At 36.9% G+C, this 70,350-nt stretch overlaps 1 protein-coding gene across 1 annotated transcript; it reads right to left on the bottom strand.

The window, feature by feature from the left end:
• Nucleotides 1–12,301: 12,301 nt before the first annotated feature.
• MEOX2 (mesenchyme homeobox 2) lies at nt 12,302–65,195 on the bottom strand. Its single transcript, XM_056483841.1, has 3 exons — nt 64,235–65,195; nt 26,008–26,180; nt 12,302–13,612 (listed from the first exon to the last, which is right to left on the bottom strand). The coding sequence occupies exons 1-3, from the start codon at nt 64,743–64,745 to the stop codon at nt 13,388–13,390; spliced, it is 909 nt and encodes a 302-aa protein (XP_056339816.1). The 5' UTR covers nt 64,746–65,195; the 3' UTR covers nt 12,302–13,387.
• Between the last annotated feature and the right edge of the window lie 5,155 nt (nt 65,196–70,350).

Genomic DNA, 70,350 nt, shown 5'->3' with positions numbered 1-70,350 from the left:
TTGCCATTGATAAACCCTACATCACATTAAAAAACCCCTACCAATAAAAAAAAGTAAGTCAAGTGTTTATTTGTTTCTATTATAAGCTATATGTATATACATATCAATACACAAGTCTTAGTAAGAGCTAATGACTCCAGAGACCTGAAGACAGGAATGTTCTTGCGCATTTATCAATATCATGCCATGCACTTGGCAACTTATTGCTAATTTCTTCTACACAAAGCTGGTTGCCCTAGTACAGGGAGCAGTTATCAGGATACTCAAGCAGGCTAAAGAATAAGGCAGACACTATTTTGGGGTATTTTTGTAATATTTTCCATCTTTGTATGCACTTGAAATAATTTAACCTTTTGTTCTAACTGAGTAAAAATGTGTTTTGGTTTTTTTTATGTGTGTGTGAGAGGGGATGGGATGGGAGTTACTGGAAAAATAAATTCCTTCTTCAAGGCAGACTTATCAAGTAAGTAACTTTAGAAGTACAGCCTGCCCACCTGTTGTGAATGTTTCCAAATTTTATCTGGCATGCTCTGCTGTGCAATTTCTTGCACTTTTATTGGTGAAAACCTTATTTTAGTTTAGTTTTTTAGGAACAGCAGGGTTCAGGCTGCTGTGTGCTGCAAACTACACATTAAGTCAGCTTTATGTAGTTTACAACCTCAGCTTCAGGACAGGTATCTTATACATCGGGATCATTTTATTAGACATGTTATAACCTTTTTAATAATAGCCAGTGATTGTTACTATTTGTTATCAGCGGAACAGTCTCATGTTTTTGAATTAGGAACAGATGAATATCAACACTAGGTAGATCCAAAATTATAAAACATCTCATGACATGAGAGGCACACATGAGATTATAGCATATGCTACCACTTTACTCCAAGTGCACAAGTAGGAATCATTTGAATAATTTCTAAAAGGAAGCATAGAAAGTAGAACTTTTCAAGCAAGGCTAACTAAAATGCTGATTTGTTTTGTTTTGTTTTTATAAAAGACAGTCATAGAAAATTATAAAGTACGCCCATATACATGAACTTCAGCAGAAAGACTGTTATCTGTTAACACTCAACATTTTTAAAGATCTACTCTAGTATCGGCAGCAGATGTACTTTATCAAAGTCATTGGGTAATATTTTAAAGCTTGAGATTTTCAAGAACCGTTTGGCTTTAAATCAGCTGTTTTTCTTTATTATAAGGAACAGAGAACAATTTTTCTTTGCTAGGAAAACCACATAGCTTCTACTTCTTCCTAGCCTGCAAATCTCTAGTCTTTGAGAAAGAGATGTTTTTTTGTGGATGACTCCTCTAAATAAATTACAGTGATTTAAAAATTCTGAGTGCAATTAATGTGTTCAAATAAAATAAAAAGACTACAAAGCTTAGCTACCAAAGGCAGTAGAGCACTTTTGGAAGTGGAAAGGTGGAAATCTCCTTTACTTTCAAGGAATAATTTACCAGGGCCTCTGGCAGGCAATAAGCCAGTAGCCAGCTCCCCACGCCCTCAGTGAGTCTGCAGCCACTGTCCCCTTCCACTCCAGAGCAAATGCTCACTTCTGGCCCAGCTGCCTCTGTGCTCAGGTTTATCAGTGTGTTCTCCTTCCTCAGCTCTAAGTCAGTGCATCAATACCACAAATGCAGGTCTGAGGACAAAGAAAATGCCTTTCTCCTGCTGCCCAGTTGACATGAGCTGACAGTCTGCTCCACCCAGAAGGTTTCCATCCACTACTCATCCACAAGTAGCCTCTTGCTCACCTTTATTTGTTTCGTGCTGCTCCAGGGGCACTGTGAAAACAGTGCCCATCACCTGCCTGCCATCCTCGAAGCCACACAGTCACAGATCCTCCTACTACTCCTTTGGTCCAGTGCTAAAGCCCACTTCCCACTGTGAGGCCACCCTTGGAAGAAGTACCAGGTGCTCACTACAGCCTAAAACTGAGTAAGGGCATGCTTCACTGCTCCAGTTCTTCTGATACTCCAGGAAATTTATGTGTCATATGTTGAGAACTAAACCTTGCATTATTGTACAATTGAATCCAGTTGAATTCCAGCACAGAAGTGTCTCCACAGCTTAGCTGGCTCTTAAATTGCCCAAATAACTGCCAACTACATATCTGTTCTCTGCTAACTAAGTCCTGCTGACCTAAATACATTCTTTCTTAATCAGCCATTAGATAAAAGACAGAAGCTGGAGGCCTTTTTTAATCAACAGGATTCCTTTCAGAAAGTAACTGGCTGAAGCTGTTGCTCCCAAAGGTCCTGGAAGCTTGCAGAAAGCTCTAAATGCTAAAATATGGACTGCAAAAGAATTAAAACAAGAGCAAAAACTAATTTATAAATACACAATACACAATACACTGCAAATAACTGTTAATGGAAAAAGTAGGAAGGAAACAAAAACAAACCCACCAACCAAACTTAAAGGAAAACAAGCAAGGGAAAATTCATTAATATCCCAAAGTTTTTTGGCTATTTGAAATCTAGACCAGTAATCTAGTTAGAGGTCCCAGTAAAAGGTAGCATATGATGACTTAATTAAGGACTACCATAATATATAAGTGCTAGAAATGGCTGTTAACACTTAAAGATAAATGTATTCAATCTTTGAGTGAATTTCATTTTGCAAGTCTGAAGTTCATGTCATGCTGCACACTTTCATATATGAAAAGCAAGAATAACCATAGAAGTTATTTATGAAAACAAATTATTGAAATTAGTATGATCGATCAAATTACAGATAAAATATATGTAACATTTTACTATAGCAAAAGCTTTTTTCTTGCTTTTTTTTCCCTCTTTTTTATATGATGACTGTAAGTGAAAAGCAATATGAAATTTCATTTATGGATGCACGTCATTTTGAGAGAAAATAAGACTATCCAATACAAACTTCACTCAGGGAATGCCTACTTTTTCCTCCTTCATTCTAGGTTTCCATATATTCATGAATGTTTCTAATCTCTTTTTATGTTCGGGGAATGAAATAGGATTCAAATTCATATGTCATAAGTATGGAATGTATTCCCTGATATTTAGTTGTGGGGAATCCTTCCTGTGTTGCAGAGTAACTTATACAGCAGCTGTGATCAAGATGTTTGTATGGTTTTCCTTGCTGTGTTGTTTACCTGTTCTGAAACACTTGCTATTTTAACATCTGAGCCAAAGCCCAATCAGAATGGCAAGATTTGTATGCATAGTGTTTTGTAGAATGCTTAGGAGTTTGTGGGTTTTTTTGTGGCAGTTTTTCAAGATACTGAAAGGAAAAATAGTAGAAAATTAGAAAAAAAAAATCCTCAAGAGTCCAGATGCAACTATCAAGGTCAGTTCTGTCTACTTAGAGTAGGTTTGCAATGAATCAGCTACAAAATTTTGACATGAATCATCTCTCTAGCTTTCAAGGGATTCATGATGTACCTGGGGAATGTGTTCATAGTTAAAAGACTACAAAATCTACTATGATCAGAATAGTTGAACTGAATCAATTAATAAAATGTTCTAAGTACATTATATTTAAAATACATTTTTCAATTTAAAAAATGTACATTGACCTCTCAACTTCCTGTGGTTACCTATAAATGTGTGGAGATTTTAGACCATGGTTCTCAGTCAGTAAAACTGCTGTTGACATATTTTAGCCACTCCTTAGTCCTTTCTTTTGGGCCATGGATAGGTATGTCTTTGAATTTGGCATGCAGTGAGTGGAAGAAATGGGAAGCAGGAAATGGAGAATAAAAGTAGGCTTAGCTCTATCAAATCTTCAAAATTCAGAGGAGAAAGTCAGTATTAACATCAGGCACATTTTGAAAGTTCCACAGAATATGGGCATTCCATTTGAGTCCAGGTGTTGTCACAAAGCTAAAGGGATTTGAAACATGTAAATCTGTCTCCAATTTAGTTCACAACACTTCTTTACTTTTAAAATGTTTCAACTTTTTTAACTGAACAAACCCCAGATTTTGCTTCAATCTATGGAGCAAATAAAACTGCCAATGTAAAGGCTTCTTAAAGGAATCTTTCCCTTTTTTCTGTGTTTTTTTTTTCACAGGAATCTCATTTTTCTGACAGTATCATATTAACAATGTCTTTGACCTTATGCCAATTGGCATTTCAGAAGCTGAGAGTTTTATTTTTTCAAAATATAAGGGCAATGATCTCTACAATATTTTTCTTGGCTATTTTGGGCAACTGAAATTCTCAGAATTGCTCCATTTCTCATGTAAGTACTTAATCTGATTTTGTTTTTCTGATTCACACCTATGCAGGATGCCTAAGCCACTGCAATAGTGCGGAGACAGAGCAAAATTTTATCAATTTCCTAATTGGAACAAAAGTAGCATTCTAACAAAGAGCAGTTGCAAGCAGATAGGTCATATTCATGTTCACTTCTTCCATTGCCATTCTCTGAATTGTTATACAGCTGTGAAGTTTATCCTCAGAAAGAGCTGCACAGCAGTGGCCGGCAAAAGCACAGATAAGAGATGCCTATGGTTTGCTTAAAGCTGCATATACCTTTCAACATGATTCCTTAGATGCCAATTTAAATATCACAATGATAATATAACCTTTTGCTGGCAAAATTTCTAAGAAACTTATGTCTGCCTTTGTCCTCAGGGTTTCATCAGACTCATCAAAGTTGACTCCTTAAAGAGTGTCCAGTGAAGAAGCCCTTTTTTAAGCCATTGTGATTTTATGTTATTGTGAGGCAGTGGAAGGTGTTTGCACATATTTGCAAATATATTAGGAAATTATAGTCTTCTAGATTGAAAATAAATCTTTGTATTGAACTGTCAAATGCTCTATTCTCAAAAAAAATTAAAATGCTGTTGTAAGATGGGTTTGATCACAAACTTATGGTTCATCCTCAGTTAATCTAAACTGGGGTGGGATTTAGCCATTAATGGGGTGGGATTTAGCCATTAATGCAATACAGCACAGAAACAATTTCATTGCAAATTTCAGCTTTGTTTTCCTTTTTTTCTAATTGGAATGTGTTTATCCAAGCCTCTGTTCTTCTATGAAGAATGCTAACGAAGAACCCACTCTACAACGTAATACTGGGATTTTGATAGGTATTCAGCCTCGTCCAAAAAAGAGGTTTAGGGCTTTGTGGCTTTGTTGTGTAATGCAATTGCAATGGTATATTTCATAAATGTATTCATACAAAGTCTGCTTTTAATTTCATGAGAGCCTAACTCCAGCTTCATCAGGCTTATCTTCGTGCCATTGCTGGATCTTTAATTCTTCTTTTGTTAGTGTCTTAAGGGTCCGTATAACTTTTAACAGGAATCTGGCTGAGCCAAAAAGGAAATCATCTCAATAATGCTGCATGCCAGTGCTTTGTGTACATCTCATTATCACAATATGCTAAGGCCGTTAGAGACTAAGCCTGATATTGAAAACACGAGAGGAAGTCCTTATGGAAGTAAAACTATTCTTCGTAGTAGAAGACTAGTAGTTCAAAATCATCCAGATGTGTCAGGATTGATCAAAAATGTAAAGCACTACATTCTCAGTTACTTGTGGGACTGCTCTTTATCTCGGCATCATATCAATCTATTGTAAATATTTTGTCAAGGGTCTGCTTAAGGCAGGAGAGAAAGTTGGATTACTTTCATCACTGATAAAGCAAACAATGCAAAGTCTTACTGTCAAAAGGAGTAAATGTGCCTGTGCTTTCCTCGTCCTCATTTTTCAAATCACTAACAATGTCAGTCATTCTGAACACCAAGATTACAAATAGTAAAAGGACTGTTTATTCAAAAAAATCTTCTTAAAAAGTCATAGAAAATAGGAAGTCTTGCATTTATACTGGTAATCCCTGACCTCCTAACAACACTCATCTGTTAGGGAGAGAGAAGTGTTGTAACATCTGGCTCAATGTGGTGAGTTTTCATCTTCAGTTGGGAGGGCTGATGTCATGTAAGGAACAGAGCAGCACACTAACTGCTGCAAATAAGAGGCAGTGGCAGTGCTTATCCTGGGAGCTGGGGCTCGTGGATCAGCTGAAGGGCTGCCTGCAGCCCTCATGTGTTGATTCTGGCCCATTAACCATCCTATTAATCTTCAGAAAGTTTTAGGGCATGAGTGGTTTGGAGACTGAATGTAGGTGAGAATTTGCAGGTGTCATTCACACAAAACAGCCATCTTCCACAGTCTTTTCATCAAACAGCTTTTCCAGTCTTTCAGAGCAAAGAAGGAAATTCTTTCCATCACCTTTTACCCTGTCTGAAATCTCTGAGAACATCAGGATTTTTAACATTTTGCAACATGGCAATGCAAGTGTAAACGACCAGCAAGTCAGTTTGTAAGAAGCAGAAGGACATTTGTTTTGAAAAATTTATACACTTCATTCAACCCACATTCTTTAACTTTCAGTTTTTCAGTGTCACCACAATATATACTGCTGCATGAGTCACCTCAATGCTGCATCAGCCAACCTTTCAATTCTCTCTAGTATTCCATTCTATTGTTTTGGGAAAGAAAAGTATAGAAGAACAGAGCAATTTTAGTAGATTTAAAGTTTATGCTGTGCTTGACACCTGACTTCACTTTAGTAACACCTGCCTGAAGAATAATTAGCAGGCCACTTTTAAAAAAAGAACTTCCATACACCACAGATGGCATTTTTCATACCAGACAGGCAACGATGTATGTTGGAAGTGAGCCAAACTGTCTGCAAAAACTGTGAGAAATTCAAGACAGACATCTGAATGGAAGGAAAGTTTTACCTTCCTCACCACCTCTACCCCCCACACCATTTGGGAACATCTGTTCAAACCTACCTTTCTATATAATGCACTTTATTTTTCTTATCTACTAATATCACAAATTGCAGAATGAAAGCGGCGTAGCAAGATTCTTTCATATTGCTTATGAAACCTACAATTTAATAACATAATGTGATGATTTGCCAGCTATACAAATCCTGCATTATGAATCCTATTAGAACCAAGAATAGAATTTTCATAACCCCATAATATGGGGTTCTCAACTCACATTTCAATAAAGTGGTCCTAATTTTCACTGTGTACTCAAAACTTTGTTGAAATCAGGATACTGTGTGTCATAATGGAGGCACAAAGTCAACAGTCACTTTGGAAATTATTGGCTAATGTCTTAATCCTGGACTGTTCACTGATTTGTATGAACTTTTGTGTGTACTTTGGGCTAAGTCCAAATCCTTGTGAAATCAATCGTAATCTTTCCATTGCCATCTATAGGCTTTAGATGAGGTCCTTTGCTGCCTTAGAAGAACCTTTACTTCTTTCTTGCAAAAATATTCCATATAAAAGGAATCCTGAGATCTCATCATAATATTGTCATCAGAATCAAATGTCTTACATAAATATGCTAAAATTAGAAAAGTGACGCTCAGTTGTACTTAGTATCATTTATGAAAGAAAAGTGTATTTTATTTCTACAGTTCCAGTGAATAGTGAATATTCCAGTGATATTCCAGTGAAGAATAACATAAGAATTATGGAAATATGTGTACAAAATTATTTATAATGTGTTGTAATTCCAAATTTTGGGCTTTTTTTTTCCTCCCTTGGTAGGTTTTCCTCCCTTAAACGCATTTCTGTGGTGATTTCATAAAATTTTTCTAAGCACACTTTTCAAGATACATTTTTAATTTGGGTAAATGCCCATTTCAGTATTTTTTCAGCTGTGCGTGTGACTTTCTTGGCAAATAATGTGGTACGTATTCAGAATAGATACATTTCTAAAAACCCTGAAGTCCATTAGCAAACATAAGTTACATATACAGTGGCTATATGTTCATGGTGACACTAGGCATGAGAATCTGTCCCTAAATACTAAACTATTCCTACAGATATCTGCCACATTAATTGCTTCATGTTGTTGTGGAGCATGCTTTTCTAATACAAATGCCATTATATTATCATGTGATTATGAGATAGTAAAGTTCCTACAGAAAGCAATTATTGTGATGTTTACTTAAAGGATGAGTGAATTTGTTGGTCATCAATGTAAATAACATTTTCAAAATTTCTCTTAATAGATACTAAACTTTCAATATTTGCCAAAAAATAATCCAGACATTAGCAGAAAAGTACTTGTGTCCAAATTTTTTCTTTCTTGAGAGTTGTCAATCTGTGAGCTAGTAATCTTATTCAAATTAAATATTTGAATTCAAGTCTATAACCTTAATAAACATAATATACAAAGAGTTCTGAAGTTTTTAGTTCACAAATTACAAACAAAAAATCAATTATGGAAAGAACAGGAATGTGGCAACACACTTTATTCCTGCCAATTAGTCCTTTGAACAGCACTAGTACAATTTTAATAGTTATTTACTATCCTGAATCACCTTATCTTAACTATATTGTTCAATTCTTCTTTTAATAACTACATATTTGCTCTTTTTTTTGTGAATACTTTTAAGGGAAGGAGTGAGGGTTTTAAAAGTTGGAATAGGTTGTCATAGGAGGCATTCAAGGGACAAATAATATTTAAAAAGAAAGAATAATCACAGGACGTTTACTATAGCACTGAATATAATTCCATAAGGCTTGCTTGGCCTGTCATACAATGTGGTCAGGAAAAATTTCTTGAGTGCCCTTTCTTTTAAAATCTTTGAAGTTTTTTTTCTAAAGAAAAGTGCTGGGGAAAAACAAAAAAAAGGAACTGGTTATTTCCTACTACAGCTACTATTTAACAAACTCTTCATTTACAATGCTTTGTGGGGTCTTCCCTGTTTACTGATCTCAACCAAGCCTATTTGGTTCAGGTGATAGACCTGCATGCACGACTTGACAGGGATAATAAAGGACTGAGAAACTGCTAAAACGTTTGCAATTTTTACAGATGAATGTGATAACCTCTTATTATGCCATATGGAGGCCCTGACTAACAGCCAGGGGCCTTAAATTACATTGAAACTGATTCCTACATCACAGCTCTCAGCTATAAATGATGCCAAAAGACCACGGACTTAAAATTAAAATAGAAAGAAATATATTAAAGCAAATGAGCTCCAGTGAGTCATTATTATTCTGAGGTTATAGTGTCCATCACTGCTGATGCCCTATGCCAGTTACTACTAGTTACCTGCTATGTTGCCTTTTTTAAATTAATATAGACATCAGGTTGTATACTGAATTCTGCTTTTCAATCCACACACATTACATAATGATATTAAATTACAGTTCATAATTAGTTAAAAGTTATTCTCTAAAATTTCTTAAATCTTGTGCTTGATCTTAAATACTGCATGTACTCTCCTAAATACAAGCTCACCCAAGAGACACCAACTGACTAAAGCCAGGAAATTCTAAATGAACTCTCAAGCTGACATTTTGTCCCAAACTCATTTATATGTCTCCTCATAACTACTGAGGGTGCATGTCCTAATGGTGTTTCTTTCTTTATTTGTACAAATAATATTATTGCAGCAGTCAGAGCCTCCACTTAAGAAATCAGGAGATAGAAACTACCTTGGAACTTGGCCTGTGGTGGAAAGATATAGGTATAGAATCTCCCTTTTTTATGACTACTTTTGGATCCACTTAAAAGTCAAGTAAAGATATTACTTTCAGCGTGTGGTTAAATAAATTCAGCTACTTTGCAATGGTATTACTTTAACAACAATATCTCTTGAACTGCTATTTTCAAAATAAATCTAAAATTATGAAGCAAAACTAAATAAAATCATTATATAAAAAACCAACAGTCATAAAGGAAAAGAAAGAAACCCTGCAATTAATGTATAGTTTTGTACCTGAGAAAAAAAGAATTCTTATCATCCATTATATTGAAAATTAAGCTGTTGAACATCACTGTCTTTGTACAGTCAATTGTATTTTCTGTATATATTTGCTGAGTACATTTTTGTACTCATCTTAGAGACACACCAACAGAACATCAAAGAGAGTTTGACTCTGGAGAAAGGCAACATCAGAATTATGGTAACATAAAAACCTCATTATTCATCAGAAGCTGGATTCACTGACAACAAGTCATGAAAAGTGATTATCCACTATTTAATAACAGGAAATAATAAAGATAAACCAACCTGACTAGGTTTCATCACATTTACATTTCACTCTATAGCCAAGTGCTTGCACATCTTGCAAGTCACAATCTTGGGGCTTGATTTTGTCTGTGTGTTAAGTGTCTTAGCTATACCACATGGCTGGACTGAAGACAGGTATAAAACAACAAAGATAAAACAAACCCTCAAGTTATAGTTCAAAAGCCTTTATCCATATCTGTTTTCAGCAACAAAATTGTGCTACAAATTCGATACAAAGTCATAGCATCTTACCGCACATGGTTGATCTGAGGAGCTTCCATAAGAGAGTTTTTGGGTTATTGGAGTATTGGGGAAAAGATGAGACATCTGCATTGATGAGTCCAGAGCAGACCCGCTAACGCACAAAGAGGTGCTGAAGTGTGGGGCATTTGTTGCTGCTCTACGTGGCTTGGATACGAGCTGGCTGCAATCTGGAAGAAGCATGTCTGTATTTCTGTGGGGCTGAGCATGCAAGGAAATTCCTTCGAGACCACAGTGGAAAGATCACTGTGCCTAGGCTTCATCAGTTCAACTGCTGCCAGTGTAGGATCTCTGCACCACAGGGTGCTGTAACAACAAACAATTGCTTAAAGCCACCAGAGGTCCTTAAGTAATCTGAGAAATTAGAGTTAGCACCTTACAGCAGTTTTCAAAGTCTGAGCTGCTTTTAAAGCATAGGAAAAGCTGAGTTTTTTAGCTCTCTTTTTGTTCTTTAATACAAAGTTACATCATTTGGTCCTTTGTTTCAAGGTTCATTCACTTAACTAAGCAAAAAAAACTAATCTCTGAGCACTGTAAATCTATTTGTACCTTTCTCTCTCTTCAACCTGTGCTCTAAATCTCAGCAGATTAAATTAAAACTAGGAAAATGGGAAAATACTACTTTTCTCAATAGGAAAAGCTGGCTGTTTCCCCACGGCAAGTAACCCAGTCCAATTCCTGTGCCACTATCAGAGTAACACAGCTTGCAAAATGCCTTGGGCTAGGACCAGACTGGTAGATTTCAGGTAATGTAAATAAAGCACTTCCATTTGTTTTGTAGTGTCAGCTCAAACTTGGTTGATCTGTTATCAGATGCAGTTGTAATTTTTTTTGTGAATGATAGTAATAAACAATTCTGCAAACCTTGAATGGCATTTTTGGCCAACAGAGTATTTGGAAGACATCTTCTCTCCCAAAGCGAGCGAAACAAGTCACATTAAATTTGACTAAACCTCTGTGGTTAAAAAGTGTTATTTGAAAATTAAGGATACTTATTTTCAACTTTCCGTTGTAATTTTTCATTTTGAAATGTAGTTATATTTAATTTAAGAGTGAGGAAAAAAATAGCAAAGAGGAAAAAGCTTTAGCGTGAATCATTGTTAAGTTTTTTCTGTTCTGATAATTCCTGCAAAACCCAAAAAGCCTTTCCCATCCAGACATAAAATCAAAAATATCAAGTGTTCACAATAGTTAGCTTACTTCTTTTATTCCATTCCTGTTCTCATCACTTTTATATTACAAAGGCATTTGAAAAAGAACTGAGAAAAAAAAATGCAAAACCCCTTAACTGCTGGAATCAATAAAATGTTCTGAAGTCTTTTAAGAAATTAATTACCCATTGCTTGGATATTTTAAACTAAAATGGTCATGACAACAATTAATGTGCAAGAAAGATCAAACTTAAAGTGGAAAGGATTTGGAAAATAGACACAGATTTCTTGACTGCATTTAACTTTCATAATGCCCTACTGCTCCACATAGCAGAGTTTCAGTGAATGCTCACAAGTATTTGCTAGGATATGCACATTTCTTGTGCCCTCTTTTTTTCACTCATCCCCTTCTATCACACTACCCAGTCCAATTAATCTCTGAATTTTTGGGGAGATGCTTTCTGCTTTTTCTACTAAACAACTTTATTTAACAAAGGCATGATTAATATAAGTATGCATCCCTTCCTTATATATATTCCCTTTCATCTAATTCAACAAGCTTCAACAAAATAACCATTTACATTTGCTCTAAATCTGGAAACATGGTTGAACAGACTCTTGTTGGTTTTGGCTGAAGACATCATTAGCTGCTGGTTAAATTTTTCCTGCTGAAGGAAAGAGCTTCCCAAATGGATCAAGGTAGAAGGTTTATCCAAGATTAAAAGCCTAAATTTGAAAACAGCTTTGTGTTGTCCCCAGACGAAGTTCCAAAAGACTTTAAAAGAGACAGAGCTGCTTAGGCAAAAAATCACTTTTAGAGTCCTATTAAATCACTGTAGAGAGACCAGAGTTATTTAAAAAGGATTATTTATTAAACATATTTCTTTACAAAGTACAATCAATAGTTTGCATTAAATTTTGGGGTTTGGTATTTGCCTGTATGTACACAAAAGCTTAAAACAGAAAATGTGTCTTGATTTTACACATGGGACACAATATAGAGTTACCTTCATATTTTGATTCCTGCCAACATAAGCAGTTGGTAATAACTTTCAGTTTATCTGCTGTTTTTTTCCAAACTGAACATGAAGCAACAACATTTCTGCAGAGTGTCAGCATTTATCAATGTACTCAATTATGACAAAGTAGAAATGAATAATCTTTGGAAAGTTTCCACTGAGCATGAGTGGAACATGACATTTTTGGCAGGTTACTGGACTATCCTTATGATCATAAAAATCACTTTTTGCAGTTATAAGATAGGAAGAATTGAGGAGCTAGGTAAATTTAATAATACCCTATTAGCAGCAGTTGATAGTAAATGCAACATAAGGTTTGTTTTGTCTGTCATACAAGGATGTGTCCTAGCAGACACTATTGTATTGTTCTCTACTGAACAAAAGTATCTGCATGTATTGTATGTCTTTGGAAAAACAAAACAAAGATATAGAGACAAAAAGCCATTTATTGTCATGAGTGACTATTGCCATCAGCTAATATGAATGCATTGCTAAAAATTAGTGAAGACAGGAAAATGCTGTAAGGTAAATATATACAGAGTTAAAATACATTTCTTATCCACTAGATAGTGATTTTGTGGCACTGTGGTTTTCAGAATATAATGTCTTTTGAGAGCAACATAATTTTCAGTGCAAGCTTAAGCAAAAATACCTGCCCGCTGTCATAAAAACGACAAACAAATCTGGAATGTTCAAAGTAAGTTTGTCTTCCACTTCTCCACTCTTGAGGCACCTTTAAGACATGGCACTTACTGTAAACCATCTAAGGATCGAGAAAAGCAGACACAATAAGGCTGAATTTTCCGCAACAACTTTAAAGATCACTGCCAGAGTCACTTGCATAAGTAAACGATGCCTGTGTAAGGCTTGCCAGCAAAGCATCTTTCCTGAGAACGGAGCCGGGCACTCTGTGTGTATCATAAGTGTGCGTGCTCAGAGCTGTGGTCGCTGTCGTGGCTGTCGTCGTTGGCTAGTGAGTCCCCCGTGTGCTGCAGCCCGGCGGCGCCGATGCCGGAGAGCTCGGAGGGGAGCAGCGTGCCCTTTTTCACATTCACCAGTTCCTTCTCCCGGGCTGCTGCCCCTTGCTGGCCCCCTTTGACACGCTTCCACTTCATCCGTCTGTTCTGGAACCAAACTTTTACCTTCACGGAAGAAAGACAAAACAAGAGAATAAAGATGGGGTCACTCAAGGTAAAAATGAACTTTCTACCTGTAGTGCAGCACTTGGGGATTATATTTTTCTAATCTGCCTCTCTGTCTGGATGGAAAAGAGCTTAGCAAGCTTTCCCTGAAGATCAGGCAATTCAGTTTTGAATAAGATGTGAACACTGGGGATAATGCAAAGGAGGAAAAGGGGTTACTCTAAGAAGACAGCTGGGCTAGCTGCAACAGACAGTTCCATAGGAACATCTCCAAGCCCTTTAGAAAACATTAAAAAGATCATACACTCTTGAAAAACATATTAATGCCATTTGTCAGGGTGAGAAACAAAGGCAAAATGTTTTCCATCAAGGGACTGTGCAAAGGATCATACATTTGGAGTAACAGAGAACCCTTCATCAGAGGGTAGTTACTCTGCAAAGCAACTTTCCTGGAAAGTTGGAATTGCTTTCTGCTTTCTTTCTGTAAGCTGGTGATGAGTTTCAGGTGCAGCACTTTAAAGTTGCCTTTTTTATAACTTGCTTAAGTATCTGAAAGAGCGTTTCTTACTATAAGAGCTTAAGACTTCCCTGTCTATTTCACAAATGTATTCAAATTGTTCTAGTCAGCTTATCCTTTATTCTACTACACTTCATCATAGACTCTGATCAAAATTTTTAGACAAATAAATACCCCCAATGTCAGAAGGCAAGGCATTTATAAATTTGAGTCAAAATTAGTGAATAATTTCAGATAAGAATTAAAAAGAAATTCATAACATGGAAGACTAAAATCATATCTGTGTTTAAGTCAAATTAAACCCCAAGATTTTATTCCAGCTGAAACTCATTTCCCATCCTCCCCATCTCTGTATGGAAATATATGAGGGAAAAGTAAACCTAAATTATTTGCACTGCAAACCGCAGTATTTTTCAATAGCCAAAAGAAAAGTAAAGAAAAAAAAATATGTGCATAGCAGCTGTCAAATATATTAGACCAGATTAAAGGCTGATTTCAGATTAGCTTCAAGTACTGTCACTGAGAACAGTATGAATAGAATATTGTTCAATTTGATTCATTTAGACTTAATGTTGCTGAAAAATCTCATATGTGTGTGTGTGTGTGTGTGTGTGAGCAGCTCTTCAGATGAAGGTTCCACAGAAAAATAAACAATGCCTGCAACATTTCACTTGGAAAAAAAAAGCAAGAAAGCAACCCTGGTATATCCTCTGCTGTGTTTAGCAGAATGTGTTTCAGAGTTTTAAATGAATCAGCAAGCAACAGGCACAGCAGGATATATTGTACAACATGAGTAATAGAGCCACAAAAATGCTGTTTTGCTGAATCTGTCGTACACATCCAGGAAACCTCACAGTTTTTAACCTTTACTATCGCTTTGAATTTTACATTACAATTTTACTACAATTGAACTGATAGAAAGCATCACTATCTTTGTATATGTATATAGGAAGGAAGAGAGGTTATTTATTTTTTTTGATAGTCTATACTCCTGTTAAAGCCAAAGTGAGCTGTTAAAGCAAATCACTTGGGAACAGAGCAAAATTATTCCAGGTTAGTTAAGAGCCATAAAGCACAGCACATCTTTTCCTCTAGTGAACTCATCAGAGCCAAAAATTCTAGCTTGCAAAGTGAAATAAATGTAAAGGGGAAGGTATTTATTACTGGCTGCTGTGATGTTGGAAATTAAAATACTCAGGACTGGTATTAGAGGTGTCTGTGGAAACAACGTCTTCAAAAGGGTACAGCATTGGCAGCTTTCTGGGAGAAGTGATAATGTTACTTCATTTCAGTTTTTGGGTTTTTTTAAACAGTGAAGTTTCCCTTGCAAAAGGCACTGCTCTGCTTGTGCCAGATAGTACAGTAGATACAACTGCAATCATTACCTAAGCATCAAAAATAATACACTTTGGATTGGACCCATTATCACAGGATATTATCACACTTCTTACGAAATAAGGGCCGAGAGAATTTTCTTTGGTAAGAAGAAATTACAGGATTGGAGTAATTGTTAAAAGATCCAAGCAATTGTCTGGATATTTTTATGTCCTTCAACATTCACAGAATAATTCACAGCACTCAGAGCCTAGAACAGAGTAGCAATGTATAGAAAACATGGTTTCAAGAAAAATGACAATGATGTATTTGAAGTAAAAGTTTCAGTGCACAGCCTGGATGCAACCTACTTTAAATTACTGGAACAGGAGACATCCAGGCCTTCTGGATGTGGTCAGTTCATATGTGGATACTTGAAAAACTGAAGCTAATATTCCTATGACCAGTCAGACACTGTCCTGGATGGGACAGAGTGAGCAAGAAGATCACTGCCTGGCTTCTGTTAAAGGTGCTCATTTCTGTTCTCTCACAGACAAAACTAATTCTCATATCTGCTGAGCTGACATTTTTTGACTGTTCTCTATTGTAATATAATAAATTATTCTGGTTTTCATTTTTTTGTCACAATACACTTTGGTTCTGCTTGTTATAATTCAGGCCACTTCACAACAGCAGAGTCGAGAGGAGTTTGTCTCCATGAGCTTTAAACCCAAAAGATTGACGCCAGGTTCCAGGTAGTGACTAGCTGAATCCAGGCTGGGAAGTGCTTCTTCACTCACATCACCAACCTTCAGATCAGCTCATAAGATGATGCCTTAAGATGCCTCCACCAGGGGTTAGTGGAGCTCTGCATCTGCATATTACATATATATAAATCAGTTGATATAAATCTGTTAAGGGATAATGACTTCCCTTTTCAAAAATAAGCACAAGATACATTTGCATATTCCTCCAAGGATCCAGCATGCAACTCTGTGTCTGCATGTGACCCATTTGTAAGGGAAACAGGGCATTTGGGGAAAGTTGGGCTCAAATTACTCCAGCTACCTTTGCATGCACTCTCCTGAGTGTAGAAGGAAGACAGCAACCCTGACAATCTTGTAGGAGGAAATATTCTACTGACGGACATATAGCCTTCCCATAAAGATAATATGGTAACAGTATTAAAAAGGGGAGGAAAAAAGCTTTTTTGTTCATTACTTTAAATAAACTGCATCTGATTTACTTATAGAATATAAAGTAAGCAATTGTCTTTTTGCTATGTTTTGATTATTTTCAAAAGCCAGAAGTAATTTACAATGAAGTTTATAATTGAAAATATTGTTTATTTTGTTGCCATTTGTGTTAATGTACGGCAGGGTTCTTATATAAGTGAATACATTATACATATACAAAATATTTTTAGCATATATTTCTTCATGTCCTCCATTATGAAGTACTGAAGTCCACTTTTGATTTGATCCAAAGTACACTAACGTCAATTTGAGTTTTTTTATAAAGCTCAGTAGACTCTAAATGAAGACTTTAATGCTCATGTGCTAATAATATGAGACAGGTACTTCACTTGTTATTTCCTCTAGAGATCAAATTTAGATACTGGAATTCTGAACTTCCTTTGGAGCCGAAGGGTCAGTCGTAGAGGGTATAATTGTTACTGATATGTGATCCATTGGTATTTTAGTAATGGAAAGGAAGTGAAGCAAACTTTGTGTGATGTAATTCACACAAAGCATCAGTTTATCTTGGTTCATGGAAAAACATGCTTTTTAAACACACAACTCATTTAAATCTTTCAGGTCTTGCATAAAACATGAATCAAAACAAAACACCCTGAGAAACATAAGGGAGAGAGGACAAAGAAATAAGATAGAAAATAAAAGAAGTAGAATAGAATAGAATAGAATAGAATAGAATAGAATAGAATAGAATAGAATAGAATAGAATAGAATAGAATAGAATAGAATAGAATAGAATAGAATAGATCAAGAGTGACAGAGAGTGACTGAATGACTGAAAGAAAAATAAAGAAAAATTAAAATAGAAATGAAGGAGGGAGAAAAAAATCCTTACTGAAGTGAACTTGAATTTTTTTTTAAAATTCCCCCAGTGAAAGAACTAACAGTGACATTTATAACTTTTGCAAAAAATTATATCCTTTAAAGGAGCTTAAAGATCTACTGTGACAAATTTAATAAGATTTACAAAACTTTTAATGCTATTTTTCAAGGCTCAGTTAGCTCCAAAAGGGTTTGAGCATGCTCACCACCTCCCAGAATCAGGTCCTGATTGCCTACTGTTTACTGAAATGCACTCCCTTTTCTCCACCCTTTGACTAGCACAACTTGACTGTACAGAGGAAGCATATGCATGCACAGAAAACAAAGGAAGTGGCGGGAAATGAGCCATATTAAAGATGATGGTAGCATTAACAGCTGTTTCTAAATCAGCGCTTATGAGCCAGTCTATTGAGCACATCTGCTTACTGGCACGAAAGCCCTGTTTCTTTTCCCTTAGTCAACAAGTTGTTTAGCATCTGCATCTCCACATCTGATGATTAGACTGTTACTTAAGATATGAGTAAACTATTTCTCATCGCGTATCTCCCGATGTACAAGATAAATGTTTTTGCTGTGACCAATTTATTTTAAGGTCTGCTCCGTAGGAACCATAGGAGGGGAATCAAAACAAGGAGGTTGACATTGTTAGTGTCTACATTGCCAAAATAATTATTTCAAACTTATGATATATAGGTCCTTAGTAGTCTTAAGGGCCACACAATGTGCTGTGTTGCATGTGTATCTTTAATATAACTTCCTGATGTGGACATCAACAAATCCTTTTGATTCAAAATGTAAATATTTCCTAAACTTCTGATTTAGTGCTCCTTCTTCAGCAGAGCCTTTCAGTCATGCTAGCTTTAAGAATAATTGACTGAAAAATTAATGATTGAATTCAAGGTACCTTAGTTGCATTATCCTCTCCCTTTCTTCTTTTAATAAAAAATACTTTCTCTTTATAAAAACTATTTTCTGGAAATGAAAAATTATTTTTTAAAACCAGGTTCTATACTTTAGGTTTTAGTGGTCTGAGTCCCAAATAAGATTAAAATTTAAGGCCTGATCTCTAGAGAGCCTTAAAAATTAGAAACAAGAGTGCTGTTCCAGTTGCACCTGGTCTTTTGTTTTAAGGGGTCCATATTTCCGAACAAGAGCCTTTGCAGTCAGTATCCTAAATTCCATGTTTTGGTGTACCTAAATGATATGTCACGAAGACCAAAGCATCAAGCCTTTAAAGCATTCTGCCTTGGTCAGCCACTGTTCATTTCCTTTTGCTTTTATTATTTTTAAATGTTCCAATTTACTTTCCTCTAATACAGAAAAACATATGAATAACAACAAATAACTCTGAGTTTTTGAAATTAGAAAAAAAAGAGGTTTACTTCTAAACTTTCTTTGGCCTTGAAAACATTCCTGCTATTTTTAGATAGTATGTTTATGCTGCCAAGTTTTAAGGAAAGTCAAACTCCTGAAATTTACAGAAATACCTGGTGTTATACAGCTGAAGCTTACCTTTTTTGCATGTAGATAGTTTTTCATTATAATTTATTCAGAAACTTATAGAAGTAAATAAAAATGTACAACCTATTAATAAATATAAGTGTTCATGGAATATGGCTGAAAGGAATTCCATTTTCTATTCCAAAGAAATTCTCATAAAAATCTCAAATATATTTTAGAGATTAAAACTAGTTTAAATAAATTGTAGTATTAAATGCCTTAGTTGTTACAAATTATTTCCAAAATGCATCACTTGAAGAAAATTAACTTATCTTTGGAAATTAATAAGTGGTTCAAGAACCTTGTTATTAAAATTACTTAAGTCACCTGTTCCCTTATTTAAAATGATCTCCTCCGTGTTATATTACGGAACTTTGCACTGAATATGTACAAGTACTTTGCAGCAGCTGTTGAGAAAAAGGGGAGCTTTTGGCAGGTGCACAAAGGACAGCTGGAGCTTTTGGCACCCAGGAAAGTGTAGGAGTTCTGGTTTATCGTTACATAAAAGTCAGTTGAGATTTTGGTACTGCTTAGGTGATACATTCTCCTTTCTACCTCCCACGTTTAAACAGGGATGGAATAGACATTATATTTCAGAGGACAGCAGTGACAGCAGTACTTCATTCCAGTTCCAGGAACCTTTGGGAGCACTCAGTTTACCTCCCTCTACTCCATCCAAAGAACAGTTGCCTTCTCCACTGATGGTCTTCAAAATTGAATTCATGATCAAACAGCTAATCCTCCTGAATCAAAATCTCTCTAAAGTAGATTTCAGAGTTAACATATCTTAAGCAGAAGTACGTACACTATTTCAAGTGCCTTCTTTCTACTGACTTGTTTTACATAAGAATTTTTTTTTTTTTGTATAATTAGTCTTTCCTTTTTTTGGTTAAAGGCAAAGAAAGGCAATCATGGGGATGCTGCTCAAACTCCTTCTACCTTATTCTCCTGTAATACATCTTTTTAAAGCCCACTTTCATCCATTTCTTTACCTATGTATAGTACCTAAAGGGGGGTTACAAGGACAGAGAGGGACTTTTGCTAAGGGCATATAGTGATGGGACAAAGGGGAATGGTTTTAAGATGAAGCAGGGTAGGTTTAGATTAGATATTAGGAAGAAATTCTCCACTATGAGGGTGAGGTTACCCAGAGAGGTTGTGAACTCACCATCCCTGAAAGTGTTCAAGACTGGGATGGATGAGGATCTGAGCAACTTGGTCTAGTGAAATGTTCCCTGCCTATGGCAGGGCAATTGGAACTAGATGATCTTTAAGGTACTCTAACCAAACAATTCCATGATACTATGACTGTGTGATTCCAAATCTACGAAACAAACAAATGGTGGAAAACTTATTTGTGGGGACAATGACTTTTAGCTAAACTTACTTCTTAGTATAGGCATTTACCTCCATGAATTACTCACATATAGAGTATTTTACTTCATGATAAAAAAATTGTTATGTGCATCACTTTGCACCCATTTTGCATAGATCAACATTTCTCAATGACCTGCATTAAAAATAATCTCCTTTTTTCTACATGTTAATTTTTAACTCTCCAAAATCATTTGTTCTCTGCTGATTTCTTCTATTTCTTAAAGTGACTACAAATGACAAATTTAATAACTCCTCTCTCCCTAAACAGGTGACTGAAGAAGACACATCTTTCTCAACTTGAGTCTAAGAGCAGGAGTTGGTAATGGCAGTGCCTCCCATACTTTGTAAATGCAGCTGTATGAGCTGCTAATATTCCTGTCTATATCACATATGCTTCTTGGCACAGGCAGAGGCTTCTCCCCACCCAGAACCTCAAAGGGTTTCTCTGCAGGTGTAGGATCCATTCACAACTAACAGCTTGAAGTTCTTGGATCTTTGCATATGAATTGTTTGTTTGAATTCAATCAATACTGCAAATTAAACACGCTGATTGAATTTTTACCATGTGATTTTTAAAAGAACTATTGTACAAATCAAAATTATACACTAATTATAACCTAAGTTTTCTAGCTTCATTCTTTCCTGAGAAAGAACAGGAGGTAGCATAGTAACTCTTACTGCTGGTATTTATATTGCTCAAGACAAATATAAAAGTTTTATTTTATTAAGAGTGTTACTTTAAATAAACAAAATATCTAAAGGATTTCAAGCCACACAGACTCATTATTATAGTGTGGATAGAGTGTGCTTAACACATGGAAGTGTGGAATGAGCAGCTGCCTTTCAAAGATGTGACAGCATGACAGACAGATATGATCAAGCCTGTCCTATCAATACAGTTTGATTTTTATTTTTTTTTATTTGTGTTTGAAAATATTCACCACCTAACCTCAGAAAACTAGCTTCCTAAAGTAGAAAGCCAGTTATGCCATGTAATGCATGAAGAGACCTTTACACTTCCAGAGGCTGTGCAGAACAAACACGTGATGGAGCAATATTGAACTCCTCGTTTTCTTGGGTGAACAAGTGAAGCCACTCTTACCTTACCAGTAAAATCTAAAACTGCAGTAGTTAGCCTCCCTGGACCTTTGTAATGTGGATAAGTGTTTTAATCAAGTCACTTGTGATGAAACTTTAAGGTAACCAGGTCTGGAGAAAAATTTTCTAATGGTAAACTTCATGTAGTATTTGCATGGTCTTAACAATGCAGTTCTGCAGTGTGAGTTATGGTACTATACCAAAGTATAATTTAAATCATTGTGCTGCTTGTTTCATTTTCTGGCAGAAAAAGGCATCACAAAGCTTCTTTCTTTGTGACTCACTCCATGTTGGTACCACATGCATGGAAGTCAAACACTTGATACAAAAGTATTCTTTACTTGAACAAAATTTTGTCCTTTGCCTATGCAAAATCAATGACTTTAGGCCTTTTATAAATGATTGCTAGCTTCTAGGCAGATATTGGAAATTAAAATTGAGAATAAATGAACCTCTCATTGCCATCAACAAAATGTAATCTGACTAGGTGGGATTTTCTGTTTATGTTGGCAAACTGCAGCATTACATATTTGGACTGTTTATTCCGGTAACCTTAGCTAGCCTGAAGAGCTGCAACATTATTCTTTGGATTAGCTCCATGCTAAAAGATCTTGTGAGATGGAAAGATCTCCTACTCTTTCTATATTTGGCAGGATCAGCTCCATAAAAATGTCCATTTTGCCACTCCTCTGATACCCCACTGCAGCTGCTTCCTCCCCTCATCCCACAGTGAGAAATTAAAAAGTCTGCATGGAACCTTCTCCAAGTTTATCTGGAGGTACAAAAAAGCCAAGAATGCGCTTGTCAAGTTTACAAATATCTTGGGAGCTCAGATAATTTTTAGTCTAACTAGCTCTTCAGGATATAATAGAGGCCTGCCAGCTGAAAATTATTAACTGCTGCCTGATCTGGGATTGTGAGTGCACTCTATAGGAGAGGGAGCAAGAATTATATATACCTATATTTCTGGAATTCTTGCAATACCATAATAGAGCCATCCTACCACCAGATGTGCTTATAATGCTCTCAAAGTGCACTCTTAATATCTAGGCAATTGAGGCACTTATTTAATTTCATCCTCCTGTCTTGTAACTCAGGTTTCCTTTTTAGGGAGTGATAGGATTACTTCCTTCTCCTGAGCCATATGTTCTTAAGGGTTGGTTTTTTTTTTTCCATTATTATTTTTTGTGAAATAGCCTTCCATGACTCATTTATGTTTGAACTGATCTTGTAAGTTATTGTAAAAGTTGAAGGAAGCCTTACTTTGATGACTGCAGAAAACTTTAATACCCTTATACAGATTTTAAAATATGGTTAGACATATGTTTTTTTCTGCAGCTTGTTTAAATGCCAGAAAGGTAATTATGAAGTGTTAGTTGGTCAGTGCCTCTTTTAATCTGTGGTGTATGGTAGAAATTATCACCATAGGCAAGAGGAAGATAGAGATTTTTTAAGATAATAGGCTCCATGATTGATTGCACATCTTGGGAAATAACTGAACGTTGTAGCTTTAGGATGACCCAACAATACTTTCCCCAGATTATATTGTTGTTCTTCTGTGTCTGAATAATACACTTGTCATTTTTAAAAAATCCTAGTGAAAAAATAATGCTGAATAATTCCATCAAGTCTGCTCTCAAACCTATTTTCTAAGCAGATGCATTAGTTCACCCAATAGCCACTGCTACTTTTTGCCATTGTACTATCTCAAGAAAGTTTCAATTCTCTGTATGCAAACTCAGCATTTCATGAGAGATCAAGAAATCTCCCAACACCAAGAGGTCTACAGCATATGATGAGATCAGGGCTATCAATTGTATGTTCACTTATTTCAAACAGAGGAGCTATTACTACTTTGAAATGAAGGAACTACCAACTATTGCATTTTCTGCAGGGAAAAATGTTAAAGAAAAACAGTGATTTTCTCAAAATGCTACCTCATGGGAAAGGGAGGCCATGGCGGGTAATTCCATCAATATATTTTAGATCATTCTTTTTGCACCTGTTTAAGGCAAGTATCAAATATGATCTCTCCTGCAGGGGCAGCTAGTTTAAAAAAAGTAATAACATTAGTAAGAATGGAAATAAATGCTGTTATCTCACTCAAGAGTAATGATTCGTTTTGGTAATTACAGAAAGACAGGTCCTGAAGGAGAGTTTCCTCTCCTAACTGGAGAGAAAAGAAATATTAGTGTCACATCATGCTCACCCTGAAGTACATTTTTAAGTCACTGGAGGAATACTGATGTAAAATAAGTATGCCAAAAGAGCCAAGTCTTTTGACTTATGCCATTCAGCCTTTGAAGTCTGCCATATACCATGGAAACCCATATCTAGATCTATACTATTTACACCATTTTTCTATCAAAGCATTATATTTGGTTTAAAAGAGACATTTTTACTTTACAACATTACTTGGCTTAGTATGATTCAGAAACTGAAAAATATGTCCAGAATTTCCCCTCAGTTTTCATTTTTTGATTAACAACACAGTTTTTATGCTTTTTTTTCTTCCCCTTTCATTAAACCATTTTACTGTGGGGAAGTTACAGAACTGGATTCTATATAACTAAAAATATTAGTGCTTTCCTTTTCTGAGGTTTTGTTAAACAGGAAGGCAGGAAGGAAGGAAGGAAGGAAGGGAGTTATCTCTAGGAGCTCAGTTGTCACTCTGTGATAATCTGGGGAAGCAGAGAAGGATTAGATTACATAATTAAATAGACTAATGACAATTCTATAGAAATTATCACATTAATCAGCTGAATGCTTTGTGACAGCTGGAGAACAAGTACTGCCATGACTTAAATAAATTCTCTGTACCTATGTACAAAAAGGGCTGCCTTTTCTCCTCCAGAAACAATATTTGATATTTATCTGTCCCTTTTCAGTGTGTTAAATGCTTTTATATTAACTATTTCCTTTAGGATAGTGAACTGTCTCTTCATGTAGTTGTACTACTCAACATGATCTTTGAAGAAAACAATATAGTATTTAGGAGGGAGAACACTTAAATTCTAGGCCATATTCACCATTATTAAATATAGGGATATATCCAGCTGATTGATTCCTGTCAAATTGCCCAGCAGATGGTTTTTAAGATTTACTTATCATTTTTCAGTTTCATGCCGACTCTACCTTTGTCACCTAGACAATAAATCATTCCTTCTGCCATTAGCTGTCGAGGACAGGTGTGAGTCTAAATAGAATAGGCAGTGGAAATGAAAAAAGGCTAAATTTTATCCATTGTTTGATACAAAATGGTGTGCTTCACAAACATAACTACCATACTTAAGTAACTGAAAATTACACCAATGAAATCTGCCAATGTGGTCAAATCAAACAAGATATTGCTGTGTTTTTCTTGAGAAAGGTACAGCCATTTTCTAGAAGCTTTCAAAGCAAAAAGCACTTTCATTTGCTTTTGTGAGTAACTGTGTCTTTTGTTTTAGAAAAGGCTGGATTTTTGCTGGATTTGCTATGTGTACCTATGGCAGGTGTTGATGAAACTCAAGAAAACTGCAAATCTCCTATATGTAAACTTCACAAATAATTATGCTATTTTGATACCTACTTTTGACTGTATTATTATCTTACTGATTGCAGCTAAAGCAATCCTTCAATCTCATACTGATTCCTGAAAAAAGAATGACTGTGTATTAGTGGGCAAAAAGCTTTCCATGTTAAAATTAAAATTTTAGGAAATATTTCATCAGATTTTTCTGTACTTGAGGCCAGTATTCTAAACTTCTTTATTAAAACACATTTTCAAAATGTGTACATTGATGTAATTATTATTTGAAATATGACTTCACTACCTATTTAATGTATCGAGATGAGATCCTGAAACACTTTAATACATGTGTAACATGGATATTTCCATTAGAAATCAATGTGACAACATGCATGATGAAACTTAAGCACATGCAGAAGTGTTTCCTGGACCAGGGTTTGGTGTGCAGGAAACCAATAACAGTGATAAGAAATTCCATCATCTCCTCTGCTTTCTCAGAGCAGGGTAAGATAAAGGGGTTTAAAATGCCTGTATCCCGGTTTTGCTGGCGTTCCCATTTTTGCTGCCATCTGGAAACAGGATGTTCAGAAACTCTGCATTAATGGCCCCTGCATATACTTAATAGACAAGATGCTTGTATTTGTTGCACACAGGCAAACTAAGTACTTGTGCATACGGTGTTTGAGACCTACCCCCTCTTCAGTGTCGTCAGTATGGACAGATTAGAAAAGGCATGTGCCCATCTAACAGATCTATTACTCATGCTTTTATCTTCCATCTCTGCCTGATAGATGAAATTAATCTGTAAGTGGTACACATAAAAGTATAAATCACTTTCATAGAAGAGAGATAATGAAACGTATATAATTTTGCTGAAAACATTCAATCTGATGTATCAACATAGGTATTAGCATTATAAAAAGGAGCTTTACTGTGAGGAGCTACTAATCAGTGGTACATGCTGGGCAGACATCTAAGGTCCATTACTTTTCATCAGTACCTGTCTTTCAGTGAGGTCAAGGTTTACTGCTATCTCATATCGTCTCAGCCTGGTCAAATAGTTATGATGAGCAAATTCTGCTTCTAGCTCTCTGATTTGCTCCTTGGTGAAAGCTGTTCTTTCCTTCCTGGGTTTACTGTTGACCTCTGTCTTGTAGTTTCCTTCTTGGGAATCTGAAAAAAAAAAAAAAGCAAAAATGGATGTAATGACAAGTGTACAGCTAAATAGAAAACAAGCCCAAAGACAACAACAAGCTAAAGTTACATTCTTGAAACTTTCTTCTCTCTAAAACACACCCTTGCCTTCATTCCTATGGATCCTTCGCTGGAAATCAGGAAAGCAGAAGTAATTCTGACAGACTTCAGCTGCTGCTTCCATTCACACACATCAAACTTTAGCTTAAAACCTTGCAGTGTGTCATTTTCTTACAATTCTCTGAAGAATTTCTGCAAAGCTTCGATTCCTTCCCACTGTTGGCAACTCTCAGTGCATCCAACCAGTACAGGATATTATCATTTGATTCCTATATAATGAGTAATACTTCAAGAATCTATCCCATCATTTCACTAATACCTTAAGCCAAAGCTGTTTTAAGCAGATACTTTAAGGTTTTGTCCAGTTACACTTTCAGGGAAAGCTAACAGACAAATCATAGGTCAAAAACAAGTTGGTGAGCATGTCCCATGGGATTTTCTCCTACTCATGCTATGGTGCAGGTAGGAATTTTTTGCACAGCTGGTATCAGTATAGGAAATTTGCTAGAACTAAAGCTCATTACCTAAGGAATACTTTGGCCATAATCAGAGGAGCTTTGCTGAAAGTTTTGTTATCACCCTCCTCATTTATTTTATTCTCAGAAACAGGTATATTTGGTCCTGACCCAAACTACAGAGCTCAGTAACTCAGTGACAGTCATTCTATTGCTGTCAGTGAAGTCAGTTTAAATACATGAGTGTTTTACTATAAGGAAAAAAAAAAAAAAAAAAGAGAGAGAGAGCAGAAAGAAAAAAGAAGGAAAAAAGAAGAAGAAGAAAAAAAGACCAGACGTTTTTAAGTTTGAGTATGATACAACACCTATAAATCCAAAATTAGCAGGAGATCAGTATGAGTATCATTAGTCAAATTCTGGCCTCACGAACCATCTTAAAAATGTCACAGATTAATTCACACTTCAGCTGCTGATTTAAATAGAAATGTGCATCAACATCCAAATGAACTGGCTCACAAAAAAATCACTCCCTGGGACTCTGTGTCGATGAATCATCAGCATGCCTGAGCCTGTCCAACTGGCCATGTATCTGGTTTCAAATCTACATTTTATAAAGGTATAAGAATGTTTTCACTTTTTATCAAGCACTCTGTTACTTGGAAGGGAACTTTGGGGTTTTTTTTAGTAAGTACTGTTGATGCTTGACTCAATGCTGTAGTCATTAATTTGAAATGTTTTAAAGCCAATGGCTGCATATCACTAAACCTCTACTTTTGCTGACATGACACACAGAACTTTGCTTCAAATGTGAAGTGCAGTGCTGGCTGTATCACTCAGGGTATCCACCAAAGTTGTTGAGTGGATTTGGGAGCTGCTCAACCACAAGTGGAGTAGAGATTTCCTAGGGTAGGACCACATTAGATGGTAGGCCCATTGACAATAGTGTGGGGCCAGGATCCATTTCCAAACTCAACATGGAAATCTTTATATTTCAAAACCACCTTACACCTAGAAATGCACATTTCTTCCTTTATACTAATAGGCAAACTGATGTTACTGTAACTTCTCTTGATGTTTTTCTGTTTCAGGAACATGCACATTGTTTTTTTCCTTTAGATTTCCTTGTCTGCCATCCCATTATATGGCTCAAATACTAGTAGATCACCTGAATTTAAATACTTAAACCCCCTATATCCCCATTCCATTGAATCATTGAAGAGAGATATCTAAATCATTATTCTCGCCATTTTGGCTCACCATTCTTATAGTGCCAGATGTGTTTCCTATAGGTTTGAAAGCAGATGGGTGTGCACAGTCCTTATCTGCACCATGACACAGAAATTAATTTCATGCAAGAAATGTCTAAAGTCGTCTTATAACTGTCCTGGTCATGTGTGGCTGTGTGAAGCTGTGAGCCAAGAAGTATTACCATGTCAGTACTGTAAGAAAGACCCATGGCTCACTGCTTTCCAGACTGGAGGTTGTTTCCTTAAATAAAATAATGTACCTATGTATGACACTGATACCATATTGAAAATATAATACCAGAAACGAAGACATGTCTGGATATACAACAGAAAGATGGGTCAAGGCTATAAAACCATGGTAGCTACTTCTATTGAGAATATTTGAAGGGAAAAACTTGAGGACTACCCATCCAAACATCTCCCAGGAAGATACTGATCTCTGAAAGTGGCTGAGACTTGTAGCATGAGCAATTTGTGCAAGCAGATGTTTCCATGAGGAAAACTGCTTTGCTGTACAGCAGCAAAAGGGTTTTCATAACATTAAGAGCCAATGATACTTGGGATACTAAAAAGGGAAGGGAAGGGATACTGGGATAAGGAAAGGGAAATGTAACTGCATGAGTAGCATATGTCCATCATCTTTGCCAACAGAGAGGATTCAGAGCTGCTATCAATGTTAGCTCACACAGAACCTGTGCAAATATAAGCATTCTTGGACAACTGATTATTTAGACACTTCTTCCATTGCTAGATAATACCTTTAATTCACTGCTGGATTCTAAATGCCATAGTTTTGCCAGCAGTAAGATTCCACCAGCAGACTGACAGTGGAAAAGTTTCAGGGTTTTATTTATTTTTGAGAATATCATTGATTTGATTTGTAATAGTTGAAATACACTAAAAACCACATAGTATATTCAAACACTGCTGAAAGCAGAAGTTAGAGAGGTACACAGAAACCTGGAACAGGTACAGAAAGCTGACTCCCTCTCAATACTGAGGTTAATGCAACAGAACAACTGGAGTCCCAGGAAATGTGTTTCAACAAAAATATGGCCAGCAAGTCAATGGTATTTTGCTTAATGCATTTGAGATATTGAAAACATATCTAAAAAGAGACTTAAATGGATACTAGTTAGGTGATCCTGAGTCTCTTGCTGTCATCTGACCTGCTTTTTTTGTTTCTGTGGTTCATGTACACGTTGCCTTTTATGTCCTATTGATGTTGTACTGCTTGGAACTTTAGTTTTAAAATTTGGGATTGTTTTGATGTCCAAGGAGAAAGAATCTAGGTTTACTAATCAGTTGTTTTTTTAACAGTCTCTGTAAAGCCAAGATTGGGAACTCCCATTTTTTTCTGACCTTCAGGACTCTGTTCATATCACCTGACTAGCTTCTCTTTGGTGGAAAATGGGTGGGAGACTTGGAAGAGATTCTTGGCCGAACTCACTACATCTGTTTTGCAGCTGTTGCAACTAAGGCAAGAAAAAGGTCCCAAGAACCTTAGTTTTCTTCTACTGGCTACATCTTATGCCAAGTGGTAGGTGTAGAGGCAGAGAACAAAGCCTAGGGGGAACTCAGTTAGACTACTTGCCTCTCAAAAGGCACACATAAAATACATACAGATGGTACAAACCACTTGATGAAAAATACAGTAATGTATATTGTCTGTCTTCTGCCTCCTGCCAGACAAATTCTGGCACACTTTCAGAAGATGTAGCCTACATGCAGGTATTTGTACCTTATCAGTCTCTCTTTTGGAAACCTTTGTTCTTTGGATGTCAGTAATGTAGGCAGTTAAACACTACTTTGAGGGATGCAGGTCATGCCTTTTTCTTAGAACTGTTTTTATCACTTTTCAAAAACTCCAGGCAGCATCTTTAATATCTCCAGTTAGACAAAAATGCTTGTTGGTAACTGATGTAAGAAGGTACCGTTTGGAAAGACATTCAGAGTTATAAATGGCTGCTCCACAAATCTTTGAAGACTTAGATTTTTGCCAAGTTTAATAACAGTTCAAGATTTATTTTTAAAAAATCATTCCTAATCACACTCTTCCCCACCCTCCAAAGCTACTTCTGCTTTACTTTAGGGAAAGGTTTCTTATTAATCCCAACATTTGTATTATTCCACCAGAGTTCCTATTTCTTCCTCTCTATATTTAGAGCTGAAGCATGCCAAGCAAACACAGGATCAAACTCCTATGTATAGAATATGAACAATGATAATTTTGATATTTTTACTTCTGATACATGCCTGGGGAAAAAAAAGATTGACCACAGAATATGGAAAGAGACTGATGGGGATATCTATGGTACAAAGATCTGCTAGCAACCAGATAAAGTCATAATCAAAGGTAAAATGTGTAAGAAGCATCTATTTTTTTCTTGGAATAGTTCAAGAGCTGACATAATTTCATTTCTCAGATAGAATATACATTCAGTTAATACCAGTAATGTAAATCCCAGACAAAATTTTTCAAAAATAAATCAGATTGCTAGTGTTCTATTGGTAGTTACAGAAGCTTTTCAGATCCTGACATCCACACTGTGAGTAAGTAGTGACAATAACTGCTAATGATTTGTGACAAAAAGGCCATAAGAATTTCACCTTTATTGTTCAATATTCAGGTTTCCAACTTTCACTAACAGTTTCCAACACTTGCCCTTGAAAAGCCCCTAACATTAGCAAACTATTTCTAAACTTGTTTCACTATTAATTTATAGTGGAGTTAGATAAATTAAATAGTTTTAATTGCATATCTTCCTATAAATGATGATCGAGCGTTTGCAGAAAACTACTACACAATGAAGCAATCTATGCAAAGTTATAAAAGCAAAAATCTTGCTACTTCTGAATAGTTTAACATGTGAAAGAATATTTCTTTCAAACATAAGCCTTTCACATTTGTTTAAATAACTAATATGCAACAAAAACTTCTAGAAATCAGTAGAACACAATAATGATAAATGATTCAATTCAAAATGCTTTCTTATTTTTCTTTTTTCTTTTGAAAACATGAAGTAAGAGAAAAGTAGCAAGGAGATGGCTTAAAGGTCTCCATATGATTCCTATTTTTTGCCAGAAACTACATGTGAGAGCAAGATTTACCCAGAAACAGTCGCTTTCAGATGTTTTTTACATTTAATATGCAACATTATGAATTTTTATATGACTTTTCTAAATTTGTATCCAAAGCACAGCTCTTTGCTTTGCAGGATAATAAGTTAAATCCTTACTCCCTACTTTTGTGTATAATCTTTGTACAAAAGAAAATAACATGAATCTACATATCTGTGTTTACTTTGATGCACCTACTCTTATTTGCACTAAATGTTGCAGACTTTATTAATCTATTTTTTTTTCATAATTTTCCTTCTCCTCACAGTCATTTAAATAATGTTCTTAGAAGATTTTTCCTAGTGAAAAAGTATACTTCCAGCACCTTCAGTCTGAGTGCTTCTTATGAGAATGTCATTAAAAATATTTCTCGAGCTACAATTCACTAAATATTGGAACAAACAACATCATCATCTCCATAATTCACAACTCTGCATGTGCAAGTGGGCAAAACTGCACAGTAGCAAAAGTACAATGTCAAAGCTACATGAATCCTTCTTTTCAGTCTAATGAAAGCAAACTTTTGTTTGCTTATTGAGTTAATGCTTTCTAACAGTTTGCGACAATTAACAATTTAAAACAGCCTCATATCCGCACCCAAAAAAAACACTGACCTGGCACAGCAGAACCTGTGGGTATTCTGAAACACACTATATACTGTCCTAAACCATTACCTACTAGCTGTTGCTGCCAACATTTTGTTATTATTGCCTTCTGAAAGTAAAAGTCTAGGAATTCTTTTTCAGTATCGGAAACATTGATTCATAATACTGTAGCAGCTAATGGTACAGGTTCTTGAAGAGACTTCTGCTTAAAAAGATATTCTTCTACCTTCTATATATCATGTACAGGTCACTGCTTCTTCAAACCATGCAGATATGGAAGACAACATTTATATTCTCTCTAATACGACTAATTATCCTAGTGAAGAGATCTTCACATGGAAGACACTACTCTGTTCAAAGTGTGTGTATAATCACAGCTAATAATGGGAAAGGGAAACATAGGGTTTCTCTGAAAATAACTACAGGCTGCATTTTAATATGACATTTTATCTACTGGGATTGACAATTCCCATTTGCAGATACATTCTGCAGATCCATCTCTTACATGCAGCATCAAATAACACATGTGCTTTTTTTTTTTTTTTTTTTTTTTTACCAAACGAGTTTTATAACTTGCTTTCATGTAGACGAGCTTCATTAAATGGTGTTGAGACCATGTCCCCAATGATTAGGAGTGAGTCTTCCAGAGTAAAAAGTAAACCATAAAATTTAACTAAAATATTTTCCATACAGAAGCCTCTTAGAACGAAGATCAAGTTAAGAAAACACTAGTTGAGATAGAAGTTTATATAATTTATCTTTTTTTTGAGTCTCACCTCCTAGACATCTCCCACAGACACTCTTTCCAACAAGAGGAAGAGAATGAAAGAAAGAGCAACCAAACCCATTCCAAGCACTGTGAGTACCTCAGTCATCATTGTTCCCATCATTCTGATGAAAGTTCTTCCCTGGAGAGGAGCTGAGAACTCCAAGTAGGCACTAAAGCTCCTTTTGGAGCTACATTATCACATATACTTAAGAATACTTAAGAAGATGGTATTTGCCAAGATGGTATTTGAAAGATCTGGAGCACTACAAACTGTAGGGAAGTGGTTGCTTGAGAAAAGAGTGTAAAACACAGAGAACTTACTTAGATAATCCCCTCTCAACAAGTCTTACCTCCCTAAAATGATAGGTTGTTTTTAGCTTTAGCTTTGCAAATCAGAGACCCTTGTCCTGCCAAAATTACCAAGCAGTGTCTTGCGACTCAAAAAGCCATATATAACTAATATTTTAAAAAAATAAATAAATAAAGGAAACCTAAAATACTTAAGTGATAAAAATACACCATGGATCATTTAGTCCTTTGGCCAGTAAGCTTTTTGAGAAAATGCTTTCTCTCAAGTATGTGTAGATTTGCCTCTTTAGCAAAATATAGTTGTGGTTGCTCTGCTCCACTTTATATGACATAAAATCCTATACATCTATCTTAAGATATTGCCAGCAAAAATTGTGATGTGGGTAAAGAATTGAAAAAAATTTTGCAGTGACTTGCTCCTAAGAAAGTCAGCAGTAATATGCCAAAATATTCCAGTATGCTTCCTGCATGTGCTACCTGGAATTAAAACATCATGAAAATAGATTTTTTTTTTTTTTTTCCGGGTAAAGCCAGACAGGCACTGTTAGTGTATTAGAGTACAAATCACAGCAGGATGGGAACATACATCAAGCGATGCATTTTACAAATCTTTTTTTATATATTAACTTCTTTATATAAATGGCCAGTAGTTTTATGTGCTTTCACCCTGGCATTAAAAGTCTCTTATATTTAAGCAGCAGTACATTACAATACAAAATTAGCCATGTTTGCTTCCCAAATGGCAGTCAGTACTTGATAATAATTCTGTTGCTTGGAAAGTGCAGATATTGTGGATACTATTCTTTGAATCAGTGAGTAAAACATTGTTAATGTGGTTACTTACTTACTCCATGGAAATATGCCAATTATTTAATTTTCTGCTACCACTATAATAAATCTGCATTGTGAAATTCCAAATATACTTCTAATAAACAATTGTGTTTTACCTATAAGCAAATAGGCCTTGATTTTTTTTTACACTTTATTCACATTATCCATAATTTGCAGAAATCAAGGTGTAATTTGATTACAAATTTCACCAAGTGTATAGCCTAGAGCTCCTTCTTCCATAGTTGGTGTGCTGGAAACAGGCAATGCCATTGCCTCCACTTCTCCCTCACACACAAGACCTTACATTAGAGAAAAGTAAAAGCCAGAATCTACAGTAATTCTTGCAGGTCTTGCAACAGACCCCATCATTGTGACATGACATATACCTTCACTACAGCAAATGGCCTAGGAAAGAATGTGCCATCTGGGCCAGTTTCTGAGGATGGGCCGAGTTCTTCCCCATGTTACAGTGAGCAAACTGGAGAAGCTCAAGAATTTCAGTGGAATCTCTTCTCAACCAAGGGTATCAGAGCCGATTTTGCCCCATTACAAGTACCAGTTTACTTTGTGTAGGATCATGAAAAATCTTGAGTTGAATAAAGAAGAATATTTTCTTAGGCTCTTTCATATATATTTTTTCAAAATATACAGGCAGAACTTACAGTCAAAAAATGCTGACTTCCAAGTTTGCTTTTTAAATAAAGTTTATTGCAATTGCATAACCTCCTGCCTGAACAAAAAAAATAAATACTTTGTGCATAAGCCAAAGAATCAAGGATTTCAGTTTTCCATACTTAGCAATAAAAGTTGAAACACTTTACAGCAGTTTAATACAGTTTCTTGAGGGCTCCATATTGCCAAACTCACTCATCTTTTTAAAGCTTCAGGATACAGTTACACAAAGGAAAATATAAATGGGTACCAACAATTCCACTTTAACTCTTTCTAAGAATTATTTTGCTGCTACAGGAAACAGGAAGCCATTTCACAGTGGTATTTTTAATGTAATTCTTCCACGTGTGTTACACTAGCTAATTTTTTTTCCCATTCATCACGAAACAGATTTATTTGGGACCCCTTAGTGATGTAGTGAAAATTTTATATATGTTGAACATATGACAGAAAAAAGCCATGTCTGGAGAAAATCTAACATCCAATACTTCTGTTTAATCCTATGTTAGTGTGCCCTTTCTCAATTTTTTTTTTAATTCGGTCTGCTTGAAATGTTTTTACTCTTTCTAAAACCTGTCCTTTTTAAACACGCATAACTGGCCTCTAAAGTGTATGTAGCACCTTGCAGAGCTGCAGGATCACAAATCACCTTCCATTTCACAGTCTTGATGAGTGTCACAACCCCCACAAGCAATTCCATGTGGTCATTCTCTGCCTTAGTGGCTGTCCCTAGTGGACATGGCTCAGCTAGTGTGGCATTACAGCTTTCAGCATGAGGCACAAATGTAATCTCTGTCTGGGTCTTTAAGAAATATAGATTTCTGTGCAAATGTATTTGCCTGCACATGTTTTAGTGACATGTTTTGTAAATCTTATTATCCCTCAGAAAGCATAAAAATGAAGCAAACAGGCCCAGCTGTGCTCATAACTTACCTGAGCAGATATCCAGACTTTTTTCAAAACAGAAAAAACACACACAACACACTCTCTCTTGTACCCAACAGGGTTGCTTTTTGGGATGTCTTCTATTATTTCATTCACAGTTTACTTTACAATACTGTGCTGAAGTATAACACTAACTATAAAACTGGAAAAAACAGTGTAAAGTACTTTCCCACATACAATTAAATGGAATTACCTGTCTTTCAGGGAAAGCCAGAATAAAAAAAGGTTGTAAAATAAAATTTTTCAGATGTTTTAACTATTTATACCATTGGCTTTCAGGCTAACCATGAAAGTTTCATTTTTCACTTAAAACTATTACTGTCTGTTAATATGAGATAGAAACCCTACTAATGACTGCTTTGGAAGTTCTGAATATCAGCTGGTTTTGACTTACCCTAATAGTTCCCCTGTTTAGCACCATGCCACATTTTCCTTTCTTTTTGTTTTCTCGAATAATTATCATAAATGGCAGAATCCATTAAGAACACCCACTGGATTTGTCATGTTTGACACTAACACAATTTCTTTTCCAACATATAGTACAATTGTAAAGGGTGGAAAAATGCTCACATAATTAAACTGAAAACCCAAAATGCTTCACTAAATAGTATATTGGGTGAAGGAAATAAATCTGTAAAAGAAATAAAGTCTAGCTAATAATGTAGGTTTAAGGTTTTTTTTTCTAGATATATTTTACTATATATTTTACAGTCTGGGAGGGCTTTTTGATTTTTCTTGATTGCTAACAATTAGGTTACATCATTAAAGCCTGTGATTCATAAATGAAAGCTTTGGCAGAATACAATTAAAAAAACCCTTCAACCTTCACGAGAGCAAAAATATGCAATTTTTTTGAGATCTTCCTATATTTTAAGATTAGTGTGCATGAAAATGCTATATATCCAAAAGGGGAAGTTACTTCAAGTATGGGTTCAAATACAGCTTTTGAGATGGCAAACTTTGATGCCATATGTGTATCCTGTTCCCTTTTTTAAAATATAGTAAGACTAAAGCTACAGTAACTGAAAATTATAAACCTTCTTTTAACTTTTAAAATGGACTGCTACTTCCAAAAGAAAGGATATTTACTACATAATTGAACCCAATGTCCATAGTATTTTAGTTGAATGAAAAGGTAATTTTTTCTCCAGCTCTAACTCCTAGTCAGCAATGCTAAGTCTTTCTGTGATCACCAAACTCATACAAAAGTAAAACTTTTGAAACTTTAGTTTTCTCTGATCAAGGAGACCATTTGGCAAACAAATGTTAAATAATAGGGCCTGACTCTTCCATCACTCACCTCTCACAGCTTGCTGCCTACAAGTTGAAGAATAAAAGCCTTCCTGGTAAAGTACTGTGCTAATGAAATATTCTGACAGTGTATGTCAAAGCCATGTAAATTCTACATATTTTTTACAACCCTAGACAGCATTTGTTTTACTCCTTTTAAAAAAGCTCATTTTAAATACCTACCTCTATTGGGATAAAAAAAACTTAAAAAATATTAATGAGTACTGAAGATAAAAGTTGGATAGGTATAAGTTATTTTCTTCATCCTAGATGTTGTAACACCGAAAACAAGTTAAGAGATTATTGAATTGTACAATTAAAACATTTCAAATCAGTACCCAAATTATCTCATGTGATCAGTTGTCACCTCCAGTAAAAATTGGCAGCTGGAGGTAACACATTGTCCCACCTTTTGACTTTGGTAAGTGTTGAACTAAATCTTTCTATGAAATTAAAATTGGTGTTATATTTCTTAGCTCTTCTTCCCATCCATATAATATAGGGTTGTATCTATGCAGTAAGAGTAGACACAATATTTGAGATAATCAGATCCCAGAAACAGGGGAAAAATGTCAATAAAATTATTAGTGTACCTACTTGAAGGATGTAGGAGTACACTCTAAAAAGCAGAGGCTCAAAGCAGCAATGAAATCCCAGTATGCATACTGGTAACCAGCAATTCCAGAGCTGGACTTCCTGCAACAGTAATGCATGCTGCATTTGCCCATGATAACAGGGTAAGTAAGGGAGATAGATAAATCTGCCTCTAAACCTCAAAATATACCTCCTGAACTCTGCTCAGGCAGCTTTGGGAAAAAAAAAAAAAAAAAAAAAAAGTAGCAGCTTTCAAATTCAAGAGGAATAAAGGTCTGAAGCCTTTACAAACAAACAAACAAACAAACAAACAAGCTATAGCAGTTAGGTACCAGCCCTGGGTTGCTCCTTTCAACAAAAAACTTTATTTCATCTACTTTTACACTACTCAGTCACTGAAAATCCACCCAACTGGATAAAATTATTAGATATTACACTATTTTTATAAAAGGTATCTTATTTTAAAATTGAACGTCTTTGAAAAACCATTTCCAATCTCGTTTTACACATTGATAACCACCCTGAATATGAGCCTCTTGCTTTTGCTGCTCAGGATCTGGAGGCAAAGGGGACACCTACAAACAAGGGATTGTTTGCTTCTCATACCCACCCCTGCAGTGTACTGGCTGATAGTTTCTATTGATGCAAAACAAAACCTGAACCATCTGATCTCAACTGTCTGCTGCATGACAAAGTGTCAAGAGGCAGCTGTAAAATGCTGAACAGCTTCATTCCCTCTCTTACCCACTGTTCTGCTTAGAGCTCCTTAGCAGCACAGCACATTTAGGATTCATCTGCTTGCTGTCTGGCTATTTAAAGAGTTCAACTAGCATGACTTGCATCTCCCTTCCCTTCTGCATTCCCTAGCGACTCCAGTCAGTAGAACAAATGTCACTAAAGCTTGGAGTTATCGTAGAGGCTGGACTGAGCATGCTCTGGTACAGCACAGCCCTACCAAAATGGCTCTGGTTGAATAACTGCACTGGGTTGTTTCACATTGCTGTGATGTTTTTCAGGGGATTTATAGGCCTCCAGGGCAATGAAAACATGGAGCAATATCTACTTTCACAGATACAACATCGGTTTGAGTAAATAGTTAATTTTTTCGGGTGTTAGAGCATTTGACAGATGTTCTTAGTAATAAACAAGAAGTCTCCATCTTTCAAAACAGAAAGAAAAACTGGGTATTGACTTTCTTTATCATCCAAAAATCCAGCCTTCTCCTTAAACAAAAATTGGATCCAGTTCAGTTCACAAATCCAAGTCAAAAATCAAAAGGAAAGGAAGTAAAAATGTTGGTCTGTTATGGTTAAACTATGCTAAACTCATATGAAAAATCAAAGACTATAACATGCTGATACATCTGATGTTTTTATGCAAGACTGCCTTGTTTCCATTAAACAGCAAAAAGACAGCTACTGTTTAACTGATGAAAACTGATGGAAAATCCTCATTACTGTATAAACAATGGTATAAGCATAAAAAGTGTTTAGTTTATCCTTCTGTGCATTTAGCTGAACATTAAGCTTTTTCTAAACACAACTTGGTGCCTTCCTACTCTCATATATTTTCACTTTCTTTTTGAAAGCAGGAAATCTGCGTCTTCTCATGCCTTGAAATATAAACAAATTAAAAAATTTCAATTATTTTTGTATTATGTATCATTTTATATCAGAGAAAAAAAAGCATGTGCATTACTTCTAGAATTGTAGGTTTACTTTAAAGGGGTTTTTTGTTTCTTTAGGTTTTTTTGGAGTTGGTTTGTTTGTTTGTTTTTGTTCTTGGTTTTGGTTTTGGTTTGGTTTTGGTGTTTTTTGGGGTGGGGGGGGTGTTTGTTTTTTGTTTCTTTGTTTTTTCCTTTATTTCCAAGGGAGACTTGGGTCTACTGTCTCCCCAAACAACCTCATTGGCTACATTATTTAGTTACTCTGCTTTGGGGTTTGAACTGCCCACTTATTTGGTGCTATTCAAAAATGCACAAATGAACCTGTTTTTCAATCATGGCTTCCATTCCTAGTTTACCTCTTTAAAACTGATCTAGTCCTTATTAAAAATCTCAGTATCAACTCCTTTCTTTCTTCACTCATTTTCGTGACGTCAACCCAGTAAGTCCTTGACATAATAAAACTTGTCTTGAGTAACTGCCATGCAAGATAATCTTCAGTTTCATAGAGAAAATGAGAAGACATCTATATAGACAAGGCTGAGAACACCAAAAAACCACCTTCATTCCTTCTTGGATTGCATCAATAATGACCAGATAAGAAATTCAAATTAAATATCCTTCAACAGAATATTAATTCACTCATAATTTAACATGCAGGCCAAATAGGATTATTTATGTGGATGGTGTCCTGTTTGTAAATGGCACCTGCCCCTCACAAACTACTGAATAGATCCACACTTTCTTTTGAGTATCTTAATATGTGAAAGGCCTTTTAATCAGTTAAGAACTGATTCTGATTAGGTTTTATTTAACTCGTTTTAATTTGCACTGACAGGTAATAGGAGCTCGTTTCAGACAGTTTGTTACTACTTGAAAATATTCATCATTAATTTTCAGAGAAGAGGCAGTATCAGGACACTCATGCATGACTCTTCTAAGACTTAAAGGGAAGTAAATTAATAAATATATTTTTGTGCTATGACTTGGAAAAGACAGCAATTCAATCAAAGACTGAAGCTAGAAATGCTAGTTTCCTAGGTAGGAGGACATTTTTTTGGTTTCAAAAACTAGAAAGAGCCCAGAAGATCTTTTTTTTTTTTTTTTATTTAATAAAAATGTGTGCCTAAAAAGAATGAGACAAAGAAAGTTCCAAATGCATTATTCTTTAGCATTAGTGCAGCAGTGGTGCTTAAAGGGCTTCCTCATTGTACTGGACACTGTGTGCTATCAGAGGAAAGTCCATGTTCCCAAGAGCTGACAAGACATTTATCATGCTGCACCCCACTTCTTCATGGTGGTAACAAAGAAGTGAAAATGTTCATCACTGCATCCTAGCTCTTATCCTCCTGGGCATTATACTAGAGCAGGTTTTAAGGAAAGGGGGAAAATCTCACAACCTCTTCAATATGGTCTCACAGTTTATCTACAGTAGTTCCCATCTTGGAAAAGACTTTGATCCTTCTTCAAGTAAGGTGTGGCAAGAACTGACCAATTTTTTTTTTTAATTACAGACTGTTTTACATATAAATAGTATTGGAAAAAATTCACATTTTAAATAACAATTCAGGGGTAAAAGAAGGGCCAAGAAGATTCATATTGTCCATGATGTAGTCAAAGATGTACCCACAGGGCATAAGATGATGTTCATGTCCCTTCCCACCAAGGCACAACTACAGAATCAACAGCAGCACAGTCTGTTTCTCCAAGTCAAAATAGTTTTCTTAAGTGATATGATTCTGAAATTTCTTACAGAATGATTATGACCAAAAAGAGCATGTATTTTTTCTCAAAGTTGAGGGAAATCAAGGAATCATAGAAAAAGGTCTAAATATGCAATATCCTCAGAGTCAGGTTCAGCAAAACCTAAGGAAAGGAAACATGCTAGGGTCTGAACCAAGAATAAAAGAGGGCAAAAGCAACATCTTCATGATATATAGTCTTTAGCAAGCCTTTGTAGGCATCTCTGAGAAGGTGTGCAAACCTTTTGTGAGAGCTTTGTCAATAGATACCCAGATCTGCTGAGTTACATACAAATTTAACAGCTGAAAGAAGCAGTTTTTGTAGGTATAATCAGAGTATCTTCTACATGACAAATTGCTAATATGCAGTGTGGGTATGATCCATTCCTTTCATGAACCCTAAGAATTTAAACAGATGAGGAGGTCATTATAGATTGAAATCTGACTTAAAATACCAGAAATATATTTTGGAAGCAGAAATAACAATTATCCAAAAATGGTTCCAGGGTGGCAGCCATTTCTGAAATTATACAGATGTCATTGCAAATGCAAGATAACCATTTGTCAATAAGATAACTAAGAAAATCAGACATTTGTTTTTAGGTAAGTCATATGACAAGTTGCCAAGGAGCAAGATCACTGATCAATTTTTAGATTTTAATCTTCCTAAGAGAAGACAGATATTTTGAAATTCGCTTTTCACACAGGAGATGTTTAAGGGATTCAAAATAATTTTTAAACTTGGCAAAAAACCACACATAGTGTATGAAATTCATTAGCTCAAATCCAGTTCTGAAAACCTGTTTACAAGTCACAATCCCACAGAGCACACATACAGGATATGAACAATAAGTTGTTCCACAACTCCCAGTGTGTGAGAAAAGAAAGTAGTAGAATGTGCTCAGAAAAGTACATTGCCTTCTGTATCCTTTTTCTAAAGATAATTACTTTTGATGAAACAAAATGCTGTTCCATTTTGGTAATTTCTCTACACCTTCTGCTGCTATTGATCATAAAATATACCTATCCCATTTTTGCAGCTTATTACAAATTTTTCTCTCAGATACAGAATCTTGTGAATAATTATGAGTACAATGTCCTGGGCTGTCTGTACCATTCCTTTCTCAAAGCATTCAGTACTTCTAAAAAAGTAAAGAAGCAGTAAGGTAATAATATTGAAGCGGCAAAAATTATGTTCAGCTCCTCTTTTGCTCTAAATCGATATTAAGAAAAATGTAGGAAATGGCAGCGTTGTATCCGGTGCAAGTCATCACTTGGACAAAGCAGAGCTGACTCTAGACAGGAGCAAAGAACTTGTCTGAAGTGCATCCTTCTCTCTGAATGCCTTCCGCCTCTCTCCCCCTCCTCCTGATGTTAAGATGTGCAGGCAGATGCCCTTGTCACTGTCTAGCCCCTGTGTATTTGCTTGGATTGATGCTCACCGTACTTGACTCTCTCTCCAGATGATGGAGATTATACCCTGTCCTGCCCGAAACAAAGCAGGCACCAATGAGCAGAATTTGCTCACTGATGTAATGCATATGCAGGTATTAAGTCACGCATCCTCAAAAAAAATTCGAGTTGCTACATAAACACTCAAGTAGTCTGCTTAGCGTGAAGATTCACATGACCACTTTCCCTTCCTGCTCTGCACACCAGCTCCCCTTTGAAGTACAGAGTCTGCCTCAAGGTCTCTCTCCAGCTGTTGAAAGACCCCAGCAGAAATAGAATAAGCAACCTGGCAGCTTTTTCTCTCCAAGATAAGACTTTTCCAAGACAATCCTAACAACTCTAACAATTCTAAAACTTAAAAGTGCGAGAGGTTCATAAATGCAGAGCCAGGTCTTTTTTCCCACCAACAATGAATCTCCATGCCCATAAAAGTGAGGCTTCAGAATCCATACTTTATAGCAGCAGACAAAAAGCTCTCTTAACCCTGACTTAATAAGTTGTGCACATATACACAACACAAACAAAAGTCTATGTATTACATACAGGAAGGAGCCAATTCTTTTCTATTAGAATATAGAATATCGAATTTGTGAACATGGCATCATTCAGTTCTCATAAAACATCTTAAAAACTGTTTATTATTTCAGTTCATCTCATTCTAAAAGTACTCAACCATGATAAATATAAACAGTGAACTAGCCTTGGAAAACCAACTGTAGTTTTTGTTTTAAGGACCTGAATATTTTTGATGCTTACATGGAGCTCATCCAATCATTCCAAAGTTATGTTCTCTGACTGGAGTAATTCTTAGAAAAAAATCACAGAATCACAGAATAATCTGAGGTGGAAGGGACCCACAAGGATCATAGAGTCCAACTTTAAATGAATGTGTCTTTCTGACTGCGTTTATGCTGTCTGCACAGTAGTTTTTTCAAGTCTTTTTTTTTTTCAAAGACAAAGAAAACAGGAAATTCACAAACATTTAACTGTTACAAAACTAGCTATCAAAATAAAAACAGAAGTTTCAAAGTTTTGAGCTCTGCATTACTTAAAATGGCTTGAAGATCTAATTTTTGCACTACTTCATCCAATTATTTTTGATCTGGAAAAAAATCTGTTTCTTCATTCATTACAACGTCAGACATATTGAATGAATCAATAGGAAAAGTGATCCCTTATTTTCTCAGTAAAATGCAGAAACATTTTTACAGTTGTCATATAACTAACATTCCTTAAAGTGCCTTTAATGTAGAGCTAAATGTCTGTGGCCCTCAAATTTTCTTTCTTCTTGTAACAAGGCGCTTCAGCAGTAACACAAATAAATAATCTAAGGACATAATCAGAGAATCCTTATGCAACTTTATTCACATCTCCTTTAGCTATACCTGAGTTTATTTAATCTTGTGGGGGTCTTCCCCTCTTTCATAGTTCAGCTTGAAATGACAAAACCAGGATTCCCATTCATGCAGAACGCTACATGCTACCTGACTGATATAAAGATACAGATGTGCAGATGTTTCCTCGTGTGAGCAACCATCAGCCTTTATTGGTAATGAAACCTCTGGGAAATAAACAAACAAAAACTAGATTTAAAATATAGTATTTTTTCCAATATTAGCTTCTATAATCTTTCCTGCTTTCTTTGATTATTCCTACCATTTCATTATTTGTTTGTGTTGATCACACATTTTTGTCTGTGATACATCGAGACCTGAACGGTTGCGTAGCTTCAACAAAAGGGCCTTTCCAGGACTTAAAGCTAACCCAAATCACTTTGAAAAAATCATCTGTAAGCACATTTTCAGTTTGCACATGGATTCATTTCAGAATATATTGGCAATTGCAATTTGGAAAGTAATTCTATTTTTTAAACAAGTAGTATATTTTGTAGGAATTGAACTGCCATACAAATGGCAGGCATATACATGCCTTTCTTTTCCTTGCTTTTGTTTTGTTACTGACAAAAAGACCCACATAGGATTAAACATGAGCTAGAAAATATATGTGGTCAGATGGAGCCCCAGTTGTTTTCCAAAAATATCTGCCACTATAGCAAATGCCTGTACTCCATTAGGTGTAGGTTTACACCATTTTACTATGTATCTGGTTTATATCTCCCCATCATTAATGCACTCTGTTCTAAATACAGACAAAAAGAAAGAAAAGAGGAAGGGAAGCCACCTCCCACTATCACATGAGGTTTTGTGATGGGGTAAGATTCTGGGTCAGGACAGGGAGTGGTGCCACACATCTCACTGGTTCCACACAGCATTTTCTCTTTGATTCCTTTCAATACTTCAGCGTATTACCACTAAGGAAGATAGAGACACCTCAGGACTGTGCTTGGAGCATGCAAACACTTGGTCCATGGCATGAAAGGGACAGATACCGGAATGTCTCCTTAAGTCACTTCTCTGTAACTTTTTTTAAAAGTCCATGTTAACTTACAAGAATCACTATGTACTAAGGGCATCAGAAGACAATCTGAATACAGGGATTAGAATAAGCTTTGGGCAGGATACAACTGAAGCCGGTGGTTACACTTGCAGTAATTACAAGAATAGGTTCTACTGTACCATGAGTTCGAAATGTGAAATATTAAGTTTGCTCGTAATAAAAAAATAGAGTGGAATGTCAGCACGAGTCTGAAAATAAGTGGTTTAAAAAGATTTGTTCACATAAGAACAAATTTAATATTTTATTTATGGGACTAACAGAAAAAAAGTTACTGGCTGTGAATTGAAATCCAAGATAGAACTTTTACAGAACATGTAATAACAATGCTTTCCAACAATAATAGTATTCCAAAAGTGAAAAAAAAAAATGGAAATATTGATGTCAAAACTCTTACTGAGATTTAAATTATTTAGAAACAAGCATAAAAATGGAATGGATAAAGAAACGTGAAAGGTTTTTCAACTCTATTAATAAACTACATTGTAAAACTGTCCCATTTAAAGATTCTCAGCTTCTGCTATGCCAGGGGTCCACTCCTAACAAAGATTCATTAGATTTTCCTAAAAATATTGGCTTTCTTCTATTAATGATTTTCCTTCCATGATTTCACCTTAAATTAGAAGCTTCTTGCGGTTTTTATAGTCACAGACATTTGTACAAGTAAAGAGTCAGGTTTTTTTGTTGGGAAGAAAGCTTAATGCTACTTTGTTGAAAGTAGCTGAAAATTTTAGCAACAGCTTTTCCATTCAATTTTATTAAGATTAAAGCATACTAGTTAGGCTAACCTAAAAATTAGTTACAGAAGCAAAAATCAATATTTTTTTCCCTTCAAAACTACCATACTGCCAGAAGCTTAACATCCACAGCCTTTTTCAGCAGAAAGAGACCATCAGCAAACAACTATAACAAGTTAAAGACTTGTGAGACTAATTTTTCACGTTGAAAAGAGGTAGAACACTTAAGCTGTAGGTTGTATGGAATAGAGACTGCAATGAAACAAATTCCAGCTCAAGAGTAAAGAAAAAGCAGATGCAAACTTACACACGAGAGCACTTGGCACTGAAGGCAGTCAAGGCCCAGAGGGGTGGCCTGTGGAATGAAACACAAAGTGCAGCAAGCAGAGGACCATCCAGTTGAAAAATGGAGCCTGAGAAGTGTGGAAGTCAGAAATATGGACCAGGAAAACAACAGCTAATGCAATGGATATCACAGACCTAGAAGAGTTTCCTGGACTCTTTCAAATTTCCTCTGTCCCTGTGAAACTGGCTTGCTTAAGTAGTTTCCAAGGGCCTGCAATTCATTTCTTGGCTAGGCAAGCTTACTTTCACTGAATACAGTGATCTGAGGTTTGTTTGAATTCCTGCTCTGTGGAAATCTACTGTACTTTCTAGCAGGTGTGAGAACACTGAAGCTCCTTCAGTTGCAGCTCATTTCCACTTTCTAACTACTTTATCTCCGTGGATGAAGCAAAAGTGACTTTTGTGTTTCCTGGCAGTCTGCTGCTTCAAAGAACCTTATAGTGATTTGTTTATTTCAGAGGAAATGGAGACCAGTCAGTGATGACAGATTTATTGGTTAAATGGACATCACAAAAAAAATTTCATGAAGCACAGGCTGGCTCTAACCACACTGTGAGAACTCATAGTAAGGGGTGATGTGCATTCCAGGAGTCCAGTGCTATTTAATCCACTCCACTCTAATCTGTACATTTATATAGCACCTTTCACACAATTTCCGAGAGCTCTGTACAGAAATGTAATAACCACTGTACTGAAACATATCCAGGTATATTGATGGCCTACATTTAGGCTTGAAAATGTAACAAAAGGAACCAGACTGTTGAATATCTCCTGGCAACAAGTCAGACAGTGACAGGCAAGAAAAAAATGGGTGCCCAATCTCTTCCAATTAAATCTCAGATAGAAGAGAATTTCTTATTTCTGGAGAGACAATTTACAATATGTCAATTCATAAAAGCTCCTAGTGGGTGAAAAATTTACATTGGAGCAATTAAATATGAAACTTCATATGAAAGTTATTGAAAGCAAATATAAATTGTACTGTATAGTTGATCAAACACAGTACAAGAGGAAAAGGAGTTTCAGCAGCTGGTTTGCAATGGATGAAGGATTATCCTGAGGATTGCATAATTTTGATGTGCAAAAAAAAATAAATTAAAATATTAAAAAGAAATGAAAATTGTAAAGAAAGATACTACCAGACTTATGTTGCTATAGTCTTCCAATGGTAACTGGTTGCGATAATTGCATCTGTCAAAGAAGGTATGTGATAATTGCATCTGTCAAAGAAGGTAAAATATAATTATGAATAATATAGAGGAACCTGTTTTGAAAATCCCAGATAACCAGACAAATGTTGGTTCTCTGTTAGGGTGACGAACACTGGTCAAAGAACTGAGGTGCAACCAGCAGGGTATTCCACTTGATCTGGATTCAATTTCAGAAAAATAGCTGGTTGAGGTCGTGCATTAGCCAAACAAACATGCCATTTGGAAAGAAGCTGGAATATTTGTTGAGGCAGAGGAATATATCTGTACATCACCTCAAGACATATGGTTGGCTAAAGCACATCTGCCAATAATTGGCTCAAAAAATCATCAAAATGTTAAAAATGCCTCTATTTAAGATGGTAAAATAAAGAGTGCTATTTATTCTTTGGAGACACATAGCTGCTCAAAAATACCTTGATAGGTAAATTACCCAGCTTCTAGTAACTGGAATTGTCATTGCGTTTTGAGTCTTCCTATTCCTTCATCTAGTTTGACATCCTGAGTGTTTTATCTTTGTTTATAAATAAGAAACTGTAGGCTGGTTTTGTCCTCTATACAGACTGAAGATCTGAAGTATGGAGTAACTACAGAACAGTGTCAAGATTATTGAAGGAAATGAAACTAGAAGAACTACACAGGGATTCCTGTAGGGAGCACAGTCATGGAGATTTGCCCAAAGTAATGTAATTGCTTCTCTGCAGGGCAATTTGCCTGGCAAAACCATAATGCTAAGTTTTTGGAGACTAAATTTTTTCTCCCTGATTTCTTGCCATTGTCTTAATTCAAAGCAACCTGTCTTCTCTATTTTTGGTTTGCAGGGTATCATAAGGGCTTTTTTATTAATATTTAGTCTTGATCTTTTAAGCTTACTAATAGCCTCAACCTTTTAGTAATTATATCTAAATTTTTAAAATTTATAACCCAAGAATGAAGCCCAAAGGTGCTTTTCAATAATTTAAAACATCTTAAATACCATGCAAAATAAAAAAATTTAAAGTAGTATTTTGTTGTATTTGCACCTGAGAGAGTGTGTGTGCGTGTGTGTCTGTATGTGTGTGTAAATACAGAACTTAGGTGAAAATAAGAGATAATCTTTACTATCATTTTCTTAACTATAAGAAGGCACAGTAAATGCTTTGTTTGATCTTGATTTAACTCAATCTGCTATTATTTATTTCATTATCATCTGTATATTATCAACCCTAAAATATAAGCACACTGATATGCAACCATCTACACACTAGGCTCAGCTGAGAAGTTTTCAGGGACTGGAAGCTTACTTCATAGAAGAAAGTGCACAGCCCCACTTCCTCTAAAATATTCTGTATTATACAGGATAGCCAGCCTAAAGTAAACAAAGGCATATGAATGTATAGCATTTTAAGAGCCCACACTGCTTGAGCTCCTTGCAAATGTGTTACTAAATCATTAGATGCAAGAATTAATGTCTCCAGGATGAAAGCAACGTGAGAGCCATGTTTTTTTAAAACAACGCTGAAGGGGTTGCAGCCTTGCAATATTAACAATAGATTTTCTAACAATAAGCAAATGCTTGAAGGATACAGGAACAATTCTGGAATAAAATTTTTACAGTGAAGTTCTATAGCCAGGAAGAGATAGGCTAAAACCTAAAAGCTGCCTCAACACAAAAGGATCAGCTTTCAAGAAAGCTGCACACCCAACTGTTACCATTTAGGCACCTAAATGAAGAACAATGGGGGCTTCTGGGTTCTGAGCTCTTTCAAGCATCTGGTGCAAATTCTTTTCCTCCATATGAATCAAAACAAATGTTTAGGCTACCAACTTTCCATTGCCCTTTAAGTTTAATGCCAGCATTTCCAGCTTTTAAATTCCTTAGTATAGTTAGATGAATAAAACACTAACTTTGCAAAACACCCAGTTAGGGACTATTTGCTGTGCTTTATTTTTATTTGTAGCAGGCATAAATTTTGTATAGAGTCTGTATGTTTCAAAACTATATATTTTATAACAAAATGTTTTGGTTCAATACATTTAAAAAACTCTGAATCTATCTTACTTGGCTATCCAAAGGGGGCCAAAGATTAACTCATGGTTTGAAGATGCAACCGACTGAAAATCAGCATAAAGCAAAACACAGCAGCAGAAACAGTGAAAAAGAATACCAAGTAAATTATTCAAGAAAATGAAAAGGAGATCACATCATGGTGTGGAAATAGAATATAAGTCAATGTGTGCATCAGCCCACCCTTCTAAGGGAAGTTTTAAACGTGCAAAATTCCTGCTGCTCAAGATAGCTACGTCCAACCTACAGTGACGTGAATCCTGATACAGGAGCTGCAATGCTCTACAAGATTCCAGGATACATCATTGTGCCTGGATGCTGAGACATCCTAGGATGCTTAAAATCCATACTAAATAATCATAAGGCAATGTATTTAAATGTTAGAGGACAACTATAGAGACAGATAGGAATTATGGTAGTACCACACCTCTGCAACTCAAACAGATCACGCAGGAAATGCACAGCATTACCTGATACTAACCCTGGGGGAGTAATAGTCCATTTCCAGTCCTCTTCCCCCTGTGGGAAACCTGGTCTGCAGAAAAGTGTGAATTCAAACATATTAAGAAAATCTCTGATAAAAAAAAATTGAAATTTTACAATCTTGTTACAGAGAATACTGAAATATTCGACACTTCCAAGCAAGTTCATGACTGGACACAAGGAAATAGCAACTGAGCATCTCATTTTATTTTTACAACACACACAGCAGCAAAGGACAGAACAACTAGTGAATACACAAAAAGACAAATGGAAATCTGGATTTTCTTCTGACTTGAAGGAAGAAGAATTTTTCTTCAAGAAGCACATAAACAGAGTTAGCAGGAAGCATCATTGCTAATTTACATGAGCTAGTTAATAAATCATAAGGGGTGGAAAGAAATATTTATTTCTATAAAGCAATTTCTACTACTCTGTAATTCTTACAAAAATTATATCCTCTAAATGATACTATGCTAAATGACCATTTTGCCAAAGTTAACTCTGAGTTGGAAAAGGAGTTTTTATTCATAAAAATAAACAAAAAATTTGGAACGAGTGGCTTGAAGAAGAGAACAAATACTCCTCCTCAAACAGGCTTACTCCTGTCTATAAGGATGTATGAGAACTGCCTTTTAAATCTGGATAACAAAGAGAAGGGATAAGTTATGAGGACTGTAGCAGAGTATGAGACAAGGCTCAGAAAAGGAAAATTCAGTTTTATAAGATGAGTAGCAGGCCAAAATTCCTGCAGCTGAGATTTATTACACCATGGAGTCTGATTCCCAAGATGGCTAATGAAGGCAAGCTATTTTTTAAAATCCAAATGAGCATTTAATAAATGAGTACCACACTCAAAAACCGTATGTATAACCCATTTTGTCATACTGAATTGAAAGGAATCAACCCACACTCAAGCTTTTTAGTCATCACTATTTCACTCCATCTGTCATTCGTCTAATAAAAGAATATTAATATGGATTGCTGTTTGGCAGGGGGTACCTTTTTCCCTATACATAGGATTCCTCTAGATAAATCAGCTATACAGAAATGTAATTAATTATCTTATAATTAATTCTCTCAGGGGGGTTGTTCAACCACTGTCCACTGTATTATCTGACCATCATCCACACTCATTACACTGGAAATAACATCATCCCTAATGGACACCGCGGAGTCTGTAATTCTTCTTTGGAACCAGAGTAAGCTTAGCCTGGCATAGAGCAGCATGGAGAAAAGAGGAAAAGAGAGGGGAAGGGACAGAGAGAAGGAGTTTTTCTCTTCTGTGTAGATTGGAAGTGAGGTGAGGTGAAGGGCGATGAGAGTCAGTATGATTATGACCAAAATACTTTTCAGCTATGGTAGTTCTTCTGCATTTCCTGAAGAGGAGCAGCCTCTTGATCCTTTTTAATATCCTTATTAGTCTCTAGTTCAAGAAGCGTGTGCGAGGACGTATTTAACTCTCATTGAAGTCAATGGCTCTTAAGCATATGCTCAATTTTTTTCACAAATCAGGACTTTAATCTGTTCCTTATGCACATTTAGGATTACAGAGTTGTCTTCTGTTTTTGAAGTTGCTGGAAACATCAGCTTGCTGATGAGAGGTGGGGGAAGGGGGAAGGACTCCATCACTGTCAAAAGTCTGTAACTTTTCTATTTTTATTTTTTTTAATTTTGATCATCTGTCTACCTTGTTTTTAAAAAAGTCTTCTCAAATAGTTAGATTCTTATGTGTGCTCCAGAAATGTGAGCTACTGACACACTCACAGGTTTTTGTTAGCATCTCCTTCCTTCCTCCTCTGTAAAATTGATAGAGACCAAAAAAACAAAGAGATTTACTCCTAGCTAAGGGAGGGAAGAGTTGAAACAAAAGCTGTAAAATTGTCTTCATACTACTCTGCAAATGCACCTCAATTCTGACTTCTACTGGTTTTCTCTATTTCAGTCCTGGAATAAAACCCTCTTCACTGAGCCTGAAGGTTGTGCCAAACTGTATGGCGATTTTTTTGAAATGGAAAAAATCCCACTGGAGACTAGCCATAAAGCAGCAAATCGTGTGAGCTGATCCTCATGTGAATTTATGTCTCCAGAATTTAGATTTGATATTCTGTAATTTTACCATGCATTCTATTTGCTGATATTACACTGAAAAACTCTAGACATTGAAGATAACTGAAAAATTGCCAAGGCCAAGCATTCAAAAGGTATTATCAGAACTTTGCTTTTCTCTCCCTTCCTGAAGCTTCCTCATCCTTCCCAAAGTGTTTTTAAAACATGTTTAGGAATAAAATAACACAGTATAACCGAGTGCTGCTGCAGTCAAATCACATGGGCTATCCAGGTCCCTATCTACTGTTTATTCAGATTTTATATATATGCATACACATACACACATACCCCAAATATTTGTTCATGTCTATTATATCAGTGAAATAGAATCACATAAAAATAATATTTTAATGTTTTCAAAATTCTTCTTACAGAAAACTGGAATAAAAGAACAATTTGCCAATGTTATTTAAAGAGTATACAGGCCCTTTCAAAATGAGACTTTACTGTCTTTGAACCACATTCCTTCTGCCACAAGTAATTACCTAAATTCTTGGAGTTAAAAGAGTGCATTTTAAGAAAGTTAAATTTTTTCTTTTTTTTTTTCACACATTTGGCTTAGTTTCAAGTACTTTGTTTTTACACACAGCTCTGCTCAATACTGGGTACATTACTGTTATTAGATACTAAATATCAGTATTGTCCCATCTGGGTCATGCTTGATTTTTGCTATAGCTGTTTACAGAATTTGCTCTGTGGTGCACACCCTTTTGGAGTTAAAACCTCGGGAGAAGAGAGGACATATGAAAGACCATTTTTTTTCTTTCTTTCTTTTTTTTCCCCTGTTCACTTCCTGACTTGCACACTTTTCTTACATATCATAAGTGCAGAGGAGCCATGACGGACCTACAGTTTACCAAAAAAAGTTCACAGTAAAAGAGATGATAGCTTGGTGACAATGGGTAATGATAGAATATTGTTTTTATATGTTTCCTGCATGTATGTGAGCCATCCTGAAGATAGAGGAAAGTATGAATGGAAAAAGGAAGAACATCCTTAAGAAAGCACAGAGAAAATGTTGAGGTAGATAAGAAGCAGGATCTAAAGCACTGACTAAGGCACTGGACAACACGCCTTGCAGTGAAATTATTTTAACTCTGAGAATATAAGGTGGAACTAGAAGAATTATTCTAGGAAGGAAATTTCAGAAGGATATGATTGAAAGGTATGATCATTTCATCAGCTTTAGTTTTGGCCAGCTTAAAATAAAAGCCATGAGAGGGCTAGGGCAGAAAAAACAGGATTCAATTTCTGCTAAATGGTGTAAAAGTCATTTGCAAAACAATCTGAAAACATGCTGGAGAGAGAGAAGACAAAAAAAAAGCAACTTGCAAAGTCTCACAGCAAAGTAAGTTCTTCTAAATCGTAGAGCTCAACCTGGTCAGAAAAGGCAGTAACCTATGGCCTTGCACTGGGGAAACCAAGGACAAAGTTATTTTATGCCTGTAAAAGATGCTTCATGCTCACCCTAGGTCTCTTTTGTGAGCATTTTTTTTTCTACATCTCTGCATTCTTGCCCTGGAAGCAAAGGAAATGCTGTCTGCTTTTGTAAAGAAACCAACCTTTACCACATAAAGTTCGGCTTTACGGAGAGCAGAGATATATGAGCCATTAAATGACATGGCAGGGGAGGTGCAAAAGCACACATGTGAGACCTTTTTTGTGTTTGTTGTGCAACAGGATACACATATTCCCTGGACTTGTTTCATTCCAAAACTCACAAAAATACTCTTCCAGAGGTATCTAGGGAATATGTACTCTTCCCCCAAATATCTTCTGAACTAGAAAGGCACCATGTAGGTTTGTATTAACACCTCAGATAGGAGAAGAACTTCTTGCATTGTAGAATTCAGATCTGCTTTTTGTAATAAGACTCTGCTGTTAGGTTAACAAAGTCCTTTCAATTGACCTGCCAGCAATAAGATGTAGCCAGACTCCATTATATGGCTAACACGAAGCTTTCCAGTTATCTCTATAAGAAACCAAACCAAATGTTCCCCAGTTAACATGGATGCATCTTTCAGTTTATGTGTGAATTAAGACTATCAATTAGCTGTGGAAAGATGCTTGAAATTAAAAAGATAAGCCAGAGCCTCCATAAATAATATTTTCATGATATCTAACCATATGTGGTGGAACTACTAACATTTCTTAGCTGCACAGCATCAAGCTGAAGGAATCAACAACAGGGTAGTAACTGGTGTGCTTGCGCTTAATTTTGCCAACATTATACTGCTAATTCCAGAAACATTATACACAGTAATCTAACTTGTGACAGAATTAGAGCAACAGACTGGGAAAAACTGTGACTATTGCTTTAGGAAAGGAAATGGCTTTCCCAAGAATTTTGAAGGACTGGTCTCCAAGTTGTATTTCACCAAACATACTTTAAAATGGCTGGACATTTATAGCCACTGTACTTGGAACACACCACTTCCATCCAAAAAGAGAAGGTTTTTGGGTGTCATGTCTGGCAAAATATTCCCAATATGTTTGCAAATAGAAAAATCTGAAGTCTCTGATATTTCTCATGCCTGCAAACTGTAAACTCAATTGGCACCTTCTGTCTTTGTCTACATTTCAATTTGGAACCAGTGAAATAAAGATAGATTTATAGGGTTTGAATACAGTTAAATTTCTGATTATACACTCATATAAAAGTAATAAAGATGCTTGCCTCATAAAGTTGTAGCAATGTACTGAAGTGCAATAGCAAAGGAGTCAGAATGAGTGGAATAAAATTTAAAATGCAAACGAAGCCAAACTGCAAGAAAGTTCGGCAGAATATTTCTGCATAATATGGAGCAATCAAAATTGTTTTCACTCTTGTCTCCAGCCTTTTCTCTTGTGCATGTTCACATCATTTTTTCAAATTTAGAATTTAAGATGTTGCATTTGCCATTATTAATAGCAACATGTTATTTCATAAAAATAAATAATACAGACAGAATTGTCATACTCTTTATTGATCCAATAAGCTATTAAAAAATCATGTAAATTAAAGTGCTAATAATACCAAAAAAGAAGAGATAATTCTGCAATTCAAGATGCCCCATGAACAACTACTAATGAAGCCTTCTATTTTTATCTGACTCATAACTGTTTCATCTTGCATTGCTTAATAGAACTAATATTACCTTACCTTATATAGCAGATCACTGCCGTTCTTAAGTTATTGTAGGTTACATCTAATGGAAATCTGATTAAGGTAAAAGGTTTTGTTTTGAAATTAAGAGATGAATGGGAATTGAAAGGATACATATTCGCACACTCCTTCAGAAACAGACTTGTGTAAAAAAAGAAATAGGGGGAGAGGGAGGGAGGGAAGGAGAGAGGGAGCCAGGAGACCATTAGTGTGTATTGTTCTAATGTCCTCAGGAACGCAAAGACTTAAGACACAGCTGCAGCTTGAGGTCATTGTGGTACTCCCAAAACAAGAATATAGAAACAGGGGAAAAAAATAGCTTAATATTACTATGTCAATTCTGAGTCAATCAAACCAAACTGCAAAGAACTTGTTACGTTCTCAGCTCTTCCTAAGCCCTATGTAACGCGGGTATAATTGCAGACTTTTACTAGGTTTTAATGTCTAGTTCTGAAAATATAACTTTGAAAGGCGTGAATGTGCTTAAGCCCCTATTATACTGCTGCTTTCTTCTGGCAGAAAATACTATTTGGCATTCTAAGCACAGTTTTACAAGAAATCCTTGAGTGGTCAACATCGCTGTAGCTGCCCAGGCTTCCACTTACGCCATTTTCAGCAATTCAGTGTACCAAAGCCTCACAAAATATGTTGTTGTTTAGTTTATCAATACATCTGACTTAAATCCCTTTTTCTTCACTAAACCAAACCAATATTTCCACAAATTTAAGATACATCTAGTCACTGTTCCTACCATTCTTTTTACAGTAATAAGCACATTATAATAACCACTTTTTACTTGTCCACATATTCTATGAAGCCTACAGCGTTTTTGGTATTCTCCACCAGATGAAAGAAAATGAAGGGCTTGAAAAGTTACTGAGACCAATATGCCTGAGGAGCCTCACTCATCTTGCCAAAACGCCCCATTCCAAAGAAGCCCCCTTGCACACTCAGGTTATATTGTGCTTTTTTTTTTGCTTGGCAGGTAGAAAACCCCACAGTTCATTCAACTCTCTTCAGAGCTATATTGTTAGTCCACATATGTCCAACAGATTTTTTTAGTATCTATTTTTAGAACGACCAAAGTGGGAAACAGTTTTTTCCGCTTGGTAAATTTAAGTGACTAATGCCCTCAATTCACCAAAATGTGCAAACATACACTTAACTTCAGTGATGTTCATATCAAAGTACTATGACTACTTCAGCTGTGAAGTCCTGGCTCCACTCAATAGCGAGTTTTGACTTTGGCTTCCCAAGATTTCATTCATCTCCCAACATACAAAATTAAATGTGTACTACAATCATCGTAAGATCACACTCTAAGAACTAAAACACACAATAGTGGCAGAAGATACTGAAGTGCATCTAACACAGTTTATGTAACACAGCATTTGTCCAGACTTACTTGCTAAAAATAAGAAATACTATTAGAGATCTGAGAGAATGCAGAAGGAAGAAGGACTTTTAAAAGCTTGCAGTAATCTGTTTCAGTTTTAGTTTTTCATATCCTATTTGCTATAAAATAATGTTCAATCAACTAGTTTTTCTTTAGTCTGAGAAGCAGCAAAGGAGAGGAAAGCAGAAGGAGGGAGAGAGGAGAGGAGAGGAGAGGAGAGGAGAGGAGAGGAGAGGAGAGGAGAGGAGAGGAGAGGAGAGGAGAGGAGAGGAGAGGAGAGGAGAGGAGAGGAGAGGAGAGGAGAGGAGAGGAGAGGAGAGGAGAGGAGAGGAGAGGAGAGGAGAGGAGAGGAGAGGAGAGGAGAGGAGAGGAGAGGAGAGGAGAGGAGAGGAGAGGAGAGGAGAGGAGAGGAGAGGAGAGGAGAGGAGAGGAGAGGAGAGGAGAGGAGAGGAGAGGAGAGGAGAGGAGAGGAGAGGAGAGGAGAGGAGAGGAGAGGAGAGGAGAGGAGAGGAGAGGAAAAAAGTGAGAAGGAAGAAAGAGATGAAGAAAGGAAGAAAGAGGGAAGAGAGAAAGGTGAAGAGAGAGAGAGAAAGAAAGAGAGAGAAAGAGAGAGAGAAAGAAAGAAAGAAAGAAAGAAAGAAAGAAAGAAAGAAAGAAAGAAAGAAAGAAAGAAAGAAAGAAAGAAAGAAAGAAAGAAATCACTTGGCTTCCAGTAAGAATTTCATAATCCACTGGATTTTATTGGTTTAGTAAAACTATTCTCTTCTATCATAAATTAAAGATTTGACTCATTGCTTTGAGACTTGCTCCTTTGGTTTTGTCAATTATTTTGTTTCATTTGTTAAAGAAAAACAAAAGAAAACATAGAATCAAGTACAATATTACTTTCTTTCACATGACCATTAACTTCTCATGGATGTTTTCTTGTGAGGTTTGTTCAGCATAGGTAATTTTCAATACAAAGTTCAGACTGTTTTTCCATTGCATTAAGAAGCTCAAGGAATTTCAGAATGCACAGCATTCAGTGACAACATCCATCATTAAACAATATAGTATTCAGAAGCAGATTTCAAATTATTATTCCAGATTTATCTTTCGGCATATAATCATATGTCTATTGATTAATATGCACAAATTCCAGTAAAGTGACCTATCCCCAAAACTATTTTCAAAAATTTACAATTCCACATAGAAAATCAACTAACATTTTGAATAGGAGATGCCTTATTATCTCCTGTAGGTCCAAGATCTTGAAAAAAATAAAATCCTTTCTAATCTACTATGAACATTACATCTTTAATACCACTGATGTTGACAAGTACAATTTTGACAACCTAAGTCTATTTATATAATCGAAGATTTCAGAAGAAAATTTTCATGTATTACAGTGCACTATCTACGACTATATCCCATTATTTTGGGTTTTTTTTCATTTTGCATCATTCATTGAATATTAGGATGCAGCATTGCAACTCTGCACTAGTGAAGTTACAGATGCACGTATAAAATTTGCAGGGTAAAATGAAAAACATCATTGTGATTTCTACTATTGTCTATTAAATATTATTTTAAATGGATATTGTTTAGGTAAACTTACCAAAGGACAAGATTTTGTAATATGTGTTAATAAATAACAAGGACAACATATGCTAAAAAGCCAAGACCAATGGCAGCAGTGGTTTTTTTTCCTTTGCCGTATTTGCTGCTGGAAGAATTCGAGACAGCATGTCACAAAAAAACTTAAGCGCTACCATGGCTAACTGGTCTATCTCCTTCTCCCATGCTAAGCTACATTTATAGTAAGAGATCACAACTTAAAATCTGGTCCTAACAAAAATCAGTAGGAGTTTTGTCATCAGTATCTTCCTGGTGAAATTTCCCCCAGCATATCTTTTTATAAACCATTTATTTCAATAACTTTATTTTTACTGATTCAAGTACCTAAAATATAAGACAACACTGTGTGTATCCAGCACAACTACATCAAGCTATTTTTTAATTCGGATTTTCATTAAACAAAATAGAAAAACATCTACATGTTCGTGGAAGAGCCCAGACACTCACCCCAGAAGTCAAATGATTTCTGGCTATGTACGCAGTCACACAGCTCATGCTGGTAAAGGTGATGCAATTGCCCTGCTGGGTAGCAGGAGGAAGGCTTTTTCTGCAGGGTGGCTGTGCACCATCTTGCTTGTACTCTGCAACTAGCAGTACTAGAGAAATTGTGATGCAGATCTGTAAGTCTTTAAAGCCTACTAAAAATAAAAAGCATGTACGCACACACACGCACACAAAGCTTTTAGTTTCATAAAAGTTTACAGTACTTCCCAAATGGAAGGAAAGCACTGGTATGGCCATTATATAAGTTGGGCAAACGGTCATAAAAGGACAGGGCACAGGCTTGAGACAGATCGTAGGACTGGGTTCAGTGCCCAGCTGTGCACTGATGTAATGAAGTAGCCTCAAGCACTGTTTATCAAAATTCTCTAACACCACACTATTTCAGTTAGAAACCTTATTAGCGACATATGCAAGTATTTATATTTAAAAAATATGACTTTCCTTTCGTATCCTTTCAAGTTGCATTCTTAAGTATATTAGAACAAGGACACAGGGTAGCATAGCAAAAATAAGGGTTGACTCCTACCCCACCATAACTACGTTTTACTGATGGGTTTAAACTTTGCTCAGTCTAGCAGATGAAACCAGATTTATTTTGCTTCTTTTCCGAAGACTTACAAAACTGCTTGGTAGAGTACATTTTGCTACTGACGTGCTACGGCGACTATTCATACTGCCAAGTAACAGTGTCTTTGAAAGCAATAATCCAGTGAGCAATATTAGGGCATCAGCAGACAGAAGCAAGGATAATGTTACCTGCCCTTGAATATCAAGCTCAATCCTACTCTTGAGGAATTGAGATAGAGTATATCAAGTCATTTCATCACAAAAGAACAAGTATTTCCACACTGCAAATGATACGCAGATTAACAGGCTCAATTAAAAAACATTTAGCAAACAATTGGCATGCCTAAAAATGGCAAAAAGACAAAAATAATACTCATCATATGATTTACTTACATTAGAAAATACTACAGAAGTCAGAAGGATGTTAAAACCAATGTAGTTAAAATTCAATGTGTATATAAAATGCTCAATTGGCAATTTTCAAACAATCAGGCAATCTGAACATTTTATCAATAAATATCTACAAGAATTGTAAAGTATTTTTCTTTAACTACCTTGTAACAGAAGTTTAAAAATCCTAAAATATATCTACAACTATGATTTTTTTTTTTATTTTTTAGTGAGATTTTATCCAGATATTGCCAGAATATCTGAATCTTTAATGCCCATATAAAAGAATCAAGCTCTGATTGTTTAAAAACCTTCAGCACTTCACTGTTTCACTGGAGTCAATGGACCTTCTCACAAAAACATTTGTGATCCCGTGAAGGTCTGGACCGGCTCTCCAATGTTCCTAAAAGGGTGGGTTGACGAGGAGGGGGAGAGAGAGAAGTATATTTCTACTGAATCATGCATACAAACACACAGAAATGCATAGCTAGAAGACATACATTGTTGGCTTTTTTAGGTTTTTTTTCCACACAAAGTTCTTCTTTGGCTAGGGGCAAAGGATCCTGAAAAAGTATCAGCAAAATAGTCTCTCAAAATTTTAGCCTTAGAAAATTTCCTGATTATATTTCCCGAGAACAAAAGTGAATTTCTTGCGAGTTTTCATCTATTAAAACAATTCAGTGAGTAGCTTAATAGTAAGCCCATTATTTGGTAAGCAATCAGCCTTGAAAATTTTCTCCTGAAATTGTGTGAATCATTCATCGGATTTTGAAATTTTCATATATAAAATCTACAGAGATTTGGTGGTAGTTGTTGTTTTTCTTATGGGTAAGTGATGCTTTTGTGTGAGATACCAAGCAAATTAACTCTTTCCAGAAAAACGATGCCCTATTATGTATATTTTCTTGTTTCCGTTTACAACCACACTGAAAAGCACAGACATATTGATGAATCAGTTACACAGTGCTTTTTGACTGGAAGCATGCAGCTCATTTTTCTTACTGACATGTTTCAGAAACCAATCAGAAGTCCTCAAAACTCATGATTTCACAGTATTTATAATCATTTATCAAAATGACCTGCTTTTTAGAGACCATTTCAAACAAGTTCATATGATTTATGATATTTAGATGTGTTTAAAATAAATTCCTTGGAGATATAACTTTTTACTGCTTGCATGTTGAGAATAGGTAGGTTATAAAATATTAAAACTCAAGGGGAAAAAAGTATTGATTTTTTTATGTGATTTATCAATGAACAAAACCCATCGGAGCAGGTATTGAAACGCTGGCTGAACTGTTGAAACAATTCCTAAAATGCTTTTTCAGAAGCATTTCTAAATGCCATTGTAAATACAGTTAAAAATATGAATAATTTTTATTACCTGCTAGTCTTTTCTTGGAAACCTGTGCCACACAGAAAGCATTTTCCCATGACAAAATTTGGTTTCTTTTTTTTTTTTTTTTTTTTTTTTTTAAAAAAAAAGCTTTTCATGCCTGAGGGGAAGTGTTTAATTACATTAGATTTTAACAGGAATACATATTGCTTATATGTTTCTTTCTTGCCATTTAATGTTTGAGTAGCTGTATTGCTTAGAACTCCTTCAACTGTACTCAGCCTCCCCCATGTCTTTTCAGCATAGTACAGATGTTTTTTTTCACCATAGCATTTTAGACTTCCTTAAGGCTACCAGATTCACTCTTTTTTCATATTTCTCAGTAAATCTAGATAGCACTTCCTATACAGGCATTAATATGCTTTTTTCCTGACTGAAGTCTTAAGAAAACTTGGACCTAAGTCACGTAACTTAGGAAATCACAGAAGTAACTTTGCATCTGGTGTGTTCTGCATTATCTGAGAATCAAAACCTACTCTATAATAAACAGAAATAAAATGAAACTTACAGGCAAGTAATGAGAAGCGGAGGCATTCGAAAAATCCAAAATATCCCATATAGAACAACTCATGCCACAAAGCAACAAAGCACTCCAAGAATATGTTTTCTATACACTCAGCATGGTTTTCATCCGCACCTCATTAGCACACAGATAATTCTGACCATTAGGGCACTTTTAAATAAGCGATTTTATTTGTAAACAACCCTCAAATTTAGTATCACCTCTCTACTCCTACACCCTTGAAATGAGAAGAGCTGAGCTACAAAGGTGAGGATTCAGATGCCATTATTCACTGCAAAACATTAACATATAAAGATTTGCATGCATCACTCATTTCACAGGCAACTTTACTGACCCACTTCTGGGCCTATGCAGGTTGGAAGGAATGCTCTGCAGATAGTGAGAGAGCAACTACAAAACCTGGAGACACTGACAGCTGTAGCAAGCAGGGGATGATGACTACATAAGCAGTATTTCCCAGTCCTTTACAACGAGAACAGCTGAAAAATTCACCCTGTTCTGTAGCAGTCTTTTCAATATCTTCAAAGGGAACTTCCCAAACTGCTCAAAACCTGGGTTAGGGCTCAAGAAAACTGTGAGTCAGTTCAAGCAACTATCACGAGAGCACATTTCACCTTGTTTTCTCAATCCCAAATGAAACTGCAACAGATTAGGGGAGAATATTTCTATATCTCCCCATTCCCTTGCAATATGTGAATTCCAGGGAAAAATAGAATCCATCATACTAAATTCTGTTTGCCTTCTGGATTTTGGTTTATCATTTTAAAATGTCGTACTCCCATCATCATAACAAATAAGTAAAATGGGGTGTCCCTTCTGGAAAATTTTCAGAGTAGCTGTATGGCTAAGAAACATTTACTTGTTTGGAAGACAAATCATACAAGGAATGATCATGTTTTACATTCTTTAAACTATCTACAAACTGAGCTTTGTCATCTTAAACATACAGAAACAAAAACTAAGTACTGCAAGAAAGGGGTAGCCTAAGGTTGATTCAGCTCTGAAATGCAGAACAGATTCAGTGCTCAAGAAAATGCTGAGCATTCTGTGGCTTGAAGTGATATGCTTAAGAAGAGGAAATACATGTGTAAATAAGCAAGAGCATTAATAATTCTCTCAGAACACTGGCACTGAAACTTAAAGCAGTCTCTCTCTCTTCACCTCTTAGTTATTTACTATTAGGATTTTTTACAAATGTCTATTGAAGTAGTTCCAAGTATGATGAAGGCATGGAAGAAATTCTTTCAAGCACAGTCATTTGTTTAAAAAAAGATTAATGAGAAATAAAGGAGATGATGTTAAATCAAATGAGGGGCAATTATGGGTGAGAAATATAGAAACACAGCAAATTAAAATAATTCTTGCCGCCGTATATGAGAATGGCATTGAATATCTAGCACCAGAGTTCAGGATTAATAAAGGGGTGTGGTTAAATATTCCTTCCAAAATGCAGGCTTTTCCTGAAGAAAAACCAAACATACAACAGCTATGCAGTTGTTGTCAAAAGATGTCTATTTTCAGTTTGAGAGATTCGCAATTGTATGAATGATCATAATTTTTTTGTAGCGGAAGGGAGGAGGAAATAGTTACCTGCCTTGATCTCCAGAAAGTCTTAGAAAGTGAGGATCGAAGTACATTGCAAGATAAACGTAACAGTGGCTAAAGGCTCGAACTCTTGGCCACTAATCCAGTGGAAGGCTCCAGTCATTTCAGGGTAAGGTTTAGGACATTCCCCACTGGTGTTTTTTCAGTTTGTATTGCAGAATGAAATAAACAGAAAGTGATTCAGATACTTCCCTGACAGTGAAAGGGACCGATTTCCTTTTTTCCTTTAGCTTTAAACAGACCGACAAATACAATAAATCCTTACACCAGCAGGCATCCAGCTATTTTCTCAGTTGTAACAAGGACTGTTCATACACCTCACAAAATCAGATAATTCATTTTCTCATTGAAAGTAAAGACGACAAAATAAAAGGTTTTACCAGCAGTGTTTGAACTAAATACAGCTTTTAAACTTAAGAAGAGTTTTTAGCAACTATACCAGCTACTTAAGATGAAATTCAGATAAATACATTCTGAATTGCTCTAACTGTAAACGTTGCTAATGTAATGGACAGTGAAGGAAGTGATAGTATTATTGAGGGTTATTTTTTAAATCCTTTGTTGCTTACACTCTACCAAGCTTACGACATTTTGAGTGAAAGAGGTTACGAACTCATATAAGTTGTGAACTTCGTACATATCTGGAAAAGCCTTTCACTTTCTCTTCCGTGATAACAAATAATTAGCTACGCCAGCTCTTGAGTTTTCAATCTGCTGAGCCCTCTCTCTTTGAAATGCCTCCTGCCCGTCTCTCTGTATTTTTGGTGACCCCCTGGTTCATGTGTGCCCTAACGGAAGTCCCATCACTTGTGTTGCCTTCGCAAAGTGGCTTTTGTCAGAGCAGGATTTTGACAGGCTTTGCTATTTTAGAAAGCCGAGATAATGTCAATTTTTTTTGCACATTCATTGATGCCAAATCATTGCTCTGTAATGACTGCGGGTCTGCATATTTTTATGCTCGCCTTTAAGCAAGAATTACTGTAATTTTAAGTCAGACTGCTCCTTCCTTTCCTCTATCACCGCCACCAGCAAATTGAAGTGAAGCAGCTTTCTGAAACTCCCTTTCACCCGTTTGCTTCACAGAGTACAGATATTGCCCCTTCACGCTGAGGAATCGATGCAGGCTCACTCAGATCCTACAGGGTAACAAGGCATCAGCTCCTATCCCGAATCCCCGCTTCCAAGGCAGAGCTTCCAAGCGTTGTGCAATCGCCTCGGAGCCGCAGTCAGCTCCACGGCGAAGGGGCGGAGGGGAAGGAGCGCGCTGGATTCTGAATTTTTGGAGCAGAGGTGTCGTATCGGGCAGGGGGGAGGGGGCCGCGGGACCAGATGCTGAAAACCGCACCAAAACTACAAACCTTTCTCTCCTTGCCTGTAGGAAACTCTCGCCCACCACCACCTTGGTTTCATACTCTATCACGTGCTGAATTTTTTCTTTCTATTTCTCCCCCCGTAGCCTTAATAAAGCTTGCGTTAGTGATGGAGATCCCGAGAGCGCGAACAAGTCGGCAGCCGGTGTCGGCCGGCGGCGAGAGCACGGCAGCGGCTGCGGCCGGGCCAGCCGAGCCGAGCCGAGCCTAGCCGAGCCGGGCCGAGCCGAGCCGAGCCGAGCCGAGCCGAGCCGAGCCGAGCCGAGCCGAGCCGAGCCGAACAAGCCCAGCCGAGCGGCGGCAGGTCCGCGGGGCCCGAGCGCGCCGCTTCCCCCGACACCCGCCGCCGGGGATCCCGCCCCGCGGGGGAACGCGCGAGCCTTTACCTGAGCTGTCGCTTTTCCTTTTGCCGGACCTCTTCTCTGTTTCCACCGGGGACAGAGCCTGCCTGCCATAGTCCCCTGGCGCACACGCTGCTCCCGTGGGGGTGTTGGTGCCCAGGCTGGAAGAGTTCGAACACAGGACAGGGGGGCTGCTGCCCAGCTCCGGGGGTCCTCCTGAGTCAGGCTGAAGGCAGAGGCTGTGCCTGGCCGCGGCGGGAGGAGACGACATCTGAGGAATGTGCCAGTTCGTCTGCAAAGCCTGGTGCTGCTGTTGCTGGTGGTGATGGTGGTGGTGATGGTGATGGTGATGGTGCCCCCTATGATGTTGGCTGGCAAACATGCCCTCCTCATTGGGGTATCCCGCTATTATGCAAGAGGAAGAAGAAGAAGACAGATCAGGGTAGGACATGTGGTCAGATCTTCCATGCAGGGCGAGAGAAGACTGGGAGAAAGGGTGCAAGCTCTGCGCAGTGGCATGGGGGCTGCGCAGGCAGCCAAAGAGTGTGTGATCCATGGCATGCAAGTCTCAGGTTCCAGGCAGCAGAGTTTAGGAAGGATCCAACTTCACCACCCTTTGTCAACTTTCACTGTAAACAGATCGGGGCTGGGATTTTGTTTTCCAAAACGGCACCGACAGACTCTGCAGCAAGCAGCTGAGCTCAGATAATCCAGGTCTTTAGCCCTAGTGGCCAGTCTCCGCTGCATAAACACTCGGACCTAGATGAGCCGTTCTCAGAGCTGCTCAGATGTCAAGAAGTGGGAGAGGTTGAAGCCAATAGAAGGTGGTCCCAGAGAACTGCTTGAAGGGGGAAACAGCTTCGAGAGGTTATAAATACAGTAGTGTGTAATGTGAGCTGGGGGCTGGCTCAGCAGCACAGCACTGACCACATGCGAACTCCCTCCAAAACGCCAGCGCCGTCCCCGCGCCGAGCCGCTCCGTCAGCGGGCGGCAGCGCTGCGCGCCCGCGCCCCGGGCGCCCGCGGCCCGGCGGGGGGGCGGCTCGGCGGGGGCCCGGCCCGCCCGTCCCTGCCCCCGGCCCGCCCGCGCCGCCCGCCGCCGGGCCCGGGCCCCCCCGCCCCGGGCGGGCCGAGCCCCGAGCCCCCAGCCCACGGCCCCGCAGGGCCTCCACCGCCCCGTCGGGGCTGACGGGCCGCTCGGGGTCCTGCCGCCCGCGGGGAGCGCAGTAAAGACGTGAGGCGCCATGCGGGGGGTGACTGCGGCCCGAGGGGTGCCTGCGGCCCGAGGGGTGGGCGCCACCGCAGCCGCGTTTCCCCGGGGGCTGAAGCGCTCTCGCCAGCGCCTCACCTGCTCGCCCAGGTGCGAGGGCACAGCATGTGCGAGGGGCTGCTCGGGCCGGGGCCGCGCTCCCCGCGCCGAGGGTCCCGGTGCGGGCATCACCCGCGCCCACCGCCCCGGCACCGCCCGGGCCGCGGCGCTGCCCCCGCTGCCCTCAGGAGCCTCCCCTGTGCCCCAGCATCGGCGGCTGGTTCTGCAAGGAACCCACCCGCGCCCACCGCGCCGGCAACTCTGGCTGCAGAGAGACAATTGTCATCTGCCCCTTCAAAACGAGAAGTCGCATCATGTTTATTTCCTGTATCTTCATTTGCTTCGTTGCAAATGTCTTTAGTGGATTGGGGAGGACAACCTGGACAGTCTGGGCCTGCCTTTTTTTTTTTTTTCCCCTTTTTAAAATTATTTTGTTAATATGCGTGTAGTGGAATTACAGTAGCCACGAAAGCGGGATAACGCATTTAGTGACCAATGACCAAAGAGATGCCCACTGAGCAAAGATTTTATTCTTCAGCTCTTCCGGCTCGATGTACCTTGTTCCTCCTCCCCCCAAATCAAAAATAATAATTTAAAAAAAAAAAAAAAAAGGAAAGGAAAGGAAAACAATTTCTCTCAAGTCTAAATTCTTAGGTCCATGTGCTAAAGATAAAATGAATTTCAATTGCTAGTGGAAAAAATCAGCAATTGTATGACTTTTGCAAGAGCTAGTTTCTTAAACGGAAATTGAGTCCTATTTTGTGGGAAATTAGTTTTGCAGACTTTCTTTAAAAAAAATCTAAAACTTTTGTTCAGCAGCTGCTCCGCTTTTCACTGCAGTTTCAGACTGAGCTGGAACCTGCAGCAGTCTTTCGACGGTAAGATTTCCCCCCTTTTCTGACATCTATCTCTTTTTAATAACTGTCTTTAGATTTAACTCTGACAACGCGGTCTTTACAAAGAGAGCGGCGTCCAAAGCAGAAGTCGCTGCCTCTGTGCACCGTTCAAAACTTGATATTTCTTCAGAATAAAGGAAATATACAGTTACAACACTGATGAAATATTTTGTGCTTTTCATTGTGTTTATCGTTTCAATATGTGTTCTAATATTAGAAGAGAGGAATACAAAGCAATCTCGATGGCTGAACCCCTCGAGTTTGGGAGCACGCCGGGCTGCCAGCACAGGGGTGCTGCTGTCCCGCACAGAGAGGCGAGGCAGCGGCAGGCGCGGAGCGTCGCGGCCCCGGCGGCGGCGGCCCGAGGGCGGCGGGGGCGGCCCCAGGTGGGCGCGGGGGAGCGGCGGGGCGGCCCCCGGGCACGGCTCGGCTCGGCTCGGCACCGCTCCGCACGGCTCCGCTCTCCAACCTGCTGCCGCCCGCCCGCCCCGGCCACCGGGGCCAGTCGCCGTCGGGGGGGCAGGAATGCCAGCACCCTTCCTCCCAGGGCCGCCGCCGCTGGAGCCTCGCACAGCCGCAGCTGTGAAGGGGTCAGGGAAGTCCCGCAGCCAAGGCGCTGTAAAAATGCCTTTTCTTAATTGTACAGGATGGCCTTGCAGGATTTCTCGCACATGACCAAAGGAAAAAAAAAAAAAATTAAATAAGTGAAGCACAATGAAGAAAGTGAGCGGGTGCAAGGGAGAGAAAGATAAGGATTCCAAGTGAAATAAGACACAAGCCAAATAGGACTTTTTTGGTGAGGTAGGAGAGATTCCTAAAGGTGAAGAACAAGAAAAAGAAGAATGCAATAGCAAAGCTATTATGGCACAGCTCCGTGTTTGTCAATAGCTTCATACCCAAATCTGACTATTCAGTAATGTGCTTCCCTGGGCTTCTGAGTTCCCAAATAAGTTCACGAGTCCTACATCAAGTGTTCTTATTGCTTCTTTAAAAATCAGTTTTAAGCACGTATGGACTGGAAATGCAATTCACTGCACAGCTTTATGCTTTCATTTTAAACTATATAAGGAGAATGCAAATGTAGGCAACTAATGTTAAAGCAAATAAACAGCTTCAAACACTCTGAAATTATTCAGAAAGTTTCTGTAGAGTTACCAAATACCTATATGACAGCATCCTTTGTAAAAAAAAAACCAAAAAATTTTTAGTTATAGCTTCAATGGAAAGCTTTTCAGTAATAACAGAATAATTACTGGAAAAATTGTAAGCAGTTGCTACTCTCAATATTAATGATTCAATTCTTGTTCGCATTCTACCTTTTCAGAATGTGTGTTTAACCTACATGTGGTACAAAAGCATAACTTAAATCAATGCCAGCAAGTTTGCCCAAAGCTTATAAACATCAAGTGAAAAAAGTAGAATGTTTTAAATATGTGAAAACAGTAAACTGTTTAACTCATAAAAACATCTGGAGCCAACACAGTTTGGAACATCCTTTATATTTTCATGTATAGGCTACTATTTGCATTCACTTTGTGTTTCTTGGTTTTGCTGGTGGGTCGTTTTTGGTTTTTTAGCTTACCATCTATGGGGAAGGAGATCATGTAAAATTGACCTGAATGAACCAGTGTACAATTCCTCCTCTTCACGACTTTTGTAGTCTTTCTGATTTTTTACGTTGGAGACTGAAAGAACCACCTTCCTGAATATTTATCAGAATGTAAGTAGGATTCTCGTCAGTTCTTTCCAGTGTGTGTTTTGCATATTTGCAATATCTGTATTACAGTAAAATCAGATAAGTCATACTTGGGGACCACCATTTGAATTATATAAATTGTCATAACTTTGCTAAAGTCAGGAAAAGAATGGCAATTTACACCATTTAAGAATATTTACCGTGCTTTCGAAGGGAAAGCTTACAAATATGAATTCAGTTTCTTTTAGCCAAAGTTTTTATTGTACTCAAGAGCCTACCAAAACAAGAGGACAAAGTTTTATTCTACTGTAATTATGATCACTTCGTATTTTTCCATGGCAATTTGGTCAATGCAGGCATCATTTAACCTTAGAGTCAATCCAGATTCACAACAGATGTATATTTATTTTCAGCCTTTTCCTTTTTCCTTAATTTTTGCCAGTTTAACTCCCAGTGAAGCAATATAATTCGTTTCTCTTGGTACCTGTGTTGCAGTACAAACCCACAGATATAAGCAGTAACAAAGCCTGGGGATTATGCATCATTTCAGAGATGCTTGAATGACTTAACTGAAAGTCCTAGCACAGAAAATGAATAATTGTTCACTGACTAGTCAAAAATACTGAATCCCTGACTAGTTAAAATTGACAATAATCACATTTACCATTCAATACCTATGGTATACCAGTATCTTTACAATACTTTGTCATAAAACCTTTTTTTTTTTTTTCCTGAGAAATTGCACTACCACAATGTGTACCACATAATTTTAACATTGCATTTCTGTGGTGTACTTCCATTTCACTCTCTATAGCGCTTACATGTGCCATGGTTTAACACTTATCAGACATAATTTTTGCTTTAAAGGCAACTACAGATCTGTAAAAACTTTTAAGCTGAATTCATATTTTCAGCTACTTCTCTCAAATACATATGGCTTCTGTTCTTATTTTCATGATCTCCAAGCATTACAAATTTTAAAGTTATGCCAGCAATTTAGTATATTACAGAAAAGTTGTGCTGAGCCATGAGGCCCTCACTGAAAATGATTTACAAGTTTGCATTACATCATTAAAAGTTATTCGAATTGCCAGCCACTGTAACCAGTAAAATATCTTATGCTTACTATTTAATTTCAATAAACTGATGAAATATTAAAATTCTGAATGCACTTGAGGCTTCACACCTGAACTATGATGTTTCAAGAATGCTTTTAGAATTTAGGAAGCTATGTATTTCACATGCTATGGGAAACTTGCATTTAACATTAGATACTCAAAAGTCCCAGAAGTCATATTCAAAACTTTGGGGTGCATTTGTTTTAAATAAATAATCTATTCGCAAATTAAACCCTCTTGCACAATGCTGTTTGTTTTCCAGTCTGCATGTTGCAGTACAGTTTAACATTTCTTTTATTCTTTATACTACTTTCTAACCTCCACTTAAGAATACTTATACTGGATAACACTATGGCTAGCTTAGTAGGGCACTTTAATAATATGTATATTTCATTTCTATTCAGAAATGTACTCAAATTGCATATGCAGGCAAGTCAATAATGCCTAAAAAATATGTTTTCCATTTTGTTGTCTCCAGATCTTGACAATTACACGCTACACTCAGTCCATTTTCCTCATAAAATTACTAATCACAGAGGAAGAAATAGGCTTCTATTTTACACTTTAAAAATTTTATTGTTCGAAACAATTCACATTGTGAATTTTGATCGGTACATGTATTTAAAAGACATTTCACTGGAGTCCCCATTGAAAATATCCACTGTTGTTCTTGGAAGAAAGGTGAAGGGCATTTTTATAATTCTGTATTTTTAGCAATGCTTGCTTCTAACAGTGCTTCAAAATTAATAGTGCAGTGATTATACTTCAAGTCTGAGTCACACAGAATTAAAAAATACGGATGATTGAAAACTTTGTGCATCAAAATATTTACACCATGACTTACATCCATTTACCGGGCAAATACACAGTATGCTTACAGTAAAAAGACTGAAATAGAGACAATAACATAGTGCTATGTGAAATATTTATTGTCTCCTGGCTGACATTTCCAAGCACTTGCAGGACCAGCAGCAGGGGGCATATTTCATAATTCTGCCTCCATCACTGGGAAAGTGATAAGTCTCTAATTTTTGCCATTTCTTTTACACATTAATGTGTATAATACTACTACAGTGTGTGTTTGTAGTAGTTCCTAATTTTCTTTGCTCTGCAGGGAGAAAAAGACACATAGGTATGTATCT

The sequence above is a fragment of the Oenanthe melanoleuca genome, chromosome 2 (assembly GCF_029582105.1).
Source record: "Oenanthe melanoleuca isolate GR-GAL-2019-014 chromosome 2, OMel1.0, whole genome shotgun sequence".
NCBI lineage: Eukaryota > Metazoa > Chordata > Aves > Passeriformes > Muscicapidae > Oenanthe > Oenanthe melanoleuca.
This window is presented reverse-complemented; position numbering and strand designations above follow the sequence as displayed.

Bases quoted from the DNA above. Each gene is read 5' to 3' on its own strand.
- MEOX2 (XM_056483841.1), bottom strand. From the start codon at position 64,745: ATGGATCACACACTCTTTGGCTGCCTGCGCAGCCCCCATGCCACTGCG. The intron at 26,181-64,234 runs GTAAAGGCTCGC...TTTTTTTTTCAG, and splicing joins AAGGAAAAGCGACAGCTCAG to ATTCCCAAGAAGGAAACTAC. The intron at 13,613-26,007 runs GTACTGATGAAA...TCTTCCGTGAAG, and splicing joins TTGACCTCACTGAAAGACAG to GTAAAAGTTTGGTTCCAGAA.